Below are 67,534 nucleotides of genomic sequence, written 5' to 3'. Positions count from 1 at the left end.
GCTCACTTCCAGAGTGCCGACTCGGTGCACTGGTGGCACCTAAGAATCTCTATTCATGAAGCTTCCAGTGATTCTGGTGCAGAGTTTGTGGTGGAAAACTACGCACACTCAGTGTGATAGAACCTGTGCCCTGCAGAGACATAGGTTAGACAGGCTCTAGGGCCCTTGCCTTGCCCATCTCTTGTGGTTGTGGGAGACACAGGAGATTCTGAGCAGGCTCTTCATGTGTGCCTCTAGCCACCGAGTTCCAGAACCCTCAGTCACCTGAAGGGCCTGTCTACACGATGCCAGGTAGCTGGACAGTTAGAGAAGACAAGGCCATTCATTTCCAGAGCTACAGGATTAGTAAACCCAACTTCTAGTACATGAAAATTCTTCATCCTTAGATGAGGGAACACGCGAGAGAATTACCTTCAGGTTATCAAACCTCCAGAAAACGACCTGTGACTTCTGGCTGTCCCTTCCTCTCCTATTGAGCCAGCTGAAGGAATTTAAAGAATAGCAAGCTTGACTCCGCCCAAAGGGGTATTTTCCTCGTGTCTTCAGAGAATTTGGTTGCCCTACTCCCACTGTTTAGAGGTTATGGCAGGAATTTCAAAGCTCTTTTAACAAGTCTGTTATCCACCTTCATACACAAACCTACAAAACCAAATTCATGGTGCATCTGTCCCCATGGTTAGAGAATTCGACATGTAGGTAAAGAGTCATTAAAGCACATTTCCCAAGAGCGGCCCCACTGTTTCTCACTATCCACACAACCAAGAGCCTGCAAGAATACTGAAAACCTCCACCCCGAGGGTGGGGACGGGGACAGTCCAGAACCCGTGCAGTGTTATTCATTATGCGCCAGAGAAACTGACCCACCCGCAGGAACAGCCGCACACGCTCTTTCGGGCCTGACTCCTGAGAACTCTCTCCACAAGCAGACCCAGTACCTCCCCGGGGCTCACCCACCTTAAGGGATCCATCTGGGGCAGATGGGGAGAAGTCAGCCCTCACAGAACTGCTACGAATCTGTGGGTCCACAAAACAGCCCTAGAGGAAGAAAATCCAAGGCTCAGGACTTCTTTTGTCTTCATGGTGAGCCTTCTCCTCCTTTCTGCTCTTGCAGTTCCACCTCCAGCCTATAAAAAATAAAAAGCTGGGAGAATGAGAGCAAGCAAGGAGCGTTCTTCCCATTGTGGCCCTTCCCACACAGGCACCAGGAGTACCTTTGGGCCACAGCCAGTAGAATATGTCTAGCATTGCCATTGACGCAAGGAGCAAACTTCTTGGGCGCTAGGCCCAGGCAGCTCTGAAGACTCCAAAGAGTAAGAGTCCAGTGAAAGGGTAATGATGTTCATAAATCATCCAGATGTCAGCACCAGGACAGGAGGTGCACCTACCCAAACTGCAAGGCCAAGGTCATGAGCACCCTACACTTCAGGGGGAGAACAAAGAAGACACGCTGCTGATGCAACCCATGGGCAGGGATGGGCGAGGGGCACTTTCTAGAGCCAGCGGGTTCTGGTCCCCAGAGGTACCACTGAGAGCAATAAATGCACCAGCTCTGTTGGATCTCAGAGAGGGACTACCAGATTTCTTTCATTTCAGCAGTAGAAGCATTGTTGGCAAGATAATCCTTGCATTTTCTTGTTGAATTCCAGAAGCTGTTACTACACACCAGTGAGCTGAAATAGCTAGAATTCTAGGGACCCTATAGATGTGGGACCCAAGGACATATGTCCACAGGGAGAAGGTAACACAAAGAGAGGACAGGGCGATGGTGAACTGGAGGTGCAGATGCCATGGAAAATTGCCAACCCTGCTCAGCCCCAGTTCTAACTCACTGTTACCACGCAAGAAATTGGTGCCAGGTTTGTCAGAGCTAATGATTTTTCAATATAAGCCGCAAATTCAGATTTTTATGTGAAATTTCCCAATTTTAAAATGTTGGCAACAAACTCAACGTTATTTAAAACACGGCACAGGCCAAATTAAACCCATCTGGGGAATGGCAGGTGTGGCCTCTGGACCTGCCGCTCATGACTTCTGATATGCATCAATTATTTCACAGTCATGATAATAGCTGATATGAATTGAGTGCTTCACACATATGATTACATTTAGTCTGTACAGTTGAGGAAATTCAGTTGATAAGAGAACAGGTAACTTCTTCAAGGTTGCATGGCCATATAAGTGGGGGAGCCAGGACAAATCCAGGTCTGACTCACGTCAAGTGCTCTTAGCCATTAGTGATATTGCAGTTTCAGGAACAAACTGTAGTTTCCCTTAAACCCATTCATTCCAAGGGATGGCATGCTGAAATTGACAATGGGTGTTTGAACTGCTTAGTGTTTCTAGGAGGGCAAGACCCAGAAAGACAGGCTTACGAAAAAGAAGCTATCATCTTTCCTGTGAACAATGGCAGGAAAGTTATATTGAGAGTATTACCCATTCTCCATAGTGCAAAAATCCCTCCCTGGCCCATTGGGTGAGTGTTCTAGCTCCTTGCTTTTCAGAGTGGCCAGTGGATCAGCTGTATTGGCTTTACTCGGAGCTTATGAGAAAAGCGGAACCCCGGCCACACCACATTTCCCGAACAGGTCCGGGAAGCTTGGGAAACCTGTGACTCACCACTTTCTCACTTGTTCTCCAGTCTGACGTTGCCTTTCAGCTCCTACTATCTTCCCCATAAGACAGCCAACTCCCTAAATACAGAGTCTTCATCATCCATTTCTTTTTTGCCTCTTCCTGGGCGTAGCCTACAGTCAATGGGACCCCATCAACCCAGTGGCAAATAAGGAGCTCAAACTAGAAGAAGTGATGTGTTCCTAAAACCACAGCCACACAGGTTAGCTCTGGCCAGCAGGCTCATGGCAGGCCCTTGGAAATATAAGAAAAATCAGAACAACATTTTAAGTTCTGCAAATCTTCTTGTGCTGTAGGGATAAAAGTGGCACTTGTTAGCCAGCAGCTCACACCTGTAATCCCAGCAACTGGAGAGGCTGAGGTGGGAGGCTCGCTTAAGGCCAGGAGTTCAAGACCAGCCTGGACAACATAGTGAGACCCTGTCTCTATGAAAAATAAAAAATAAATTAGTCAGGTGTGGTGGTGCATGCCTGTAGTCCTGCCTACTTGGGAGGCTGAGGCAGGAGGATCACTTGAGTCCAAGAATTCAAGGCTGCAGTGAGCTATGATCCCACCACTGCACTCCTGCACTCCAGCCTGGGTGACAGAGTGAGATCTCGTTACTAAAAAAAAAAAAAAGTGGCACCTGCACCCAAAAAGTGTGTCTACTCCATAAGCAGAAAATGATGGCTGCTGTAGGCACATTGATTCTAAAAATTGTTTCCCTGTTCTTAAGAGAAGACTTGGATTCTTGGCAGGGCAGAAGTTCTTGGCAGAAACCCTCGCAAAATGCTATGGACATAGTTGTGAATCTGGAACTGGGGTGCTGGGGTGAATTCCGCCTGCCTGGACTGCAGCTGGAGGATCAGACAGCCGCACACCCAGACTTCTCATCTCTTGCTCGTAGACCCTCCCGCAGAATCTCTTTGCTCCATGGCACATGGTTGGTTTTTGCTGTTGTTGTTCCAGAAAATGGGGCAAACTCCTGTCCTCGACTCTTCTGCCATCACCGCTAAACTTCCAACCATCGCTACGTGCCAGGATATCGTGGCAGAGAGACATCACGGCCGTGCAAAGGATGGACAGGTCAGCAGGCTCACATCCCTGCCAAGCCTCCCAGGTCTCCTCAGTCATCGTGGCTGGCAGGAAAATTCGCCCTGCCCCTCAGGCAGCCTGAATTCCTTAAGCACATATGTCACCTCCAGCTCCTGCCACAGCCCTCACCTGCCTGGGAAACCATAATCACTCAAGGAAAAATCAAGTCAAAGTTCCCAGCGCCCCTCTCCCCACAGACCCTCGTTGTGCATACATGCAGCTGGAAAGCCTCTCCCGGCTCCAAATCACTGCGGCTTTCCATTCCGGTGAAACTGTGGTGTTGCTGTGGAAACAACCGGTGAGGTGTTGCTCTGGCCACATCCCAGGTGGAGGGCCTGCAGCCCACACCACAGTCACACTGGTCACTGGTAGCCGGGAACCCCTAGCCGCCCTCACCACCCAGGGCAGCCCCGAGCCCCGGCGGGGCTGTTAGTAGCCCAGTGTGTGCATGTGCATCATAGCTCGGTGTGTGTGTGTGTGTGTGTGTGTGTGTGTGTGTGTGTGTGCACCATAGCCTGGCATGTACGTGTGCATCATAGCTTGGTGCGTGTGTGTATAGCATAGCCCTGTGTGTGTGTATGTGCCTTGTAGCCCCATGTGTCTGTGTGCTTTGTAGCCTGGTGTGTGTGTGTGCACATGTGTGCATGCAAGCATCATAGCTCAGCATGCGTGTGTACATCATAAATCGATGTGTGTGTGTGCATCGTAGCCCAGTGTGCTCACGGGCATCATAGCTTGGGCTGTGTGTGTGTGTGTGTGTGCACCATAGCCTGGCATGTGCATGTGTATTGTAGCCCAGTGTGTGTGTGCATCATAGTCCGGTGTGTGTATGTGCATCATAGTCTGGTGTGTGTGTGTGCATTGTAGTCTGGTGGTGTGTGTGTGTGCATCATAGTCTGGTGTGTATGCACATCATGGTCTGGTGTGTGTGCACATCATAGTCTGGTGTGTGTGTGCATCATAGTCGTGTGTGTGTGTGTGCATCATAGTCCGGTGTATGTGTGTATCATTATCTGGTGTGTGCGTGTGTGTGTGCATCATAGTCTGGTGTGTGTGTGTGTGTGCATCATAGCCCTGTGTGTGTGTGTGCATCATAGCCCTGTGTGTGTGTGTGCATCATAGTCTGGTGTGTGTGTGTGTGTGCATCATAGCCCTGTGTGTGTGTGTGCATCATAGTCTGGTGTGTGTGTGCATCATTATCTGGTGTGTGTGTGTGTGTATCATAGTCTGGTGTGTGTGTGCATCATAGTCCAGTGTGTGTGTGTGCTTCATTGTCTGGTGTGTGTGTGTGTGTGCATCGTTGCACATGACTGTTTTCTTTTCTCCTTAGCCCAGCCCCTCCAAGCACACAAAGGCACATTCTTGGGGAAAAAATGTATTTTTTTCTGCATTCCAGCTGCCTGAGCTAAGCGGAGGAATGAATGGTTTGGGAAAAATCTCACACAGGAATAAATTTACAAGGGACAGCTGAGCGGATAAATTCAGTCCCCAAAGAGGGGCATTACGAGGCCTTTTGGCAGGAGACTTGCCCCTTGTGCAAAGCTGCCTAAAAAGAAAAACAGAGCAAGAGGGGGGAGCTTTCAAACCCACCCCAAAACAAACCTTTCAGAAATCCCTTTCACTCGCTCTAGCTGCTAGCATTTAAAGACGGAGAAGGCCCATTACCAAAAGCAAATAAATCCTTTCTCGGTGGACCTCATTGCCCTGAGTTTGCCTGGAATGCTGGCTCTTGTCCCTCTCTGGCTAAGGTGGATTGTTCAAAGTTGCCTGAGTTTTCTGATTTGACCTGTTGTCTGCATACTTCATGAAAAAACCGATGTCTGACCTAGAGGGTATTTGGTAAAAAGTGTTGATTCATTAGGAGTTACCCTTTGTTAAAGAGTGAACCCAGGCCAGGCATGGTGGCTCACACCTGTAATCTCAGCACTTTGGGAGACCGTGGCGGGAAGATCACCTGAGGTCAGGAGTTTGAGACCAGCCTGCCCAACATGGAGAAACCCTGTCTCTACTAAAAATACAAAACTTAGCTGCGCGTGGTGGTGGGCGCCTGTAATCCCAGCTACTCAGAAGGCCGAAGCAGGAGGATCACTTGAACCCGGGAGACAGAGGTTGCAGTGAGCCAAGATCATGCCATTGCACTCCAGCCTGGGTGACAGAGCGAGATCCATCTCAGAAACAAAAAAAGAGTGAACCCAAGTGAACCCAATAGAAGAGGGGCCAAGAGCAAGCTGCGAGCTGGAGTTGGTCTGAAATTAGGGAAGCCCTGTAAAGACAGGAGATAGTCGTGCCCCCAGGAGGAAGCTGCCACCAATGCTGGAGGACATCAGGTCCAAACATGCAGTGTTTTTTCCTTTCAGTCCTCATAGTTGTTTTCCACAATGACTTGGGGGAGATTAGGCCGGAATCATTTTTGGACACTCCCTCCCTAAAGGGGCATCAAATGCTTTCTGTGTCTCTCCTGCGTCCCTGCTGCCTCCTTGACTCACTGCAATCCATGGCTGGTTGCTAGAATTAAGAAAACCCTGTGGTTACTTCTCCAAACTCAGTGAACCCATATCCTCTCTCTTTTCTCTGGAAACCAAATCTTAGAATTTTTACAGCTGGAAATGACCCTTCTGCTCCTCGTCACAGATTTTCCCAGGCTCTTCCACTCCCTGGAGAGCCTTAGACTCTCAGCCTGGCCAGCTGGGTTCCCATGGGACAGCTGAGCTGTCAATCATCACCAAACGTGTCCACATCACATGCCGTGAGCTGTGCTGTGCTCGTACCGTCAACCCTTCTCCACGGATGCTATTACTTCTGAAGTCATCAGGGCCAGTGAGTATTAAGCATCAACAGCTCTGTCCTGCACTGTCCACTTAGAGACATAGAAAGATGTATACAAAATGGTCAGTCCCTGCCTGCAATGAGCTGAAATTCTGTTGATAAGATAATAATTACAAGTTATTGAGTGCTTGCTATATTCCCGTCCCCTAGCTTTTCACCTGGCGATTCACGGTGGTAAGAACTTTATTTGCATTTAGTGCAGTAATTAAATGCATGGGCAGAATCTGACTAATTTGCCAGGACACAAATCCTGGGTCTACCACGAATCAGCTAAGCATCCTTGAGCATTCACCTCTGAGAGCCTCAGTTTCCTCATTTGTAAAATAGTAATATCCGCCTTGCAAGAATGCTGTGAGAAATCAGTGAAACAGTGTTTGCAAAGCTCTAAACTCAAGTGACCAATCATGCTGAGCTAGGCACTGTCCTATTGAAGGGGGCCTCTCTCTCTCCAACCCCTTCTAGCCAGCAAACTCCAAACCCCAGCTCAGAAAGAAGCCTAGAGAAGGCAAGAGAATGAGTAGCTCCTGAGCTGCTCAGAGCCTGCAGAAGCTTCCTACAGCAACCATTCAGCTGTGGTTCTAAAGTGCTTCCTAACATTCATTTGGCCCAGATCTGTCCTCTTCTTGCTTCTACTTAGTTAGCTTCCTTCGGAGGCAAAAAGTTTATACCAGAGTCAGGAATATGCATAGTGTCCCAAGTTTGCCTCTTTCAAAAGTTGCCTCTATGAGTTTGTGTCCTTGGAGAGGCCACTGTCTGAACCTCAATTTACCCATCTGTAAAACTGGTATATAATAGTCTCAGTAATACTTGATGTAAAATTTTGAGATTACGTACACACAGTACTTAATATACATATTCAATACATGGTTAGTATTATCGTTGCTATTTTTACTGACATATGAAAATGTTTTGTGAACTGCAAAACTCTGAACAAATGTCAAATATCATTAGCTATTCTTCAATTTTATCAGATATCACACACAACACTACTGGTGCCACATGAAGAAAACACTCAGGGCATGGCCCTGCCTCCATCCAGCAGCACATGCAGCCCATGCGCAGGATCCACAGACTGCAGAAGACGTCAGTCCAGCAGATATGTTCAAGCGGGTTCAAGCGATTAGACGCCTTGCATCTTAGGGTCAGGTTCATTACTGGGATGGAGTTGGAAGAAGCAGCCTAGACAGGCTCCTTTCCTACAATGATAACGGTTCCTACAGTCCTCTTGGAGAAGCACAGACTTTGGCTGTTAAGTAGCAGGTGGAGGAGAAGGTGAAGGGGAGGTTGGAGCTGTTCTTGGGGCTCTATGCAGGCCCCAGATGTGGTTTTCATAAGCAGTTATTAGTAAGTGGACAATACCCACTTATTAAGGCTAAATTTCATGCATGCTTGAGAGAATGAAGCAACGTGGAAAAGGGAATTTACTGATACTTTCTGGTTGTAAGTTATTTCTTTAGAAACATCAGGGCTCTGTTCTGCCCTGACAGAATGGAGGTTTTGGCTTTTAGGGGAATTCAAAATTCAAGAAAGAGATTAATCTAGGAGAAAATGATGGCTTTTCTGAAGGGTGTGGGTAATAGTCACAAGAATGATGATACTAGAAATCCTGAAGAAAAGAGCATCCTCAGGGAGGCTGTGCATCCAAAACAGAGTTATCCTCAATATTTACTGTTGGCCCATGACTACATACAAAAAGGGCACGAAGCACTCTACACACATCACTCATTTCGTTCTGTTTACAATTCTTGGAAGTCATTGTTATTACCATTATTTACAGAACAGAAAACTGAAGTTCAGGGAGATTAAGCAATGTGCCCAGCATTGCCCAGCTAGCATCTGGTCGGAATAAGATTCCAATCGGCTCTTGCTGCCTGGCTCTAGAGATTACACCCAAGGCTGACTGTGGCAATTTTTATGACATCATTCTGTAATATCCACTCTTGTTTCCAAGGGAGGCAGAGATTGCTAATTGTCTTCTGATACCTGTTCTTGCCTTTTTAAAAAATAGTGGAACCATATAAAAATTAACTGACCACACAGCCCTTGAAATAAAGACATATTTTCCAGTGTCTCTACAGCTAGATGTAGCCACGTGACTAAGTACTGGCCAGTGGGATATAAGTTGAAGCAATGTGTTCAATTTCTGGGACGTGTCCTTAAAGAGAAGGCATGTGCCCTTCCCCTCCCCTTTTCTTTCTTTTTCCAGCTGGCTAGAATGCAGATGTAATGACAAAAATTGTAGCCACTGTCTTGGACCACAAAATAGAAATATTGAAGATGGCAGAGGAGTGGTATAGAACAAGGGCAGTCACTAATGATTGCAGAGTCACAATTACAACTCTCATCTGCCTCCCTACAATTTAATGTGAGATACCAATAAATCTTAACTTTGATTAAACTACTGTAATTTAGGGTTTCTGTCACTCAGTTGGATAGAGGCCTATCTATTGCATAAGACGCCTCTTTTCTTTGCCCGTGCTACTTAGCGTTCCTTTCTGCATTCTCTTCTTTTCCTCCTCTACAATTTCATCCAAATGGATTCAAATTACACATGTATCAGATTAATGGCAGATCACCAAAGGGGCAGAAAGGCAGCCTGCAACCTCAGGGGAAGGGAAGTGTGGGTTGGGGCCAGGGTCCATGCTCTTGGAGGCAATGTTCTTGGACCTGACCAGCAGGGAGGGAGCGGCTCAAGAGCAGTTCTTCCTAGTCCATTAGCCTCCAGTCCATTTATGAGGCCAGGGATGAGTCTTGCCAACAAAATAGTCTTTCCAAGAAAATAAGTTCAAGTCATCCTGCTCTTCTGGTTCCTCTCCTGCCATGATTCCCAGAAAGTCTGAAGTACAAGATGTTGGCTGTCATGGAACATCTGTCTCTTGTCCCACCCAAAAGTGCCAGATTCCAGGAAGGTCTGAGCCAGACTGAACTCTCCTACATGTGTCATCTTTGCTTATCTTCCAGGACAATCCATTTGAGCATGGCTGCAAAGAGAAGTGATTCTTTCCTTTCCCATGGAAATGCTTCAAAGAGTTCCAGCATGGGGGAGATCTAAAAGTCCTCTGGTCATTGAATCCTAGAGCTGGAGAGACTGCAGAGGTCATCTTGTCCCCAAAAAGATGATAATCTTACAGCTAAAGGAAGCAGCCTACTCAAATCATTTGTTATTAGAGAGCTGGGACAACGAATAATATTAACAGCAACAACAACAGCAACAATTAGGCAGCTCTTTCTAGGTACCAAACACTGAGCAGAGCATTTAACATGGATTATTTATTTAATCCTCACAACAGCCCTATAAAATAGGCTCAGAGAGGTTAAATAATTAGCCTGATTTTACAAGCTATTAGCTTGTTGGGTCAGGATCCAAATGAGGTTTATCTGTTGCTTGAGCCCAAACTCATCTCTTTTCACAGCATTATACTACGACCTGATTACGTGTCAAAACAATAAAAGGTCACAATTTTCCCTCTGTTGATCCCAACAGGAAAGCCCAGAGGCTCATAGAGTTGTTGTCACTGGGCTTTTGTATACACAATGCTGTCCTCTGGACCACCTGGAGACCTTGATACAGACGGTCCCCTCTGTGGGAGTCTAAGATCTACATCTGGCAGAAAGTTGGGCATCACTTCTATTCCCAGGCACCAATCTGAACAAACACCTTCAAGGTTCAGGCAAAAGCTCAATGTCAGGATCTCCCCCTCCTGAAACTCCTTCTTCCCTCACTGGTTTATTCAGTCATTCAAGAAGTCTTTATTGAGTCAAATAAAACAGTGCCCAGCATTAAGGATAAGGATAAAGAGTTAAACAAAACATGATACCTAACTTTCAGGACCATTTCACTGGAGAGATGGACAATAAACAAATAATTGGCCAGGTGTGGTTGTGCACACCTGTAGTCCCAGCTACTCAGGAGGCTGAGGTGGGAGGATCGCTTGAGCCCAGGAGGTCAAGGCTGCAGTGAGCTATGATGGCACCATTGCTCTCCAGCCTGGACAACAGAGCAACACTCTGTCTCTGAAAAAAATTAAAATAAAGAACAAATAATTATCTAGTGGCAAGTGTGACAAGTGCCACAAAGGAAAAGTTCATGGCACTCATGACTATATTAAAGGGCACACCTGGTGAGGAAATGGAATGTGAGATGGATAGAAACTTGGTAAATTGAAGAAACTGAAAGAAAGCCAAAGCACCCGAGCAATGAGTAGGAGTCAGATCATTCAGGGCCTGCCAGGCCGTGTTAATAACATTAGACTTGACCCTAAGAACGATGCACAACTGTAGGGTTCTACACAGGTGAATGACAGACTCTGATTTGCATTGATAAACAATCACTGGAGCAGTTGAGTGCAGAAGACATCAGAGTAGAGGCAGGGAGGCGTCTTAGAGGCCATCATAGTTGTCCAGGTGAGGGACAAAGGAGTAGGGCTGAGGAGGGAGAGAGGTGGATGGAACTGAGGGGGCTGACACAGCCAACAGGAGCTGCATGTGAGAGTGTGGAGGTCAGAAGACAAGGCTTATCTAGAGATGAATGACCAGGAGTCATCATCTTCAGAGAGTATTTGAAGGCCCGAAAGTGGTTGAGATCTCCCAGATGGAAGTAGAGTAGGAAGAAAAGGTGGTCTAGGATCAAAACCTGAGGGACCTTAACATTAAAGATTGGGCAGAAGGAAAAGATCCCTCAAAGAATACTGAGGAAATGAATGGCCAGAGACATAGGAGGCAAATCACGAGAGTGTGGAGTCCCAGAATTCAACAGAGCATTCCAAGAAGGAAGGAATGGTCAGCGGAGCTCAAAACCCCATCGTGGACAAGGGAGGTGAAAGATGAGTGGCGTGGGCTTCCAGGTTGGTGAGCGCACCGTGGGGAGGCAGTGGGACAGGAGAGGGCGTGGAAGTCCTGCCTCCCACCCTGGCTGTCTCTGGGGATCTCTTCCATCTCATCCAGCTGCTCCTGAGTTGTAGTCTCCTGAGAATATGTTTAATTTATTTCACTAATAAGACATGTAATAGCACTTTAAAAATTTCAAAATTCAGGAAAAAATCAAAACATTGCAAGCTAAGATTTTAGAGTTGATTTTTAGAGTATTGCTTTTAACTGAAGAATCTGAAAGAGATGGACTTAACAGAGAAGCGATTGCAATTAAGAGTTTATATTTTAAATATTACTTCCTGAATATGACTCCACTACTTGAGAAACTTCCCAGCTTAAAGATGTATAAGACGGCATTGGTTCTCCTTATGTTTTTAATCTGTTAACATCACCTGAGAGTGTTCTATAAAATTTAGAATGTGATTTTCCTAACATGCGGTCATGTATATCTTACTGAGTGAGAGTTTTGTTTAAATATCATTCCTGAATAAGGATTAAAATGTGTCTACCATTATACATTTACGCTTCATGACCAAAGACAATGTCAAGTATTTTAATATGGTTACATTTAGCCAAAATAGGAATTGCTGTTCAGTGGGTATGAAGTTTCATTATGCAAGATGCATAAGTTCTACAGATCTGTTGTGCAATATTGTCCTTAGTTAACAATACTGTATTGTGCACATTAAACTTTTCAAGTGGAAAGATCTCACGTTAAGTGTTCTTACCAAAATAAAATGAGTTAATTTAACCTCTTTATAACTTTAATACATTCTAGAGATTCTAGATTTCCAGAAAGTAAATTAATCTGTGAAACTGCCCATACTCACTATTATTAACTATGCATTCTTTTTCTAATGCTTATATCAGCCACAAAGATTTTGAATAATTAGATATACCTTCTGCTTTGAATAGATATAAGTTGATATTAAAAATAGAATAGAAAAAAGACAAATAATGTTCATAGGGGAAGGCAACATAATTATTGCCTATAGCAAAAACTATTTCAGTAAACTGGTGACAGTGGAAGCCAAACTGGAGTGAAATACAGAGTGAATTAAAGGTAAGAATGTGGAGACAGCCATTTCTACAGACCCTGTTTCATTCCAGACTTATCCTGGGTTAGCTCTGGCTCACAACACATGCAGGGTCACCCTAATTCTCACCTCAGTTCCATAGGAGGAAAATGTCAGAAGATTGGAAGCAAAGCATCCTGGCTCTAATCCAGCCCCAAGACTAAGATAAATGATTGGGGAAGTAGAAGCACTAAGTCTAAGCTCATATGAATTGGGTCAATATTTTTTTAAAACCTTGCAATATTAAGTTATCTTATAAAGTTCTATGTAGGTAATTTTCTAATAATCTAGGAGTCAACTACAAGCTCAGGAAAACAGAGGTAACTTGATGCCAAGAGAATTGGGGCAAGGAGGTGTGAAGGAAGCCAAGGGGAATAAGGAGGGGGAATTAAAGAATCTGCCCAAAGACAGGATGTGATCAAGCAGCAGTAAAGCCATGAAGACCAAGCAACGGGAGAGCCAGTGACACCTGGCCAGGCAGAAGCACTTGAGGTGAGCTGGCTGTCGAGTCCAGGGACATGAGAAACTTACACCATGTTGGGTATAAGTTATAGTGACAGAAGTCATTGCTGGCTTGAGTCTGGTCTTTTAACCATATGCATACAGCCCCATAATGTCTCTTGCCTCCCCTGTGATCTATCATCAGTCTCATTTTACATACTAAGGCTTGCCTTGGCCACACAGCCAGTAAGCGGTAGAACCAAAATTCAGTCCCAGGCCACTTGACCCAGGGCCTGCAATGCCATTCTGCAAGACGTGAGCCCAGCCAACCTCACTCTTTCCTGCTGTGACGAATCATCAATCAGAGGTGGAGACTGGACCTCTATAGACCCGGAAGTCAGGGCAATGTGCCATTCTCCTGATCATATCATCTTCCACAGCTGGGGGCCTCAGGGGGCGGCAACCCTCATGAGGTCACCAAATCACTCACTCAGCCCTGTTTCTACTCTTGATATAGCAGAAAATTCCTCAGCATAGCTCTCCTGCTGAAACGTCTCTTTCCATCACCTTAAAGTCTTTCCTTTCACAGGGACTGAGCACCTAAGGCATCTCCAGAAGCAAACCAGAAGCACCAGCTGATGCAGAGAGAGAAATTAGTTCCTTAACACCCACCCTACCTCCCCATTTGGTGTGGCATTTGGCCTTTAAGGGTTTTGAACCTTACCACCTATTACAAAGTTTGCGCAGTGGAGAAGAACCAGGGAGGGAAGCGAGCATCCATCACATGTAATTGCATAACATCTCTGACAGAAGCCACTTTTGTCCTCATTCACTAATCCAAACACTCACGATGACCCATGGGCTCTGACATGCAAACAGCAACCTGACTCCATGAGACTGATGGAATAGGAAGTCAGCCCAAACAGGGTATGCATGTGCACCTGGATTTGCACATCATTGTGTGTCTGTGCGTGAAGCTGTGTGTGTATCCCTAAGAGACAACTTGCAGATTCTCCAGGCCTGACTGCGTACTTGGTGCTTGAGAGAGCAGGACACAAGTATCTCATCCCGCTGAGTGTCAGGCAATGTGAAGCGTGATGTCTGGGGACCAATTCAGTTTGTTTGCATCTTTATTTCAACTGAAGCTCTTCCGTTCCCACACACCCCAGAGATGAGGTTCTCGAGCGTCCCGTGGGGCCTGCTGAAGCTATTTTCACAGTTGCTAAGCAATGTCAGGCCTGCTTCAAGCCTGGTGAGCTCAAGGCTATGCAGTGGCAGTGTCTGCTGGTGATCTGGACTTAGCATTATAACAACTGAAAACAGAAAGGAAAGGTGTGTGAGCAAACAGCACACATGAGAAGTGATAATGTGATGAAGGATGAGTTGATGTGGGACCTAGAGCCAGGAGAAGCAGTGAGCACAGTAGGTACCATGTGTAGCAACTACTCTCTCCAGGCATGAGCCAGGAACCATGGCACACATGAGTTCATTTAACGGGGATGGCACAAAGGCAGGAGAGGTGGCCACATGAGAGCAGATGCTTGTCCTCTTGGTCATTGTTGTATGAGCTATGAGCTCACGCAGTGCCTGACACATGGAAAGAACTGAGCGATTATCAATCAAGTAAATGAATCACAGTGTTTAAAAGCAGGAAAGAGCTGTAGCTGTCATCTAACCCAACTTCCTCATTTACTATATGAGAGAATCACTTGAAGAAACTCCCCAGATTAACCCTAAAGTCTATTCCTCGTACACACCTAACTCAAAAGGAGCCCACAAGAAGAACAGAAAAGTTGCAAAAAGAAGAGGGTGGTGGTGTTTCAACCCTGCCCTTCCCAAGGCACAGGATCCGGGCATCCACTGGTGACCAGGAAGACAATATGGGAATCATGCCTGACTGCCAAGGCTTGCCAGGGCCTCCCGTCCCCACTGTTACCACTACCTGCCCTGATACCTCGGGCCTGGGCTGCTGCCACAGGTCCCAGCCATTCCCCCAGTCTTCCTCCCTTGCTGTCTCTCTCCCAGATTGTTCTGATAACACAGCAGCACGCAGCCGCTCCCACTGACCTGTCTGGGCTCTGTCCCAGCCCCACTAGCCAGCCCTCCTCCTCCTGCAGACTCCTTGCCACCGCCCCATGTTCACCCAGCGTCATTCGCCCAGAGCCCCAACACCTGCTGCCCTTGCCAGACCAGGCCTCCCTGCGCTGTCCACACACAAGCTGATGCAGAGCTGACTGTGAGCCTTTGACAAGCACCCCCAGGTCTTCCCTCTGCGGTCATGACTTCCCTGAAGACCCTGCTCCCCCAGGGAGCCGTCCATTCCCATTTTCCCCAGACTGATCACTTTTGTCATTTGGATTTCTCGGGAAATTTTTTTAAATTGTGGTAAAAGAAATGTAACATAAACTTTGACATTTTTAACCATTTTAAGTGTACAGATCGGTGGCATTAAATACATGTACACGGTTGTGCAAACATCACCACCATCCACCTGCAGAACCATTTCATCCTCCCACACTGAACTCCTTACCTATTTAACAGCAGTTTTCCACTCTTCCTTTCCTCCAGCCCCGCATATAATGGAATCATGTAATGCTTGTTCAATTGTGTCTGGCTTATTTCACTTAGCGTAGTATCTTTAGGTTCATCCAGGAGGCACCATGTATCAGAATCTCATTGTCATTTAAGGCTGAGTAATATCCCATGTATGTGCCTGCCACACTTTGTTTATCCATTCATCCATCAATGGACGTTTGGGTCGTTTCTGCCTTTTGCCTATTGTGAATAAAACACTGCAATGAACATTGATGTACAAATACCTGCTGGAGTTCCTGCTTTCAATTCTTTGGGTGTATGCTCAGAAGTACATTTGCTGGATCACATGATAATTCTGTTTAATTTTTTGAGGGCCTGCCATACTGTTTTCCATAGCACTGCACCATTTTACATTCTGAGCAGCAATGCACAAGGGTTCTAATTTCTCCATATCCTTGCTAATACTTGTTTGTTTTGTTTTTATTTTTGATAATAGCTATTCTAATGACTTTGTGTAATTGTGGTTTTGACTTGCAATTCTCTAATGATGAGTGATGCTGAACATCTGTTGATGTGCTTCTTAGCCATCTGTATAATCTTTGGAGAAACGTCTACTCAAATCCTTTGTCCATTTTTTAATTGGGTTGTTTTTGTCATTGAGTTGTAAGAGTTTTTTTTTTAATATTTTCCGGATATTAATCTCCTATCAGATATATGATTTGCCTATTTTCCTCTATTCCATGGGGGAAGAGTGTCTCTTCACTCTGTTGATCATGTTCTTTGATGTGCAAAATTTATTGATTTTAATAAATCCAACTTACCTATTTTTTTCTTTTGTTGACTATGCTTGTAGTTTCATACCTTTAAAAATCATCGCCATGTCCAATGTCATGAATCCTTTCCCCTATATTCTCTTCTAAGAGTTTTCTATTTTTAGCTCTTAAATTTAGGTCTTTGATCTATTTTGAATTAATTCGTGTATATGGTGCTAGGTAAGGGTCCAACTTCATTATTTTGCATGTATCCAGTGTTCCCGATATTATTTGTTGAGAAGACTTTTCTTTCCTCATTGAGTGGTTTTGGTACCCTTGTTTAATGTCACCTGATCATATATGCAAGAATTTATTTCTGAGCTCTCTATTCTATTCCATTGGTATATATGTCCATCTTTGTACCACTTTCAATTTGTTTTGATTCCTATATCTTTGTAGAAAGTTTTAAAATCAGAAGAATAAGTCCTCCAACTTTATTCTTATTTTTCAAGATTATTTTGGCTATTTGGGGTCCCTTGAGATTCCTTATGAATTTTAGGGTAGATTTTTCCATTTGTGCAGAAAACATCATTGGTATTTTGATAGGAATTGCACTAAATCTGTGAATCCTTTGGGGTAGTGCCTGGGAAGTTTTGAAAATCTTTTCCTGTAGCTATTGTGTTTTATGTAGGAATGCCTTCTTTATCCAACTAGATGGTAAACTTCTGATCATAGGAACTGTGTCTTCTGTCTTTCCTGTCTTTCACTGCACAACACCAGAGGCACCAAGTCATAAACAAAATGAGGAATGATTATTCCTCTAACTAAATTTTTTCAAATGGGAAAAACTAGGAACTATCAACTACTACCCATAAAATCTTCTAGCTTTGGATTTCTTCAAGCTTTCTAGTGAATGACTTAGAACTGATAAAGAAAACAAGAGGGATCACCAATCCCTGTCATATCTGGAAGGCACCGACTCCCTTCCTGGAGCACTACTGACAGCTGATTCCATGACTGCTGGCCACACCAGGGAAGCCAACACCTCTTCCTTCCCTGATAATTCCAATCAGTGCTGCAGTTTGGACCTGACTATTCATAAGAAACCCAAACAGAAGGTAATTCCTAGACTGGTGAAGCCTTCACTGATACAATTATCACACTGTGGGGATGGTTGTAATTGTTGTATTTATCTACCATTTATTTGGAGCTTGCTATATATCAAGGGCTGAGTAGTAAGTGGGCTTTCCATGCATCATCTCAATGCTGGGGGACAGTCAGAGCCAAAGGTCATTGTAAAAAGGAGACAGATGTGGCATCCAACTCTCAAGTGAGTGGAAGACCTTAGAAAGCCCAGGTGGGGAGCACCCATGTATTTCAACATGCAGTGAAGCATGCTAGTTACTTACAAAATCAAAGTACTTACACATAAGACCAGTGTTGTCAGCTTTCACTGGCTTTGAGTATGGGTTCTCCCTGTAATAGGTCTATAGTAGCAGCCTTTAAACAACCAACAATAGATTCCTTCTAAGGAGAACTCTGCAGAGTTGAAAGTATACAGAAAAGCAGTGGACGCAGACTTGGTCCCAGCACACTCACCCACCACAACCGCCAGGCTTGGTTCCAGGAGTCAGGACCAGAAACTCTTCCTGCGCTATGGCTCACACCCTGAGCTAGGCCCTCCAGGACCAGTGGAAATTCCTGGTGGGGAGTGTTGACAAGTTAATTATGAGTCTACACTGTCTGTGGTGACTGCAAAATTGCCCACAAGAATTGCGTGGAGCCAGATGTTGCTGCTATGCTGAGTGATGTGTCAGATGTGCCAGGCATCAGGACAGTGCCGACTTACTGCCACTGCAACCAGAGACTGAGGTTAAACAGTAGTTTCCCTTGGATTACTTGGCATCACATAGACCAAACAGTTGATTGGTTGGATACATTTTTACTTTTCCATGAGACATTTGTTCTTGCATAACCTAGGTGTTGAGATCCTGATGGAGCAAGGATGAACGCAGTGAGCTGTAGTAATCTATAAACCTGAGTTTCTGGAGACTGCTACTTGTGTCTTCTACCATCTCTCCATTCAGCAGACCACCTATTCCTCTCTTAGAGCTCCCTATTCCTTGCCAGCACTTCCTGAAGAACACAGACAGCCAGACCTCTGTTGTTATCCTCCCTCCAGCTCTGAGAACACTCTGTGTGCTCTTAATTTGGACTGATCTCCATATAAATCAGGTCATTTGGCTCACAGATAAGCTCTCATCTGATCAGACTGTACCTCTACGTTCAACCAGCCAAGAGGGCAAATACATGCCAAGAGAACCAGGGTGGATAGAGAATGAGTCCACTCAATCTAATCTCACTACTGTAAAGTAACTCATAGTGAATGCACTAGTAAAATGGCTCTCTAGTGTCATTTTCAATAGCTAAAGCAAATATTTACATCTTTGGGTCTTAACTGCTTATTTGTCTCAGTGGTATGCATCATAATCCTTCACTGTCTGCCTTGTGCCAAGATCCTGAAGTGCAAACTCCTTCCTTCATGAGTCAAAGGCTTCCAAAGTGTTCCTTGGCCCATACTCTCCAGTCCAGCCTGGCTGGCTTCCTCACTGCCCTTCAAACATGCCTGCACATTTCTGCTTTTGTGTCCTTGCTTGTTACATTCTTCTCGCTGTGCCCCCATGCCCACCACCACCAAGTTCCTGCCAACTGCCCAGTCCTGGATTCAGCCCCAGGTGATCGAAGACGCTCCACTGACCGCCCTGGGTACTAGGGATCTGTTGCCATCTCTCCTACCTTTACTAGATTTTTATTCTTTTCTACTGTTATGGGTTGACTTGTGTCTTCCAAAATTTATATGTCAAAATCATAACCCCAGTACCTCTAAGTGTGACCTTATTTGAAAATAGGGTCATTGCAGATGTAATTCATAAAGTCAAAGTGAGGTCACACTGGAGTAGAGTGGGTCTCTAATCCACTACTAGTGTTCTTATAAAAGTAGGAAATTTGGACACAGAGACACACACACAGGAGAACACCAAGCAAAGATGCAGGCGGAAATCAGGGTGATGCAGTAGAAGCCAAGGCAGAGAGCCTATGATTGCCAGCAAACCACCAGAAGCTAGGAGAGAGGCCTGGAGCAGGCTCCGAACACAGCCCTTGGTAGAAGCCAACCCTGCTGACACTGAGACTTGGACTTCCAGCCTCTGGAGCTGTGAAGCAACAAGTTCTATAGCTTGAGCCACCTGGTTCATGGTGCTTGTCATGGCAGCCCTGGGAAACAAATATAACCACTTGTTAGTTATGTATTAAAAGTAGATTTAATGGCCATTAAGGTCTCAATACGTGCCTCATACAGACGTAGGTGCTTTGCATGGTTTTTTCCTCATTTAATTTTTTTTCTTTTGTTTTTGAGACACAGTCTCACTCCATTGCCCAGGCTGGAGTGCAGTGGTGCAATCATGACTCACTGCAACCTTGACCTCCTGGGGTCAGGTGATCCTCCCACCTCAGCCTCCTAAGTAACTGGGACTACAGGCATGCACCACCACACCCAGCTAATTTTTGTATTTTTTTTTTTTTTTTTGTAGAGACTTGGTCTGGCCATGTTGCCCAGGCTGGTCTTGAACTGTTGGGCTCAAGCAATCCTACTGTCTCAGCCTCCCAAAGTGCTGGGATGACAGGTGTGAGCCACTGCACCTGACCCCTCATTTAATATTTAATAGACTATAAGGTAATGGTAGCATTCCTCCTTTAAAGACAAAGCTAAGATCATAGGGCAAGTAAAAATGTTGAAACCAAGCATGCCATGCTAGGTTTACTGCTTCGTGCTGCCTCTCCCCTATGCTGACCTGCAGGACTAGCTTTCCACGTGTGTCTTCTCTCACAAGGTAGACTCAAGTTTCTTCAGGAAAGAGATAGTATCTAACACATGTCTGAGCCTACAAAATGGCTAGAATCAGACATTTTCTGTAGTACTCGACAAATATTTCTGTGACAAAATACATTCTATACATCATATTATTTTCATCAACATAAGCATCCATTTTTATGTTTACATTATCTTTACGCATTTCATAGATTGGAGTAGGGGACTAGAGAGCTGAGCTGAATTGATGGGGCCTGTCTCCAACCTAGCGGCTCCTCTGTGGTCCCCTACCAGCTTGGTATCTCATGATAGACACTGCCTATATCTTTGTGGCTTTTTCTAATCTTCATTCCCTGGGATTTGAAGAGCTTGGGAATCCAAGGACACTGCTCACCAGAGTTTCCAAGACCAGCAGCTTCCGTGGGCTCCAGGCCTCTGGCCTTGGGAATGAGTGAACACGGAGCCATGGAGGCACCCAGCTGTGCTCTCAGGCAGCTTCCTTTCCTCACCACAGCTGCCTTTGAAAGGTGCCACCTTGCAGAAGCATCTGACAAGCCCTTGCACACAGTGTGCCCTTGTGTACCCCCAGCCAGCCATGCTCCCTTCCATCTTTAAGGGTTGTCTTCTTATGTGTATGGAAACCAAGACTCTTCTGCCCAGAAGTCAGCTGACACCAAAGCTGCAAAGAAAGGGGAGCCACTGTGCAGGAGAAGAGAATATGGAGCTCCCGAGGGCATTCATGAGGGAAGAGAGGAAGGAGGAAAGACAGGGAGGTTGAGGAAGGGCAGGAGGGCCCATCCTCCAGGGTTTAACACACTGACACGTCCTCCAAATCTTGAGTAAATTCTACTAGCGTCCACGGTGTGGTTAATTTCTTATGGAAACTTGTAAAGAAGCCAAACTTTGTACCCAGCAGATAAGAGGCAAAATAGAGAGAGTGCCTACCATGAATTGAGGCAACAGCTATATCCAGGTAGCACTATTTATTTAAAAGGTGAAATGAGCTATTAAAAAAAGAGCGAGATAAGGAAGTAGGAGAACATATGCCAAAGGGGTCTGTAGAGTCAGGGAAGGCCTGTCCAAAGAAGTGGATATGAAGCTGAGGTAACTAAAGGGTAAGTAGGAGTTACTCAAAGCAAAGGGTAGGGAAGAGTGTTCCAGAGAGGGGGATCAGCACATGAGAAGACCCCAAGGCATGGGCTGGGGAAGAATTCTCTAAAGGGCTCAAATCCAAATGGGTGGCCAGAACTGCCTGTGTAAGCACCCACTACCCGGCAATATGGTAGTTTTAGCAAAGATCACAATAATTTCAAAACAAAGCCAGGAATTACTCAGAGACAATAGGAAAAGGTATTTTTCTTTAAATTAAAAGAATATTATTTGAGGCTATGTAGAGGAAAATTAATAAAGCTCACAGACTACATTGGAACAAGGACCCTTTTTATAGGTGTTTGCCTTCACACATGATTTCATCCCAGCAACTGATATTCCTCAGGTGAGTGCTAAATCTCAAGAACTTAAAAACACAGGCATGGAAGTCAAGAACTGAGAGGAATTTTCCTCTGGAGGAAATGGAGTCCCAGAGAGGAGAACTAACCTGCCCATGGTTGCAGAGCTAACTAGTAGGAAGACTGGAATTGGAACAGGAATGCAAGTCTCTTGACCACTGGCCTAGTGTCATGCTCCAAGAGACCACACTGCTGCCTTTGGGAGTTGAGAACCTGTATTGCCTCGGATTTATTTCAGACACCAAAGCCTTGGCCAGTTTCTCTCACTCTCAATTCTAGAATATATGAATTTTCTATTTTCTACCTATTCAATGCATGCAAGCTTTTCAGTACCAATGTATTCAAAAGGGAGTTACTGCTGTTGTAAGTAACTTTTAGGAGAAGGATTAAAAGTCAGAAGAAGAAAAGGAAATAAAATAACTTTCAGTTCAATATGGCAGCGTGAAAATCATCAATCTACATTCTCTTCTGAAATGGTATTAAAATGGAAGTAGGAATTTTGAACTCATGAGAAGACAAAGAGAATGAGAGAAGATGGCAACAGACTAGAGACACAACAAAACTTTGGAAGACAGAAAATGGATGAATGAATGGGAACTGACTTACCAGAGGAGTGAAACTGCAGCACAGGAGACAAGAAGCAAAGCAATCTGCATCGCAGAACCTCAAAAGGGCTCAGAAACGGGTGGCACCTGGTGAACTGATGGTGGAGAATAAAGTTCGAGAATGTGTTGAGAATCTGTATTAGGAGGAGTGAGAGGCCTCCCCCAGCCTTTTCCCTACCCTGCAGATCAGATGACTGTTTCTTCCCAATACCGGCAGGAAATAGGGGAACAGGGAGGTTGTGGGCTTGGGGATACCATGCATGACAGAGGGCAGTGGGGACCATGATCAGTGAAAGTGCAGAATGAAGAGAAAGTCTACAGGCTGAGAGTGAGCCACCCAGCTCACACACCACACCGAAACACTCAGGCCAGGAGAAGTTGGCTTGCACCTCTCTAGTCGGGAGCTCTTCCCTGGGTAAATGGACTGGTCTGAAAGAAAAGACCTACAATCAGTTGCAGATACCTCCTGTTCCCCCACCAAAAGAATTTTACAGTGAAACTCCCCAGTCACCAAACTGAGACCCCACACCAGAGCTTCCAGTGAGTTTTTCAGTGCCTCGCTCTAAAATAATCGTCGCCAGTTGAGGTCACTAAATATTTTATGAAAGCCTATAGCATGAGGACAGAAACTAAAATAAACAGAAAAATTAAACACACACACACAAAACAGGGTCAGAAGGAGCAGAAAAAACTTTACAAGTAAACTTTCTGAACATCCTCATACTGGTGAGAAGACCCAAGAACAGGATGTGATTAGAAGAAGGACAGATTCAGAGAACAAGGGCCAGATCCTGGGGACTGAAAGTGCTGGAGAAAGTTAAAAATACAAAACCAAAAAGCCATTAAGGGATTGGAAGGTAAAGTGAAGAAAATTGTCCAGGGCCAAAAGTTAAAGAATGAAAAACAGTAAAGGTCAGAAATTAGAAGGCAAATCTAGACAATGTTATATCTAATTTACAGTAAGAGGGAACATAGAAAATTGAAGGAAAGAAATAATTAAAGAAATAATACAAGAATTTTCCCTAAAAGTAAAGTGAATTTCTAGAGAGCAAGAGGCCACCAAGGATGAAAAAGATCCACATAAAGAAATGGAGCTATCAAATTTTACAGTGGACAGGATAATGAGATGGTCCTGAAAGGTTCTAAAGAAAGATAAAAAAAATTAACATAGAATGACTTAGGAATCAGAATTGCATCGAACTTCCCAAGAGCAACAATAGAAGCTAAAATACAATGGAAAAATGCCTTCAAAATTAAGTGCGGAATTTTTTTCCAACCTAAAATTCTAAAGGCAGCCTAATTTTCAGTCGAGTGTGAGAATACAATAAGGACCTCTTTGAAAATTTACCTCTCATCTACCCTTTCTCAAGAAGCTACTTCTTCACCAAAAAAAAGAGTCAGGGAGGGAAAGAATAAAATGAGAGAAAGAAAGGTACTATTGTCTTAGTCACGCAGGCTGCTATGACAAAATAACCTACTGAGTGGCTTATAAACAACAGTAATTTATTTCTCACACTTCTGGGAGCTGGAGGACCAAAATCAAGGGGCTGGCAGATTCAGTGTCTGGTGAGAGCCCACTTCTTGGTTCCTAGACAGTGCTTTCTCACATGCCAGAAAGAGTGAAGGAGCTCTCTGGGGTTCCTTTTATAAGGGCACTAATCCCATTCATGAGGGCCCCACCTTCATGACCTCGTCACCTCCCAAAGGCCTCAGCTCCTGATATTATCACTATGAGTATGCATTTCAACATATTAATTTGGAGGAGACACAAACATTCAGTCTATGTAGCAAGTATTCAGGAATATGGGGCTGAAATCAGAAGACAGCAAAGGTAATTCCTAGAATGATGGCATAGGAGATGCAGCAGGGAGCCAGCAGTGCAGCTCACAGCAAGAGAAGGAAGGGCAGGCACTAGGAATGCCTCAGGAAGGGACCAAGGAGGGAGTCAACCATCTGCATGGCGCTTCTGACCCTGTGGAGAGCCGATTTTCAGGTCTGTAAGAGTTTGAGGCAAAACTTTGATAGATTCATAGAATAGTTAATAAAGAAAAATAACTCCAGAAAAATTACAAAACAAGAAATGTAATTATATTTTGTGACTCAGGTATTAATAATATTTATATTACCATAGTCATATAAAAATTTAGTATTGGTTTAACCAACATTGTGACATAATTATGGAATGTAGGGAGGGAAAGCCTGTGTATATTGCAGGGGCAGATTGTAAGAGAACTAAAATTCTCATCTCCCATGGTAGGAGGCCAATGGACGATGCCTTAAAATAAAATGAAAAAACAAGAAATAATAAGCAAATTACTCAGAAATGTAGAGATAAACACCCAGCAAAAAAGCTGAGAGTTGAAATGACACCCTCTCAGGGGTAGGACTTAGGGAAGAGAAAAGGTGGAACATGGAATGCTTTTTTTGTCATAAGTCTTGTAACACTGTTTGACACTTTACATTTATGCATTACTTTGGTTAATTTTTTTAAGTGGGGCAAGAACAGAAGGGAATAGAAAAGGCATAATGAGAGCAAATCTTCATATAGCGATGCCCTGGGGATGAAGAAGTGAAGGGGATGTTAGCGTGGAGCAGAAATGGGAGCAGGGACAGGTGTGATTGTCAGACGGGCAGGATGGGCTTTTGCACCAAGCACAGAGTGAGCAAAATGAAGGTTATATAAAGCCCCAGTCTAAGAAATCATGTGCAGCTTAACGCAAGCAACTCATGCTTTCTCCATCTGAATCATCCAAGTCTCTGTATCACTTGGATCTGGCAAGAGGAAGGCAGGCGAGGTGAAATCCGAGAGGCACAAGACATCAGAATGGAGGAAAAAATGCAACCAAGGCCTGTGAATGGTGCATCGCCTTTATACAAGCCTCATGACCTCACCACATCCCATCAGATCCACAACAAAGGGAGACCCTCAAGTCTGACAGCATGGTGGCTACTATTCAGAATAGCCCAAGTCATAGCAAATGTCATTGGCCTTTAGCAGACAGTCCTTATTTCAGTAATCTTTTATTTTTGAAACAGAGTCTCCCTTTGTCGCCCAGGCTGGAGTGCAGTGGTGTGATCCTAGCTCACTGTAACCTCAACCTCCTAGGCCCAAGCAATCTTCCCACCTCAACCTCCTGAGCAGCTGGGACCACAGGTGCTTGCCACCATGCCTGGCTACTTTTTTTTAACTTTTTGTAGAGATGGGGTCTCACTAGTTTCCCAGGCTGGTCCTGAACTCCTGGGCTCAAGCACTCCTCCCGCCTCGGACACCAAAAGTGCTGGGATTACAGGTGTGAGCCACCGTGCCCTGCCTGAAATTTTGTACAAAGGGTTTTCATAAGTTGACTGTGATCTAAGTCTCCAACCAAGTTTTGCCTTAAGATGTAAAATATTTCCACTGCAAATTTACTTACCAAGGTTTTGGTTTTTGTTTTTCAAAACAGAGCCTTGAATACTCCATGTTGTTTACACCTTCCTGCTTTGCTCTTGTTCCTACTGCCTCAAATGCCTTCTTCTTGCCTACCTCCACTCTCATCTGACTAACTGGGCCTCATTATTAAGGTGGCCCAAGTATCATCTTCCTCCAGGAGGCCTTCCTGGACCTCTCACCCTTCTTCTACTCCCAGTCCAAGGTGGATAAGATGGCTTGCCTCTGCGCTCCCAGGCATTTTTCACAGTTCATGGTTATTCTTAACCTATGGAAACAGAGCTGTCCGTGACCATCTGCCCCCAGTGCAAAACTATAAGTTTCAGAGATTAGCAGCCATATTTGATGATCTCTGTATCCCTAGTAGCTCACGTCACACTAGCACCAAAAGGAATAGCCTGGAGAGCAGCATCAGCAGGTGGCGGAAAGTTAAGAGCTGAAGAATTCTTGTGTTCCTCCCTGAAAACAGGACAATTTAGATAAGGGGCTTCTCTCCGAGGCATGTGGCTTGGCCAGCAGTGGCCTGGCTGGAGTTAACTCCTTGGGCCTCCGGCTGCTGGGTGCCCTTGGGCAGGGTGTAAGCCGGGCAACCTTATGCAATGTCTTTGTTTCCCAGTTTTGTGACCTTGGTCAGGTTAGTTACATACTCGCAATCTCAGCTTCCTCATCCATAAAGTGTGGAGAACAATAAACCGTGCCTGGCAGGGTTGTTGGAAAGACTATCAGAGGGAGTGCATGGCAGATGCCTTTGCTGAGCACCTGGCATGGAGGGAGGGCTCCAAAACTGGTAGAAGATATCGTGATTATTGTTTCCAACAAGATACCAGGAAGCCACTGGAGGCTTTTAAGCCATATAATGAAACTTTTGCCTTTGACAAAGGTTGCTCTGGCAGCGGGGTGCAGTATGAATTGAATGGGAGCAAGAGTGGAGGCAGAGAAAGGAGTTGGGGGCTATTCCCAAGGGCTAGATGAGAGATAAGAGGTCCCGAAGCAGAGCAGAAGCAGGGCCAGAGGAAAAACCTGTTTTCTGCACACCCCTTGGCCTTCTGTCTCCTGTTTGGCAAACCCGCCTCTCCACAGAGCCTCCCTGCAGGAATCATCAGGAACCTGTGCTGAGAGCTGCTCTAAGGACCAGCGCCAAAGCAATTAAGCATGTAGCAATGCATTAAAAGAGAAGGCAGGCTGGAGGAGAGGATAAACACCATAGCCTTCCCCAGCAGACCCAGAAGGCCCTAACAGGCATCCATAATCTCCCAGAAATGGCTGCAACCCAAATGTCCAAAGGAGAAGGCTTAAGTGAACCCCCATACAATGCACATGTACTCACAGACACACACATACATGTTTCTGAGATGGGGCCAGACTGAGGGAGCCCAGGCCAGCTGTGGGATGTTTTCCAAACTCGCAGTACCAGAGCTCCCATGTGCTTGAGTGCAGGTGGGAGTGGAATGCAGGGTAGGAGAGGAGGTTCTTTCACCCAATAAGCCTATCTCTAGATACTGAGCTCACATGTTCATTCCCAATTGGAAACACATGCACTGTCAGGCCAGGCAGGAACCAGAGATCAACAACATATAAAAATATTGCCTTGCACAGACACTTTCACTCCATGATCTCTCCCCTCCTCCCCAGTCTCCCTTCACTTCTTTACTGGCAATGGGGCTTGCTGGGGAGAGACAGGCTCCTGTGCCCTATAAATAATAATATGAATGGAGACTGTACATATGGTTTGGGTCTCTATTTCTGAGTCATTCTGAATGCACCTGAAGTTGTAACAGCCAAGGGAGAGATTTTCAGTGGCACACAAAGCCTACTTAGAGAAATGTGGAATGAAGGCTTCCCTTTCTTCCGGAAGGGAGATGTCTCAGTGTTTTGTTTTTCTCATAGTGCCACAAGAAGATAGCACCATCTCAACACCTGTAGTCATAACTTGGAGGGAAATTCAGCTCCAAAAGCATGTAGCTGCATATAGAATCTCAGAGCAAAAGTGTCTTTCAAGCAAGGGCTTTCAATCTAGAACCCCAAGATGGTATCAAAAGGTTCATGAGCATCTCCAAACTTTTACATTGTAATGGGTTGCACCTGTGTGCACACATGTATTTTTGAGAAAGCCCACAGATTGTTGTCAAATTCTCAACAAAATCCATTACTAAAAATGTGTAGAACTACTGACTTTGCTGTTAACTAGCCCTGTGACCTCCATCCTCATCTGAAGCTTGAATTCTCTCTTTATTGTTTCATTCATGCGATAATCCAGTTTATGCTTGAACCACTCCAGTGATGAAAACCTAACAGACTAGCTCAGTAATTGAGAACAGGGGTTCGGGAGGAGATGCTTCCATGCCTAAACCCTGGTGCCGACACTTTGTAACTTCATGACTTTGGGCCAATATTTCAGCCTCGCTCATCCTTGGTTTCATCGTCTATATAAATGGATTGTAATACCTCTTAGCTATTTTTGAGAAGATCAAATGAAATAATGCATGCAAACCTTTGAGCACACACATGGGAGGCAGTAAGTGTATAGTAAAATGGTCACTGCTATTGCAGCATTGTCATTATTATTAGAGAGACAGCTCACTACTATTCTGGAAAAAAAAAAAAAAAAAAACCTTTCTGTTTTTCCTTCATTACAAAATTCTTCACCTTAATGTTGAACCAAAAACAACTTCCCTGCAGCTTGCAGTCAGTCATCGGTCTTTACTCCCACCTGGCATGCAGAACAAGAGATAAGAGTTCCAACGCGGTCTGTGCCGTCATTCATTAGCAGCATGCCAGGAACACTTGCATTCCCAAATAATGTGTTCAAAAGGAAAGGAAAAATTAAAGATGGAGAACTTTAGGCTCAAGATAACAAAATGGGTTTTTTGTTTGTTTCATGAAGACATTTTGACAATAAAGATGTATAGTTTTAAGTGGACTGTTTTAAAATTTAAACATCACTGTGTAAGTCCAGCATCTGGTTGCATTTACCTTTTATCAAAAGATCTTTCCCCGTGGTTCCTACTGGCACCAGCACTGTCGTTAACACAGTGTTTTCACAAGTTCTTCTAGACCCTTCTCTTCCACTGTTACCATAAATGAAGCCACTCAGACAAAGTCAGTGTGTTACACATGACACTTTATGTCCTCCAAGAGCACAGTCGGTTTCCGTTCCTGATCCACTGTAAGCTCTGTGAGAGCAGGGGTAATGGCTGTCTTGTTCTCTTTGAAGTTTATAACACCTCCCACAGTATCTGGCTCCTGTTAGGAACTTACTAGATAGTTGTTGAATGAGTGAATGAACCAACTTATAAGCAATAGTAACGGGTGCAAAGTAAATCATGTCCTTTATTAATCCATAGTGTTATATCCAATTTAGGTAAGAAAAATTTGTGTTATAATTAAAATGAATTTAAGGACAAGTTTTGTATTTTCTCACTCCTGAAATCATTTGTTTTATCAGCTAAACACACACCGATCTTTAAGTCATTCCTTTCATCATCTGCTTTAATATCCTTTCAGCCATCCTTGTTCTCTTCTGGGCATTAAAGACTGATTATTCCTAGCCCCTAGAGATGTCAGGTCCACAGCTGAGAGCCATCAGCTATCCAATATCTTCCCATTGCCCTTCTCTGGGAAGAGCCAGGGTGTCCTGAACCACAGGCTTTGTTACCACCTTTAGGGAGCCAGAGGTTTAAAGGAGAAGACAATATTGAAGAGATATTGTAGACCACTAAGCTCAGTTCTTTCTTATACTTGAAAGCTCTTTAGGTACTTGGAGTTATATAGTGTTAGAAGCAAAAATAGTACATATGATTGAATCACGTGATCTAGAAAGAAGGTATTGATTCTCTAACCTTGGCAATTGTCTAGGATAACAAAACTGAAGCGATCACGATTCTGCACACTCGTTCTGGTCAGGTAACTGGTGATGCTACAGGAACCAAATCACCTTCAAAAATACTCTTATTAGTACTTACTATGCTGAAAGTAATATACTGGGCAAAAAAAGAGCCTCTGCCCTCAGTGATCTATTGAGAAACAAACACTTATGCAATTTTAAAATGATGATCTGAAATGACAACTTGAAAATAATATGGTGACAAAATAGGCAGCTAGCAAAAGAAATTTGCGCTGCCAAAAATTTATTTAAAAGTTCAGCCTCAATGGGAAGCAAAGACATGAAAACTAAAACTTCAGTAAGATATAATTTTGGGGGTAATTAAAATCTGTAAAGATTCCAAAGGAAGCAAGGACGCAGTGCTGGTGACCATGGCGAGAAGCAGGCATTCCTGGCTGTGGCTGATGGAAGGAAAAGCAGACCAGTGGAGCCTTTCCAGAGAGCAATTTGGCAGCCAATTGCAAAAACCTTAATATGCACACCCTTTGACATAGCACTCCCACTTGTAGAAATATATCCTTAGGAAATTATTGGAGACATTATATAAAGACATACATATGTGCAAAAATATTCATTGCAGCATAATTCATAATAAAAAGTAGGAAACTTTTAAATATCTGATGTTAGGGATTTATTAAACTTCAATATATCCATATGATTGAATATTATACCTAAAATACTTGTATGTCACAAAAGAATTTTTACCAGAAAAATGGTTGCAATTTATTGCTAAGTGCAAATCCTAAAGGAAGAAAAGAAACTTTCAATGCAGAAATTCAACAATACACAACCCTCCTGAGTTAGTTAACTCCTAGTTTCTTTTAAATCTGAACTCGTTCATCCTCATCTCCTATGAGGTCAGTTCTCTTCATCTTATGTCCTCAGAGCTCCATGGCCTCACCTTCTTAGCATTTCTCAACTATATAAATAAAGTTGTAACTTGTATTTATTTGTGTGACTCTTTGATTAATGTCTGACTCTCCAACTAGACTATAGTTGAATGAGGGTAGGGCCTGTTCCTGGCACATGTTAAATGCTCAATATATTTTGAATGACACCACATTACTTAAAAACCTGTATGTATGTGTACCCACACAAAAGTGATGGGAATAATATTTCCACTGTTGATATTTTAATAATGAAGTTTCTCAAAAGAAGACATTTATGCAGCCAACAGACACATGAAAAAATGCTCATCATCACTGGCCATCAGAGAAATGCACATCAAAACCACAATGAGATACCATCTCACACCAGTTAGAATGGCCATCATTAAAAAGTCAGGAAACAATAGGAACACTTTTACACTGTTGGTGGGACTGTAAGCTAGTTCAACTATTGTGGAAGTCAGTGTGGCGATTCCTCAGGGATCTAGAACTAGAAATACCATTTGACCCAGCCATCCCATTACTGGGTATATACCCAAAGGACTATAAATCATGCTGCTATAAAGACACATGCACACGTATGTTTATTGCGGCACTATTCACAATAGCAAAGAGTTGGAACCAACCCAAATGTCCAACAACGATAGACTGGATTAAGAAAATGTGGCACATATACACCATGGAATACTATGCAGCCATAAAAAATGATGAGTTCGTGTCCTTTGTAGGGACATGGATGAAACTGGAAAACATCATTCTCAGTAAACTATCGCAAGGACAAAAAACCGAACACCGCATGTTCTCACTCATAGGTGGGAATTGAACAATGAGAACTCATGGACACAGGAAGGGGAACATCACACTCCGGGGACTGTTGTGGGGTTGGGGGAGGGGGGAGGGACAGCATTAGGAGATATACCTAATGCTAAATGACGAGTTAATGGGTGCAGGAAATCAACATGGCACATGGATACATATGTAACAAACCTGCACATTGTGCACATGTACCCTAAAACCTAAAGTATAATTTAAAAAAAAATTGATGCATGAAAAATAAAAAAATAAAAAAATAAAAGTCAGGAAACCACAGGTGCTGGAAAGGATGTGGAGAAATAGGAACACTTTTACACTGTTGGTGGGACTGTAAACTAGTTCAACCATTGTGGAATTCAGTGTGGCAATTCCTCAGGGATCTAGAACTAGAAATACCATTTGACCCAGCCATCCCATTACTGGGTATATACCCAAAGGATTATAAATCATGCTGCTATAAAGACACATGCACATGTATGTTCATTGCTGCAGTATTCACAATTGCAAAGACTTGGAACCAACCCAAATGTCCAACAATGATAGACTGGATTAAGAAAATGTGGCACATATACACCATGGAATACTATGCAGCCATAAAAAATGATGAGTTCATGTCCTTTGTAGGGACGTGGCTGAAACTGGAAACCATCATTCTCAGCAAACTATCACAAGGGCAAAAAACCAAACACCGCATGTTCTCACTCATAGGTGGGAATTGAACAATGAGAACACATGGACACAGGAAGGGGAACATCACACTCCGGGGACTGTTGTGGGGTGGGGGGAGGGGGGAGGGATAGCATTAGGAGATATACCTAATGCTAAATGACGAGTTAATGGGTGCAGCACACCAACATGGCACATGTATATATATGTAACAAACCTGCACATTGTGTACATGTACCCTAAAACTTAAAGTATAATAATAAAATTTTTAAAAAAAGAAACTTTCATAAAAAAAAAAAATGAAGCTTCTAGGACTAGTAGGATGGTGAATGATGTTTATTCTTCCAAGTCTTCTGAATTGAGTATGTTATAGCACTTCAATCACTTTAAAAATAATAAATGTTATAGGAAAAATAAGTTTGCAAAATCAGTATAATGAGTGACGTATGTCTTCACATGATCTTCCTTGAGCACTTAGGAATACCTGGTCCCCTGAACACATGCAAGCAGGGTCGGGCAGAGGGTGTGAATTGTATCTGGTGGATCTAGTATGTATGGAATCCTGAAGGTGGAACATGCAAGCTTTTGTCAGAGTTGGGAGAGACATTGAAGACAGGGGCTGGGGCTCCAGGGTGTGGAGCAGAATGAGTAGGGGAACATCTGTACTGCCATTGCTCATTGCTGGAGTGAAAGGGGTCTGCCTAGAAGTGATGGGAGGTGACACTGGAGAGGAAGGTGATGGAGAGACATGCGGGCCAGTACGGAGCATGTAGTCAAAGGGGAAATCATTGGGAGTGGTGACGTCCTTTGTTTAAGTTTAAAGAGGTCACTCTGACTGCCCTGCAGAAAGTAAACTGCAGGGGAATGGATCTGGACACAGCGGGGTCAGTTCTGAGGCCGTTTCTATTATCTGGGCAGAAAAAAATGAGGATCTGATATTAAACTTTGGCTGTAGGGATAGACAAGAAAAGACTGTTCAAGAGCTTCTGAGAAAGGAGAAACAGTAGAAATAGTCAACAACTACATATGATTTCTATCTTGGTTGACTATACGGACGGTTGTGCCATCAAATGAGATAGAGAATTTCAGGTGTATTTTAGAGAATGAGGAGATCCACTTCAGGCAGGTTGGATTTGAATCTCAGAAGAAATGTGTGGGCTGGAAATTTAAACTTGATCATCATCCACATATAAGTGATGGTTAAAACCTTGTAGGTGGATTAAATCACCCCAGAGAGGGTTAGGATAAGAAGAGAAGCTGGTCATGAATGAGAACCTATGACACATCAATATTTAAGGGACAGGCAAAGGCAAGGAACTGCATGAGGGAAAGAGAAGGCATGTCAGAGGTATGGAACAAAAGACAAGGAAGAGAAATTTTGCAAAGGAAGAGTGATGAGGATGAGCAAATGCAGCAGGATTTCAGTAAAAATTAGCACTGAAAAGAGTCCTGGAAAGAGTTGGAAAGAGTTGGAAGTTAGAAGGTGAGCATTGACAGAAACTTCCGTAGATGTACCTCGAAGCCAATCTGCAGTGGTTTGAAGGATGAATGGGTTATGCAGAATGAGGGTCTGTGACCTTTCTTCAAATTAGTAAAAGGAAAAGAGATTCGCAGGTATCTGGGACTGAGGGAGGACAGGGTGAAGGTAAGAGTCTCAAGCCAAAGCGAGAGGTGTATGGGTTGAAAATAAAGGGAGAGAAAAGCAATATAAAATGAAGTCCCAAAGAAATCAGGAGGGAACTGGGCAAGGACACAACCTATGGGTTAGCCTGCACTGAAGGAGGGAGGCTTCGTCTCCTCCTTGCAAACCAGTGTGCCACCAGACTATGATCAGTGTATGAGATACAATTATGCATATTACAATTGCCAACGTCTGCCAGGCACAATGCTGAAAGAAAAGGTTTGGAAGGCTGTGGTTTATACATCAGCAACTCTGTCCAACATCCTGTAAATAAGAAGTGACAGACCAAGCATAGTGTCAACCTAGCACAAAAGAAGGATCATGTATTTCCTTAAACGTGCTAGAGCTTTGCAAGAGTATGTAAAAGAATGTAGTTAGGGCAGTGAATACTCAAACAGTAACATCATGCTAATGGAAGGCAATGGATAGGCGATCATTGGAGATCTTTTTTTATACACACTGAGGCATTGATTTTCTAATAAAGTCATTCCCCTATACTTATTTGCTGGTGTTATAGGCACATTCGAGTCTTTTAACTTAACGGTGTGTGGAAAGCATAAAAAGGTTAAGAAAGCACTTGTTGCTCTCTAAGACTGGGAGAAAGTTAATGAAGACAGGAATGGATACAGGTGAGTTTATAGGTAATGGAGGACCATGTCTAATCTCTAATGGTGAGGGCTAATTCAACCTCTTGACTAATCTAATTTTTCCATGTAAATCCCACAAAAATAAAGGTGAGTTTGGTGATGATAAAGGACATGGACCTCTTAACAGTTAATTCAGAAAAGTTCACCATAATGCCTTACCCAAGTGCAGTGAGACTCCCCCAGCTGCAGCACAGTTCCTTGCATTCTTTTAATTCCCAGTATGTATATCTTCTACACAAAATAGTTCAGCTCTACAGACATTCATGGCAGCGCTTAACAACAGCAAAGACATGGAATCAACCTAGGGGCCCATTAACAGTAGATTGGAAAAAGAAAATGTGGTACATATCATAGTGTACTACACAGCCATTAAAAAGAATGAAATGACGTCCTGTGCAACAGCATGGATGCAGCTGGAAGCCATTATTCTAAGCAATTAACGCAGGAACAGAAAACCAAATACCGCATCTTCTCACTTATAAGCTGGAGCTAAATATTGGGTACACATGGACATAAAGAGGGTAACAATAGACACTGGAGACCACTAGAGGTGGAGAGAGAGAAGGAGCAAGGGTTAAGAAACTGACTTTTGGGGCCGGGCGCAGTGGCTCACGCCTGTAATCCCAGCACTTTGGGAGCCTGAGGCAGGAGGATCATGAGGTCAGGAGATCAAGACCATCCTGGCTAACACAGTGAAAACCCATCTCTACTAAAAAATACAAAAAAATTAGCCAAGCATGGTGGCAGGCACCTGTAATCCCACCTACTGAGGAGGCTGAGGCAGGAGAATGGCGTGAACCCGGCAGGCGGAATTTGCAGTGAGCCAAGATTGCACCACTGCACTCCAGCCTGGGCAAGACTCCGTCTCAAATAAAAAAGAAACTGACTTTTTGGTACTGTGCTCACTACCTGGGTGATGGGATCACTTGTACCCCAGACCTCAGTGCCACGCAATATCCCCTTGCAACAAACCTGCACATGTACCCTCTGAATCTAAAACAAAAGTTGAAATTATTTTAAATAGTTCTGTTCTTAAATATATTCTGCCTGCAACAGACATTTATCAATTACTTCCTGTTTTCTAGCATTTGACTTCAACTGGGGTCCCACATAAAAAATTTCCGATCTTTGTAACAAATGTATTGATTCTAGAAAAATCTTGTCCTTTATTCATTATCAACTCTTTATTAAAAATGCTAAGATGTAAGCTCAGTTGTAACACTTCACTTTGGTCTAGTGTTCCTCAGTTCCAAGACCACTCTCTTTCCCCACCTCACATTACCTACCACCTGTATTATTTAGGAATAACATTTAAACCAATGCATTTTTTAGTTTCCTTAAATGATTGTTCTCTTAAGCTTCCCACCTACAGAACCAATTGCTTTTGAAGAGAGGCAGGTATCTATCTACTAGAACAAAGATGTAATGAGTATCAAAGATGACTTTCTTGGGTTCTCAGCTGGACAATAGACTTTGTTGAAAGAAGAAAGATACCTCTAAATTCTGAACACTCCCTGTAAGTATCAGAAACCACATGTGGTCAGCTTGGATCATAGAGAATTACAAAATACCTTAATGTGCAGACCACACAGGCATCTGGACAGTTTGTTCCATGGGTTCTTTCCATCAGGAGACCAATGCCTACCCAAGTCTTGGCCTCAGGGTGGGGCAGGCAAAAGAATACAGGCCCTGGATGGACCGAGTGGGAAGCTGAAAGCAAAAGGAGCTTCAGCCCCATTTCCAGCTGGGACTCCAGGATGTGAAGGCCTCACTGCCCCAAGACATACATAGTTAAATGGCAGCATGATGTGTGGGTTTAGAAAGGGACAGATGGACTGAGATAGCCCCCTTTCCTTTTCCTCTACTGTTTCATTTCTCTTTTCCTCATGATTCTCCACACCTATGCCTGCTGGCTAGGGAGATATTCAGAATTTCTGGTGAGCTCCAAGAGAAAATATGTAACTTATCTATCCTCAAGGCTTCTCTTATTCAGACCCTTCTATAACTACCTCAAGTTTCCCGAATTATTCCTAATTTTTCATGATTTTTTCAACAGTCATCATCCCTCTCCCTTTGACCAGAATCTGGCTGGCAATGCCTCTCTTTATATAGACGCGGATATAATTTTTAGATGGGGTACTAGCCCCATGTACAATGGGTCTGCCATTTTGCCTGCTCTTGTCACTACTGCTTGTAATGCAACCTAAGAATTCAAGCTCTATTTTCTTCATTATTTCACAATGTGGGCTTATCTTAAGTGTGCAGTCAACCAAATTTCAAACCAGGTCTTTACCACCCAATACTTACGTAAACTGATTTTTTCTTTAAACCAAGTCAGGACTTGACATTTTACCAGCTGAATTTCATCTTATTGATTTTGGCCCTTAATTCCAGTCTTTTGAGGTTATTTTGAAAGACCACTCAGTTCTGGCCATCTCTTATTCAACATTTTTATCAGCTAATTATATGAAGACATAAAAGATATACATATCAAGCTTGTGGGTAACACAGGAAGTCCTATATCCCTGGAGGCCTCCCTTTGGAATGACTCTAAAGCATTAATCAGCACATAAAAGAACAAGAGAATACCTCCCTTACTAAAGCACAACACAAAACTTGCCAAGCTTTTTGGAGAAAAGCTCCAGAAATATGTCTGGCTAAGCACTCAGACTGCCTTAACTTCAGTTCAGAGCACTGGGGTCAAGTCAGACAGACCTGTACTGGGGTGGCAGTTGCAGGAGAGTTACTTCATTTTTCTGAGCCTCAATTTTCTTATTTGAAAGTGAAAATCATGAAAGTAAGCACCTAATAATTCACCTATGACTACATAATAACTCCTGCATATCCAAGACGTTCTCATATCCCCACACCCAAAACACACTGAGATTCATTCCATTTGGAGAGATCCGCCACACATGCACACAGGGAGGCACCTTCACTTACTACTGGCCTGAAGTCCAACAGTGCTTCAACTGTTCATTGATCAAAATATACCCATAAGAATTAGCCTACTCATGGTAATAGGAAGTTTTTTTCTTCTTGGCTGTGGTGTTTGACCATTATAAATTCATTAACTACACTCCAAACTTTTCATCTTATTGCCAAAGATACAATAAGGCATACTCAGACTAACTCCTTGCTAAATTCTACATGTAACACCTCTAATGCATTCCCAGATTGACACTGACTTCCTGTATTAGTATTCACTTGTCTCAATATCCCCAAGCAGTACTGTCTTTGAAGCCAATGTGTTGGACTTGGTCAATGAATAGTCAGTGTCTTGTACATAATTTCAATGATCATTCGCTGGTAGTTTTAAGCATCCAATAACTACATATGTCCTTTCTTTTTCTTTTTCCATTTGTATTTTAATGACTCCTACCCAAAGCAGATAGAGCTAGTAGTAGTCAGAGGGTGAACTCTAGACAGACTACCTGGGTTCAAATCACAGCTCTGCCACTTACTAGCTGTGAAACGTTGCAGGGATTATTCGTTCTGTGTATGAATTTCTTCATCTGTAAAGTGGGGTTAATAATAATATCCACCTTATACTCTTGTTAGGAGGGTTATGGATGAACATCCATAAAGATCTTCGTGCTGATCGACATTATTTCTTGACACATGTATAGAAATACTCTCTACTTAATCTATTCTCTTTATTTAAAAGGCAAACACTCCTTTCTTCTAATTCGTACCACTTCCTAGCCAGCCCCAGAAGTTAGCACCAAGAAGTCTTCCTTACCTGTTTTCTTAATTAGTTCCTCTATATTAGTCCTTTATGACCTTCACGTATCATTCATATTTTGGAGTCACAACTATATCTTTTTAATTTATATATATCACTAATTATAAGATGAATCCTTAATTTAACTAGCTTTTCAGAGGGAGTAATTTTAAAAATTGCTGCTGCATTATATATATGTACTGTTTGTCCACATCCCAATTTGCAAAACCTAAATATATATATGTACGTTTTAAAGCAAATATCTGTATGCTAGACTCACATATATGGCAGGTGGGGAGTTGAGGGAGTGACAGAACTGCCCCACATACGGGACATGCTGTCCCACAACGCTCAGCTGGCCATCTTGCAAGAGCCACAGATGCTGCTGATCATAAAGGAGAGCAGGTGAAAGAATTTGGATGATTTAGTGTGATCCATTGTTTTTCAGAAAATACAAATTAAAATATTACTCATAACATTATAGCTGTCTTTTAAGTGATAGTTAATCTTTTTGAGATTTTTAACTATGGTAAAATAAACGTAACACTTACCATTTTAACTACTTTTAAGTGTACAATTTTACAATTTAGTGGCATTAAGCACATCTCAAAATGATGTGAAATCATCACCACTATCTATTTCCAGAAACTTTTTATCATTTCAAACAGAAACTCTATATTCATTAAACAGTAACTCCCAATATTTTTTTAACCCTTACCCCCAGCCCCTAGTAACCTCTGTTCTACTTTCTGTCTCTATGAATTTGCCTTTTCTAGAAACTCATATAAGTGGAATCATATAGTATTTGTCCTTTTGTGTCTAGCTTATTTCACTTAGCATACTATTTCTAAGGTTTATGCATATGAATCCACATGTGATTTCACATACGGACTGCAAAGCTCAGCTGGCCATCTTGCCAAGACTCTGGATGCTATTGACCACAGAGGAGAATGAGGAAAAAGAATTTCGATGAGGCCAGGAGTGGTGGCTCATGCCTGTAATCCCAACACTTTGTGAAGCTGAGACAGGCAGATCACTTGAGGTCAGGGGTTCGAGACCAGCCTGGGCAAAATGCCAAAACCCAGTCTCTACAAAAAAAAAAAAAACACAAAAATTAGCCAGGAGTGGTAGTGCACGCCTGTAATCCCACCTACTCAGGAGGCTGAGGCACAAGAATCGTTTAAACCTGGGAGGCAGAGGTTGCAGTGAGCCGAGATCATGCCACTACACTCCAGCCTGGGTAACAGAGTAAGACTGTCTCAAACAAAAAAAAAAAGAAAAGAAAAAAAGAATTTGGATGAATGAGTATGACCCATTGCTTCTTGGCTGAATTTCATTTTTTATTAAGGCTGAATAATATTCCATTGTATGTATATACCAGATATTGTTTATCCATCCATCTCACTAATAGACATTTGGATTGTGTCCACCTTTTGGCTATTATGGGTAAAGTTATAATGAAAACTGGTGTATAAGCATTTGTTTGAATTCCTGCTTTTAGTAATTTTGGGTATACATCTAGGAGTGCAATTGCTAGATCATGTGGTAATTTTATGTTTAATTATCTGAGGAACAAATGGTTTTCCACAGCAGACGTGACAGTTAACATTCATGCTAGCAATGTGCAATGGTTCCAATTTCTCTACATCCTCAACAATATTTGTTATTTTTCCTTTAAATAACATTTCTCCTATATGAAGTGGACTAACTGCAGTTTCTATTTATACTTCCCTAATGTCTAGTGATGTTGAATATCTTTTCATGTGCTTATTGGCCATTTATATATATTCTTTGCAGAAACATTTAAGTATTTAGATATTTTGCCCATTTTTGAATTGAATTGTTGTGGGGGCTCTTTATATACTCTAGATATTAATCCTTCATCAGCTATGTAATTCATGAATATTTTCTCCCATTCTGTGGGTTGCTTTTTCACTCTCTTGATAGTGCCTTTTGGTGCACAAGAGGTTTTAGTTTTGATGAAGTCCAATGTATCTATTTTTTTTCTTTTGTTACCTACGCTTTGGTGTCATATCTAATAAATCATTGCCTAATGCAGTGTCATGAAGATTTTTCCTATGTTTTCTTCTAAGAGCTCTGTAGTTTTAGTTCTTACATTTAGATGTTTATTACTTTAGGTATTTTTAGTTACTTTTTGTATATGGTGTTAGGTAGGGGTCCAACTGTATTCTTTTATATGTGCATATACAGTTTTCCCATCACCATTTGTTGAAAAGACTGTCCTTTCCCCTATTAAATGTTCTCAGCACCCTTACTGAAAATCAATTGACCACATATGAGAAGATTAATTTCTGAACTCTCTAGTCTGTTCCATCCAACCGTATGTCTGTTCTGTTGCCAGTTCCATACTGTTTTGATTTCTGAAACTTTGAAATAAGTATTGAAATCAGAAAGTGTGACTCATTCAACTTTGTTCTTATTTTTTCAAAAATATTTTAGCTACTCAGAGTCTCTTGAGATTACATATGAATTTTAGGATGGCTTTTTCTATTTCTTAGAAACCTGCCATTGGTATTTGATAAGAATTACGTTACATCTGCAGATTTCTTTGGGAAGTATTGTCATCTTAACAATAGCAAGTCTTCCAATTCATGGACATGAAATGTCTTTCCACTTGTTTATGTCTTCTTTAATTTCTTTCAGCGATGTTTTAAAGTTTTCATCATACAAGTCTTTTACCTCCTTGGTTAAATGTATCCCTAAATATTTTATTCTTTTTGATACTATTAGAAATGAATTGTTTTCTTAGTTTCTTTTTGGATTATTCATTGCTAGTAAATAAAAATGCAATTGATTTTTATGCATTGGTTTTTTATCCTGCAAGTTTAATGAATTCATTTATTAGCTCTGTTTTGTGTTTGGAATTTTTAGGGTTTTCTACATATAAGATCATATCAGCTGCAAACAGAGATAATATTACTTCTTTTTTTCCAATCTGAATGCATTTTATTTCTTCTTCTTGCCTAATTGCTTATCTAGAACTTCTAATACTATGTTCCATAGAAACAACAAAAGCAGGCATCCATGTCTTCTTCCTGCAATCTTAGAGGAAAAGCTTACAGACTTTCACAATTGAGTGTGACATTACTTATGGGTTTTTCATATATGGCCTTTACTAATAGTTTCCTTCTATTCCTAGTATTTTAGTCTTTTTTATCATGAGAGTGTGCTGAATTTTGTCAAATTATTATTCTACATTAAGATGATTATGTGTATTTTTTTCATTCTATTAATGTGGTATATTACATTTATTGATGTTCAGATATTGGAACATCCTTCCATTGTAGGAATAAAACCCACTTGATCAAGGTGTATAATCCTTTTACTGTGCTCCTGAGAGGCAATAAACCATACAAAAGATCAACAAATTCAGGGGTTTGTCCTTTGAAAGAATAAATAAGATTGACAGACCACTAGCTAGACTAATAAAGAGAAAAAGAGAGAAGATCCAAATAAGTGCAATCAGAAATGACAAATGAGCATTACCACTGAACCCACAGAAATACAAAAAAATCCCTCAGAGACTATTATGAACACCTCTATGCACGCAAACTGGAAAATCTACAAGCAATGGATAAATTCCTGGAAACATACAACCTCCCAAGATTAATCCAAGAAGAAATTGAAACCCTGAACAGACCAATCATGAGTTCCAAAACTGAATAGTAATAAAATGCCTATCAACTGGAAAGAGCCCAGGACCAGACAGATTCACAGCTGAATTATACCAGATGTACAAAGAATAGCTGATACCATTCCTGCTGAAACTATTTCCAAAAAATTGAGGACGAAGAGCTCCTCCCTAACTCATTCTATGAGGCTAGCATCATTTTGATACCAAAACTAGGCAGAGACAAAACAAAAAAGGAAAACTTCAGGCCAACATCCTTAATGAACATAGATGCAAAAAACCTGAACAAATTACTAGCAAACCGAATCCAGCAGCACATCAAAAAGCTAATCCATTATGATCAAGTGGGCTTTATCCCTAGGATGCAAGGTTGATTCAACATATGCAAATCAATAAATGTGAGTCATCACATAAACAGAACTAAAAACAAAAACCACATGATCATTTCAATAGATGCAGATGAAATTCAACATCCCTTCATGTTAAAACCCTCAAAAAACTAGGCATTGAAGGAACATATCTCAAAATAATAAGAGCCATCTATGACAAATCCATAGTCAACATTATACCGAATGGGCAAAAGCTGAAAGCATTACCCTTGAGAACTAGAACAACATAAGGATGCCCACTCTCATCACTCCTAATCAACATAGTACTGGAAATCATAGGCAGAGCAGTCAGACAAGGTAATGAAATAAAAGGCATCCAAATAGGAAGACAGGAAGTCAAACTATCTCTGTTTGCAGATGATATGATTCTGTAACTAAAAAACCCAGTGGTCTCTGTCCAAACCTCCTAGATCTGATAAAAAAAACTCCAGCAATTTCAGGATACAAAATCAATGTACAAAAATCAGCAACATTTCTGTGCACAAACAACATACAAGCTGAGAGCCAAATCAAGAACACAATCCAACTCATAATAGCCATAAAAGATTAAAATACCTAGGAATATGGCTAACCAGGGAGGTGAAAAATCTGTGTAATGAGAATTACAAACCATTGCTCAAAGAAATCAGAGATGACACAAACAAACGGAAAAACATTCTATGCTCATAGATGGGAAGAATCAATATTGTTATAATTGCCATACTGCCCAAAGCAATTTACAGATTCAGTGTTATTCCTATCAAACTACCAATGACATTCTTCACAGAATTATAAAAAAACTATTATTTTAAAATTCATATGGAACCAAAAAAGAGACCGAATAGCCAAAGAAATTCTAAACAAAAATAACAAAGTTGGAGGCATCACATTACCTGGCTTCAAACTATACTACAAGGCCATAGTAACCAAAGCAACATGGTATTGGTACCAAAACAGACACATAAACCAATGGAACACAGTAGAGAACCAGAAATAAAGCCACATGCCTACAACCATCTGATCGTCAACAAAGTTGACAAAAACAAGCAATGGAGAAAGAACTCCCTATTCAATAAATGGTGCTGGGATAACTGGCTAGCCATATGCTGAAGATTGAAACTGGACACCTTCCTTACACCACATACAAAAATCAACTTAAGATGGATTAAAGACTTATATGTAAAACCTAAAACTATAAAAACCCTAGAAGAAAACCTAGGAAGTACCATTCTGGACATAGGCCCTGGCAAAGATTTTATGATTAAGATGACAAAAGCAACTGCAACAAAAACAAAAATTGACAAATGGGACTTAATTAAACTAAAGAGCCTCTGCACAGCAAAAGTAACTATCAATAGAGTAAACAGACAACCTACAGAATGAGAGAAAATATTTACAAATTATACATCCAACAAAGGTCTAATATCCACAATCTATAAGGAACTTAAACAAAATTTATAACACAAGCAAAAGACAAACAACCTCATTAAAAAGTAAGCAAAAGACATGAACAGACACTTTTCAAAAAAAGACATACATGCAGCCAACCAGCATATGCAAAAACACTCATCACTGATCATTAGGGAAATGCAAATCAAAACCACAATAAGATACCATCTCACACCAGTCAGAATGGCTATTATTAAAAAGTCAAAAAATAACAGATGCTGGTGAGATTGTGAAGAAAAGGGAAGACTTAATCACTACTGGTGAGAGTGTAAATTACTTCAGCCACTGTGGAAAGCAATTTGGCAATTTCTCAAATAACTTAAAACAGAACTATCATTCAACCCAGCAATCCCATTATTGGATATATGCCCAAAGGAATATAAATCATTCTACCATAAAGACACGTGCTTGTGTATGTTTATTGTAGCACTATTGACAATAGCAAAGACATGGAATCGACCTAAATGCTCAACAGTAGACTGGATAAAGAAAATGTGGTACATATGTACCATAGAATACTACGTAGCCATAACAAAGAACAAGATTATGCCCTTTGCAGCAGCATGGATGAAGCTGGAGACCATTATGCTAAGTGAACTAACATAGGAAGAGAAAACCAAATACTGCATGTTCTCGCATACAAGTAGGAGCTAAACATTGAGTACACATGGGCACGAAGAAGGAAACAACAGACACCAGGTCCTACTTTAGAGTAGAGGGTGGTAGAAGGGTGAGGATTGGAAAACTTCTATTGGGTACCATATTTATTACCTGGGTGATAAAACAATCTGTACACCAAACCCCTGTGACATACAATTTACCTATATAATGAAACTGCATGGTACATTGGTACATGTGAGGGTTTGTTACATAGGTAAATTGCGTGTCACTGGGATTTGGTGTACATGTTTAAAATAAAAGTTTAAAAAATTCTCCTGAACTTAGTTTACTAGTATTTGGTATTTGCTTGTATTTAGTGTTTGCCACTATTGATGAATGGTTATTAATGGCTATTTAATAATTTGCATTCAATAACATCCTTCAATTATAATTGTACCTCTCATGAACAGCTAACAAGTGAGTCCGTCATTGATCTGGGAGGAGCCTTCATGCTCCATCTCATTTATATCCACCTTCACTGCCACTGGCCCCCACTGTTCTGGTTTCTCTCCACCATAGATTAGTTTGGCTCAATGGTCGTTGAGCATTGTGTAAATAGATTTACCCAGGAGGTAGCCTTGTGTGTCTGGCTTTTTTCACTCAGCATGCCATCTTTTTCATATTGATCAATGTTGTTTTCTGTCTGTATTTGATCCTTTTTATTGTCCAAAACAAGTCCATTGTATGGATGGACTGCAATTCACCTGTTGATGAAAATTTATTTGGATTTTTACCTGTTTTTGGCTACTGTAAATAAAGCTGTGATGAACTCGTGGGTTAGAAAAAAAAAAGTTGTGTTGTTTAATTTCCACATATATTTCCTTCTGTTTTCCAGTTTTCCTTCTGTTTCTAGTTTTCATTGTGATTGGAAAAGATGCTTTGTATGATTTGAATCTTTCTAAATGTATTAAGACTTATTTTGGGGCCTAACATATGATCTATCCTGGAGAATGTTCCAGGTATACTTGAGAAAAATGTATATTTTGCTATTGTTGGGTGATATTCTTTGTATGTATGTCTGTGAAGTCTACCTGGTTTATAGTGTTGTTCAAGTCTTCTATGTCCTTACTGATTATCTGATTGTTCTATCTATTATTAAAAGTGGAATATTGAAGTCTCCAACTATTGTTGTAACACTATTTATCTCTCCCTTCAATTTTGTCAATGTTTGCTTCATCTATTTTAGAACACTGATGCTCAATGTGTATATATTTACAATTGTTATGTTTTTCTGATAATTGACTCTTTTTTCAATATACAACATACTTTTTTGCCTCTTGGAACAATTTTTGATTTAACATCTGTTTTGCCTGGAATTAATACAGCCACCCAGCTGTCTTTTGGTGACTATTGGTATAGAATATCTTTTCCATTCTTTCACTTTCAACCTATTTGTCTCCTCAGATCTGAAGTGAATCTCTTGCACACAGCATATAGTTGAATCTTTTTTTTGTAGTCCATTCTGCCAATCTATGCCTTTTTACTGGAGAACTTAATCTATTTACATTTAAAGTAATTACTGATAAGAAAGAACTTACTCTTGCCATTTTGCAAATGTTTTCTGTCTTTTATTTTTTCTATTACTGCCTTGTATGGGTTTAGCTGATATTTTGTAGTGACACATTTTGAGTCCTTTCTCATTTCCTTCTTTGTATAGTCTACAGATACTTTTTTTGTGGTTACCATGGGGGTCATATATAATATCCTAAAGTTGAAGCAATTTAATTTGAATTGATACCAGCTTAACCTTAATCACATACCAAAACTAATCTTATGTAGCTCTGCCTTCTTCTTTTATGTTATTGATGTCACATATTACATCTTTATGTATTGTCTAATTAAGAAATTTACAATTATTTTATTCCTTTGTCTTTTAAATTCTATAGAAAATAAAAAGTAAAAATATCAGTTAAAATGATGATAATATCAGCTTTTATATTTGCCCATATATTCAACTTTACTGGAGATCTTTATTTCTTCATACAGCTTTGAGTTGCTATTTAGCATTCCTTCATTTCATTCTGAAGAACTCCTATTAGCATTTCTTGTTGGGCAGTGCTAGTTTAAGTGAGCTCCTTCAGCTTTTGTTTACTAGAATGTCTTAATTTCCCTTTTATTTTTAAACGACAGTTTTGCCGGATACGCAATTTTTGGTTTTCAAGTTTTTTTCCTTCAGCATTTTAAGGTCACTGCCTTCTGGCCTCCAAATTATCTAATAAAAAATTAGCTAATAATTCTACTGAGGACTTGATGTGCATGATTGATATGGTTTGGCTCTGTGTCCCCACCCAAATCTCATCTTGTAGTTCCAATAATTCCCGTGTGTTGTGGGAGGGACCCAGTGGGAGATGATTGAATCTTGAGGGCAGGTCTTTCCTGTGCTGTTTTCATGATAGTGAACGGGTCTTACGAGATCTGATGGTTTCAAAAACAGGAGCTTCTCTACACAAGCTCTCTTTTTTGCCTGCAGCCATCCATGTAAGATGTGACTTGCTTCTCCTTGCCTTCTGCCATGATTTTGAGGCCTCCCCAGCCATGTGGAGCTGTAAGTCCAATAAACCTCTTTCTTTTGTAAATTGCCCAGTTTCAGCTATGTCCTTAGCAGCAGCATGAAAATGGACTAATACAATGATGAATCACAATCTCTTGCTGATTTCAAGATTCTCTCTGTCTTGAACTTTCAAGAGTTTGATGATAACATGTCAGTGTGATTCTCTTTGAGTTTATGGTACTTGAAGTTGTTGAGATTCTTGGATTTGTGGATCCATATCTTTCATCAAAGTGGGGAAATTTTCAGCCATTGTGTCATCAAATAATCTTTCTATTAATTTCTCTGTTTTCTCCTTCTGGGACTCGCGTAGTGCATATGTTGGTCCACTTGATGGTGTGCACAGGACCCTTAGGCTCTTTTCACTTTTTAAAATTCTTTTTTATTCTGTTCCTTAGACTTGATCATTCCAGTTGTCCTATCTTCACATCCACTTATTCTTCCTTCTGCCTGCTCAAATCTGCTGTTAAATCCCTCTATTATAATTTTTACTTCAGTTACAATATTTTTAGCTCCAGAGTTTCTGTTTTGTTCCTTTATAGAATTTCCATCTTCTCATTTCAGTTTTGCATTGTTTTCCAGATTTTCTTTAGTTTTTTGTTTATGTTTTCCTTTAGCTCTTTGAGCATATTTGGTTGTTAATTTCTTATCATGGGTGTATTTTTATCCTTTCAGTTCAAGTGTTAAGTTTCCTAGTGACTATGTCCACACTTAATGCAATTTTGTGTCCATAGCATCATATAATGGAAAGATGATACACTCTGCTATGAATGAACATGAGTTCAGATCTCACCTCTTGCTATATGATTCTATACAAGTCCCTTAACCTCAATCTCTGCCTCTCAGCTTCCTCAAAATGTTGGTAATGATAATAATTGAGAATGTGAAAATACCTGTTATAAATAGAAACCCAGGAACATGGTATTTATTTTATATAAATTGTGGCAGTGAACACATTATTTTAAATGACACATACCTATTTATCTTCTAATTAATTATTTCCTGTGTGCTAGGGTATGGGGTCACCAAATCTAGGCTAACCAAATCTCATATTTGTTTTTGACCCAAGCCCAGCGTTGTTTTGGCACTACCACTGCTCTTTTCCTATTTCTGCAATCCATTCTGCCTACTTGAAAAGACAGCTTTAAAAGACAACTTAGCCCCACAGACAATAGATAATTTACTTTGGAACACTCAGCCTTCTCAGACTTTAGCTTGCAAACACAGTAGACTCAGCTGATAGAAGTAATGAAACCACCACACGCAACCTTTCTTGAAATGCTTGTGATTATTGGTTTTTAGCTCTCTACATATATTCGTGTAAATGTACCTATGTATTTTTGAACTATATCTCTTGACCAATTCAGCCAACTCCAGTGATAGGAAAGGAAATGGTTAGGAATAAAGGGTGAACAATAATTATCTGCTCTTTTCTTTGTCTGTGTTTAGAACCAACTGAGACTGGAAGATCCAAATATCAACTTAATTACTGACATAACTGTTTGAAAATATAACCTAAATTTGCAGCAATAACAGGCTTCTTAACACTGAACTCTGAAATTCAATAGACTTAACCACTCAGCCATAGCAGTTATAGCCCATCAGCTAAAGCAGAACCTACCCTCTAAAATCTCAGCTGCAGAAGCAGAGAATAATGTTAGTGCCTCAGGTAGATACAAGGAGCATGAGGAGAGGGGAGGGGCTGAGCTGCACTTGCCCAGTTCTTGATCCCCAATTTACCAATCAGAATGATTGTTTCCCCTTCAAGTACACCTTGATTTACAAATCTTCTGGGAACCAAGTTCTTCTGAAAAGAGACAATCTGAGCAAAGAGAGGGCCTTGACAGCTGGATGCACAGAGGCTGCCACTGAGGAGAGACAGCAGGCTGCAGCCTAACTTTCCAAAGGAAGAGAGAAAGGAGGTGTCCTGATGCAACAGGGAGAGAAACCACAGCCTGGCACATACCTTCATGCTTCACATTCCATTGCTGCCCCTAGTAACGGTTTCTGACAACAAAATGTGGCTGGAATGCATACTCGTGTTAAATTACTGCTCTTGCCTGAGATAAGATAAAAGACATTTCTCTTGTGTGGGCTACTAAACAGCAAGTAGATCATAGATGGTATTGCACAATGGCTCAGGAGCCAGGTTGCCTGCATTGTTATCCCCGCTCTGTGTCCTAGGACCAATTACTTAAGCTCTTGGTGCTTTGGTTTCTTCATCTGAAATAAAGTGAATTTTGATAGTGCCTACCTCATAGGGTTGTTTTGAGGCTTACATAAATTCATATATGTAAACTACTTAGAACAGGATCTCTGAGTGCTTCATAATTATTGGCCATCATTACCTGAGTCTTAGTTATCTTTACTAAAGAGAAGGCGAGGAGGGATGAACTATTCAGAAATTGGCTGCTTATACAGAAACATACTCCCTTAAACATATACTGCTCAGTTTCCAGTCCCAATATCCTCTGCTTTGGAGAGCCTGGGAGTTGAATGGGGATTGGAGACTCCAATATATTAGGGAAAATTTGTAAGAACACCATTGAGATTTGGCAGTGAGAGGAAAGGCATGTGATTGCAGCATTCCGCTATGTGTACATGGGTCATTCAAATTCCCATTTCCTCTCCTTTCTAAAAGCTGCCAAGACACCCATCAACCCAAGTCATGGCTCACCCTGCTTCATATGTGAGGGAAGGGTGGGAAAAGTACAGAGTGGGTGGTTCCTTGAAGTCAAGGGCTTCTCTCCCTACATGTGAGTCTTGTTACTTCAGAATGGACCATGGGCTTCGACATGGTTGAGACCAAGGCAGGGTATAACCGCTTCCAGCTCTAAGGGCTTTTGCTGGACTATTAAGAGGAATTGCATCATTGGCAGCTCAAGAGGGACCAGGCAGGGCTAGGGCTGGGCAGGAGAGAGAAAACCAACCCCACATGAGGCGTCAGGAGCCAAATGGCAGACCAGAGCCAGGATCTAATGGCCTCAGAGGCCAGGGGAGCACAAAGGAGCTAAGCAGGCCACTGGGGTGATCCGAGCTGCAGGATACAGTGGGCTGACAGGGGGTCTCCAATCCCAGCAAGACCACCTTTCAGGCTCTCCGAAGGAGTCCCAGCAGAGAAACAAAGGTAGCATACAGATCAGTCAATAGGTTGTCGGATGAATTCAGAAGCAAGAACTAAGGGTTTGACAGTAGGTTAGGGCAGGACTCTGAGCACCAAAGATTGTCAGGGCTTCCTGGGGGTCCTATATACTGGGGTGCTGGTAAGGAAACTGAGACAGAACCCTTATACCCCAGGAGTTGGCCTTCTTTGTGGAGACTGACATTTGGAACATAAAGTAATAATTATAATTGCTGTAACCATTTATTAGATATCTACTCTGCCAGGAACTGGGCTTACATTCACATTTTTTGTCTCTTTGAATCCTTACAATAACCTCAGAAGCACTGGTATTATCCTTCACACACTGGGATGTAAGTTCTATGCCTTGGGCCAAGGGACTTGGTTCGTTTCATTCCCAGCTATATACTCAGAACCAAAAATAGCATGTGCCAGTCCAGAAAAGGAACTTAATATTTGCCGCATACTTATCTCTGTTTTCCAGTGAGGACACTAAAGCTTAGAAAGGTAAAGTGCCTTTCACAGAGTTCCACAGATTGTGAACAAAAAGTCAGAATCCAAACCTAGGTTTGTCTGAGCCCTAAGTTTGTGCTTTTTTCCATTTTTCTACTCCGACTATCATAAAAAGAATGTTGGCCTCAAGTCAGGATAACCCAGCGTCTAGTTTCAGTTCTACCTCTAACTGTGTGACCTGGGGCAACTGGCCTTATTTCTCTGGGCTTCAGTTTTCTTCTCTGAAAATGAAAGGGCTCAGAGCAGCTCATGTCCAAGATTCCTTCCAGTTCTCTGGTTCTGCGCCTTCCACGGCTCAAGGGGGCCCCATGGGAGTTGTCTGAGTCACACTGGAGGGCTCTCAGGAAGCAGTGACTTGGAAGGGTCGGCTGATGGGCGGCCTGACCAGAAACGTGGAAAATGTGGGGCAAGCAGCTGCTAGAGGGAAAGAACAGCTGGTGGGAGTCTGGCTCTGTCTCCCATCAGGAAGATATTGAATTTCCTCACCCTCATGGGGAAGTGCCTGCTGCTGCTCTAGCCCGGGGAAACCAACATTTTGCAGCTCTGGGAGTTAAGCAGCTCATGTTTTCAGAGCCTTGTGACCAATCCAGTAGAGGGAGGGGGCCAATGATCTCTGGTGATTAGACCTAGTTGACATTTGGGGACTATAAGATCCTGAATGCAGAATACTCATTCTAGCCATATTCACAAAATCCCCTTAATTAAAATTTCATTTTCAACTTAGGTTTTAAACTCTCTTTCTCAGTAAGTTTCATCTCTTTAAAACACAGCGGCCCAGACGAATGAACTTAAAACAACCATGCAGTTGCTTTGAATTATGTGCTGTGTTAAAGATGCCTAGTATCAGATTTAACAAAGTTTTACTGCCTTGGCTTTAATGCTATTATTAAGAATAATTTGTGTATGTTTGTACAGGCTTACTCCCCAAAGTTCATATTGTTTTCTTCCCAGGAACTCTAAAGCAGCTCACACGCAGTCTTTGACATCCCTTTCTCCCCTCTGTAGCTCCCTTTGTTCAGTGAGGTGAAGAAAAAGGCCTTGTTACATTACAGTGGAGATGTTTAAGCTTCTGGGAGACAGGGCATCTTCCAGAATCTGGTGAAAGCTGTGAGTCATCTCCACTTCCACCACCCTTCCATCCCCAAATCACATGAGCACATACACACAAAAAGTTCCATGCCACTTTAAGTGTTCTGGAACTCCCTAAGCAAATCCACAGAGGTCTCTAATGCTAGGTTAAACTCTGGGTTGTTTTAATACATGGTGCTGGAATAACTGCAAAAACAAAAATACAATGGGAGGTTGAGGCTGAAGTGAGCTGTGATTGCACCACTGCACTCCAGCCTGGGCAACAAAGCGATACTCTGTCTCAAAAATAATAATAATAATACATTAAGAAAAAAATTGAACCTTGATGCTTACCACACACCATATCTAAACATTAACTTAAAATGGATCATAGGCCTACAACTAAGTGCTAAAACTATAAAAACCCTAGAAGAAAATACAGAAGAAAATCTTTGTGACTATGGGTTAGGCGGAGTCTTCTTAGATATGACACAGAAAACATGACCTAGAAAAGAGAAAAGCGATAAATTGGACTTCATCAAAATGAAAGACTTTTAGTCTTTGGAAAACATTGTTAAGAAAATAAGACAAGCCACACATTGGGAGAAAATATGTGTAACACATCCGTCTCTGTCCATGTTTGCTCACATTTCAATGTTAACTCTTAGCTTTATAATAAAATGGAAAGTATACCTTTTAACTGGGCATCACACTAACTGAAATAAAATTGGGTTCTGTGACCAAGGCAGAGAAGAGGAAAGCACTCTGGGTAAGCAACCAAGAGTGTGCTACATCTACAATACAAAATTATAAAAGAAAATGGAATCTCAGCAGGTGGTAACCAAGCAGGTCCCACAAGTCTGATCCTGTCTGCCGAAGGGAGTAAGGGCAGAACATCTCTCTGCCCTGGATTCCCATCTGTGCCTAACACAAAGGAAGCCAGGAGAGAGAACTCATGTGCTGATCTGGAATGCACAGACTACAGAGAAAAGGGCAGAAGAGGAGAGACCACCACGGGTGGAGCTGTCCACAGGTGTGTGGAGGACATGGTCCTGAACTTGGCCTTCAACGCGAGGGATGTCAGGAAGCCAGAGGAAGGAGAGCGGGCCTTGGACTAGAGCATGGAAACAGGTGTTGGGTGCTACCTTCAAGGACTAAGAAGGCAACATGCCCGACCACAGCAGGAGGGGCGTGCTGAGAACAGGAGTTGAAATTGCTCTGAGCCAGGTCAAAGTAGAGGCTGAAAGTCAGCCAGCCAGGGAATTTGGGGCTTGATGACAAAGTGGGCTGGCTCTCCTAGAACCATGGGGTGACTTGATGAAAGTTGATTCATTCAGATCTGCTGCTTCTCCTCCAAACAGGACCCTGGTGATGGACTTTATCCACACCCACCCTCAGGGAAGATGCACTCATTCATTTCAGCAAAGGAACGTCCCTCTTGCTGCACCAGTCACAGGCATTGGTCATGGAGCACCAGGGCTCTCTACTGCGGAACCTCATGCAGCCTCGCAGGCTTTCTCAGCACAGCACCCAAAAAACATTACCAAGTAATCAGAACGGGCATTTGGGACACATCCAGCATGGTGGGGGCTGACAAATAAACCCTGCCCTTGTTGCCCCAACCCCACCCCCGCCTCCAGGGCCTCCCACTGAACATCTACCCCACCTCCATCGCCACCATCATTTCTCTTCTGCTGTGTGTGTTCTTCAGGCAGCAGCTGTTTTTCCTGTCACTGCATAATATTCATTTAAGCCTGATTTCACCTGGGAAAAATGCTGGAAATGAACCAGAATCCAGAGTGATGTGGTCATTTGACCAGATCCCTCCAGGATGACCTGGAATGCTGAGTCCACCTGAGCTCACAGGACGGCTGGAGCTGGGCCAGAATGGAGAGGCCACTGGTGGGCCATGCCCCAGTGACCCCAGCCCGAGGGGTGGCAGCCAAGCTGGCGAGGAAGAGACAGAGAAGGACCATGTCAGAAACTCACAAGGACAAGTGAGGGGTCCTGGTGAGAGCATAATGAGTTTAATAACCAGGGACAGCCCTGATCATCCACCATCCAATGGTGTCCCCACCTGATGACTGGCAACCCATTCTATGGGTGGGTTTAAGGGTGGGAGGCCCTTTCATCCTGGAGCCTCTTCAGGTCTCCCAGAGCTGCGGTCACCTCAGCAAGCAAAGCAGAAGAAAAGAGGCCACTGTGTTTATGGCTGGGGTAGCTGCTTTCGTGTGAAAATCAGGGGGTGAAACAAGGTGCTTTTGAAACCTGTTCAAGCCTCCTTCCCTCCCAGCAAATCATCAGAGGAGAGATTTTGCCTCACACTTTTCTCCCATGCATGTGTCTGTCCCAGAGTCGCCATGGCAACGCTGTGTATGTTTGCATGGCTGGAAGGATCCAGAGATGGAAAACGAGGCCAGGGTGGACCACAGCAGGGAGTCCAGGAGGAATTCCTCTCTGATCCTCTGCAGGCGATCAGTTAACAGAAAGCTCCCTTGCCCTTCTGAGGTTAGTCATAGAGCCTGCTTCTGCCAACGACTCATAGGAAAAAAATCACAACCCTCGACAGTGACTCCTGGGAATGTGCATCAAAACCTGTTTTCCCCCAGCAGTTTTATCAGGTAGGGATTTGCCATGAGAATTCCCCAGGCCCTGAAGTCCAAGGTGCCAGCACACAGGCATGGCAAGGCAGCCAGTGCCCAGTGGCAGGGTGGGTCCGAGAACCACCCGTCACTTGGTGGGAGACAGCAGGTATTTCAGGAGGTGCTCTGCCACGTCTCACCTGTTTCCCTCATGCCTGACACTTCTTCTCTATGCCACGTGGACTTGGAGAACAAAGCTCTGAAAATCTGTATGAGACCCCTTTTTCTAGATGAGACCTGCACCTCATGCTGTTTCTCCCTCAGAAGACAGCCCCAGTGGGTGTTCTTTGTAATTCCTCAACAGACACAGCCAGCCTTTTAACCACTTCTTTGTCTCTGAATCACCTCCCAACCTTTTCTCAAATTGTGGGAGCCATGAACTGGATGACAGGGAGGATTCAGCCCAGCATGGAGCTCAAGGTGGGGCCAAGAACCCTATAAATGAAACTGATTTTTTGGCAAATCACGTGAACATATGCATATTGACCAGTGTTTAAGCCAGTGTCTGACACATATTAGGTGCCCAAAAATATTTATTAAACAAATAAGTAAAGTTCCCATAGATAGCAGAGACATGGAAAGTCGTTCCCACCTAGAAGTTTGGTGAGTTTACTTTCATAGGGTACAGAAAGACTGTTAAATAGGATGGGATGCTAGTCTAATTGTACTTCGAACCCATCCCTCCTCACTCCACAGCCCCGCCCCCTTATATAAACTGATTCTCACAAAAACTTCAGGAGCAGGGAGTTCAACATTTACTTGGCCATGATCCGCTTGGTAGATCTCAGTTGGCTGGTAGAGTGTATTTTTCCCACTCTGAGGGCCAAAGATTTTGGCAGATGGCAAATTGGGGTGAAGGGGAGACAGAGTAAGTTACATAAAACACCACTAACTCTCTTCTCCTGTAGGCAGTAAATACAGCTTCCTAGATTATTAGCACTGAGCCAAATTAAAAATGCACTGAAATGTATTTTACAGGATGGAGATACTGTTTTAAAAAGGACGTGAGCACTTTCCTGAATTTATATGCTGCTTTGTTGCTGATCAGTTCTGCAGCAATCCAAGAACTAAGGTCATTCAGTCATTCAATGAACATCTGTAATCTATAGCAGTCATTCTCAACCAGGGCTATCTTGTTCCTTAAGGGGACATTGATAATATCTGAAGACATTTTTGAGTGTTGCAACTGGGGGAAGGGTGCTAGTGGCATCTTGGGGAGACCAGCTGCTAAACAACTTATAAGGCGCAGAACAGACCCAAGCAAAAAGCATCATCTGCCCCAAAACGTTGGGAAAACCTAGAGAGTGACAGAAACACACAGCAGCACAAAGTGAGGCATCGAAGTCCCGGAGCCTCAGAGAAGGCTTATCAGATGGAGTGATGAGTGCACTGAGACATGAAGAAGAATGAGCAGGAAACATAATTAGGAAAGAGGTTCTCAAGCAGAAGGACCTACATAAGCCAAACATGAAGATGAACATTTAAAGAACTGCAAATAGAGCAGACATTCTCTCAACTACCCTTCCCTTTTATTAACTCATTTTCAAAAAAGGCTGGGTGCAGTGGCTCACACATGTAATCCCAGCACCTGGGAGGCCAAGGCTGGTGGATCACTTGAGGTCAGCAGTTTGAGACCAGCCTGGTCAACATGGTGAAACCCCATCTCTACTAAAAATACAAAAACTTAGCTGGGTGTGGTGGTGGGCGCCTGTAATCCCAGCTACTCCAGAGGCTGAGGCAGGAGAACCGCTTGTACCTGAGAGGCGGAGGTTGCAGTGAGCCGAGATCGCTCCATTGCACTCCAGCCTGGGCAACAGAGCAAGACTCTGTCTTAAAAAAAAAAAAAAAATACTGAGGAACGCACACACACAGCACAGGAGCGTGCGAGGCCGGTAAGCCTGTGTACTTCCACTCCACCGGATGAGTTATGTGCTTAGCAAGGGTCAGCTGTATTTGTTCCCAAAACTGTTTATGTCAGACTTCATGTTATTTTAATTATAGGACTTAAATAGGTATTATATAAACTCATGAAACATGATTACAAAAGAAAGTTGCTATTTTTATCCTAGGTAGAATGCTTTGAAGAGACTTCATGAGTCTAAGTCCTAAAAAGAAAATGCTATCGAACTAGATCTGGATAAAACGACTCGAATAGTTTTGGAGGGAAAAGTTCTTAAAATGTAGAAGAATTATATACTCACATTGGTTCATAACTGTTCTTAAGTCTTGATTCATTTGTAATTAGAAATCATAAATAATCAATTATTGGTGTGGTTTATGCAAAAAGGATGATTCCAAACACAAATCAAGTTACATTCAAAGAAAAAGTCTTGGCCCTATTTCAAGACACTGCTGAATAAATATACATTTCTGTGTTTTCAGTTGAAATAAAATACGTATCACATGTATATGTCATTTTTGTATGATTCCCTGTTTTACCCGTTTTTTGATCCATTTTTATTTTATTGTAGCAAAATATACATAACACGGCTTTTACCATGTTAACAATCTTTATTTTATTGTATTTTATTGTATTTTATTTTTTGAGACGGAGTCTGGCTCTGTCACCCAGGCTGGAGTGCAGTGGTGCGATCTTGGCTCACTGCAACCTCAGCCTCCCGGGCTCCAGTGATTCTCCTGCCTCAGCCTCCTGAGTAGCTGGGATTACAGATATGCACCACCACGCCTGGCTAACTTTTGTATTTTTAGTAGAGACGGGGTTTCCCCATGTTGATCAGGCTGGTCTTGAGCTCCTGACCTCAGGTGAACCACCCACCTTGGCCTCCGAAAGTGCTGAGATTATAAGTGTGAGCCACCACACCCAACCAAATTTTATTTTTTTAGTTTTAGATTCAGGTGTGTTATGTGGATAGATTGTGTGAGGCTGAGGTTTGGGAGCACAGTGCACAGCAGGTAGTTTTTCAACCCCTGCCCCTCTCCCTCCCTTCTTTTGGACTGCCCAGTGTCTATTGTTCCCATCTTGATTTCCACTTCACCTAATGTTTAGCGATCCCTTAAAAGTGAGAACAGGTGGTTTGTGGCTTTTTACTCGACATTTCTTTATTAATCTTTTCAGGTAGAACAGCTTCTGCCATATCTGCAGCTTCTGCCATATCTGGGTCCGACTGGTGCACAAAGCATGCAGAGGACATGACAGTGGATGAGGAATGAGAGATGACCTGGGGTCAGACTATGAAGGGTCTTTTAAGCCATGATGTGTCTGGACCTTGGTAAGTAATGGGAACCACAAAAACTTTTTTTTTTTTTTTTGAGACGGAGTCTTGTTCTGTCACCCAAGCTAGAGTGCAGTGGCGTGATCTCAACTCACTGCAACCTCCGCCTCCTGGGGAACCATTAAAACGTTTTAAACAAGGGAGTGACTTGACCACGCAGCATGTTTTAAAAAGCTATCCCCATGGCTCCAGTATGCTGACTGCAGACCAGAAGTCCAACTAGGAGGGCCCTGAAGCAATTTGGGGTGCCTGTGATGATTGAATAAAGGAATAGCATTGGGGATTCAGAGACAAGAATAGACTCAAGGGACATTTAGAAATTAGCATCCATAGAACCTGGTTATTGATTGGACAGCACATATAAAGGAGAAGCTAGAGTGAAAAACCACACTTAAGTTTGTAGCTTGGGTACCTGAGTTTTTGATGGTGATACCTCTAAGATAGAAGACAAAACAGTAATTCAGCCCGGGTGGAAAGATGCTGAACTCAATTTTGGACATACTGAGCCTCATAATCTTGTGAGACATCACGTAAAGGTGTTGAGTAAGCATCTGGTTGGATTCATGGGTGTGATGCTCAGAACATCTTGGGCTGAATACTTAGATTTGTGAGTAATCAATACACAGAAAGAAATTCAAGCCATAAGAATAAATAAAATGGCCTGCCTGAGATACGGAATGAAACGTTGGCCTAAGAGAAGACATATAAAAGATTGTCATGAATCAATAAGAAAATGACAATAAACCCAATAAAATGTGCAAAATACATTTTTAAAGTACTTCAAAGAAGAAGAAAACCATAAAAAAAAAACATGAAAAGATTCTTCACTGTCCTGCTAGTCAAGGATATGCAATTGCATTTCCACAATGAGATGGTTTTTATGCCACTGATTGACAAAAATTAATATCTGACAATGTCAAATAAGGATTTGAAAAGGTTTATACTTTACTGGTGAGGTTGTATAATTGCTGTGGAAAACATTTCAGCATTATCTCGTGAAGCATACCACATAATTCTATTCCTAGGTATCCACCCTAGAGAAACTCTTGAATATGTGCACCGGGGGACATATTCAAAAGTGACTTCAGGAACTTTGTTCATAATAGTGCAATACTAAAAGCAACCTGCACAGTCAACAGCAGAGAAAGGATAAGGGGCAGTGTATCCATGAAAAGTATCATAATAAAGCACTAGAAAAAAAATGAATTGCACACATGTGCGACAACATTAAGGAATCTTAGAAACATGATGTTGAATGGAAAAGGAAAGAACCCAGAAGACTGTGATTTATTCAGCTGGTGCAAACGTAATTGCAAAAACCTCATTACGTTGGCATCAACCTAATAGATATTATTTTAATAAACCTAAAAATAAGCAACACTGGGCAAAATATTATTTACATATGCATGCATTTGGGATAAAACAAAACAAAAAATAAAAATAATAATTTTAAAATTCAGGATAGTGGTTCTCTCTGTGGGGAAAAGAAAAGCAGGCCACAGAAGGAGGTTAGGAGCAGAAGTGAGGGTGGATACGAGTTACTGGGAATGGACTTGTCCTTTGCTTGACTGCTGGGTGCAGAAATGTTCATCATACTACTATATTTTGTAACTTATACATATCATAAATATTCTTTTGTATGAATCAAATAGCATACTAAAATTAATACAAAAAATGAAAAAAATCACACTTAGAGTTACAATTTTTTTCATCCTAATTAAGACAGACGTCTAGATTTAAGGACTACATGGGTTTACTCGCTTGTTAAAATTGCTTTTACCAAAATGTGTTTTAGGACTTAAACTTCCTCCCCCATAGGTGCAAATATATGGCCCAATCACAGGACACACTGAGGACCATGGAGTATGCATTTTGGGGTAATAAAATTACCCATGGCTTCCTTTTACGCACTGTATTTTCCCATCACTCTGACTCATTCAATTACTTATTTCCACTCATTTGTATCGTGTGCATTTGTATAAGCCACCTCAGATTCTTTGTGGAATGAGGCAGGGTGCAAATATTCAAAATTAAAATATTCTACCCCATGAGGGTAGAAAAAAAACCTCAAAATTCTGTCATACTTTTTCCCATTTATGGCAGGAAATGCAGAAAAGTGGGCAATTCCTTTCCTCCAGATGGCAGGCTGCAGCTAAAAGTCTACCAGCACTCCCTGACAGCCTGGAGGTGGCCAGAAAAGCCACACACAGGCTGCAAGAGAGGATGTGTGGCCCACCAAGCCCTGGGGCTCTGGATTCTCAGCCAGAGTCTTGAATAAAATCAGATACCATTTTGAGAAGGCTTCCAGAGGCCTTGCACCATGAGCTGGCCTGAGCTCCTGAGCTCATGCCTTCTACAGTCCCGCAGCCCTCCAGACCAGGGAGACCAGGGATCTCCTATGGCTGGCACCCTCCTTCATTACCCACGGATGCCCAGTTGTGCCTGTCCCACAGAGTAATAGGCCACTCTATCCAAACATGCCATATCCAATGAGATACAATCCAGTTGCCAGGGAAGCTGCTCCTGCCTGCATTGTACCCAATCTGTTGGCCACAGGAAGGGTTTTCTGCATCCCAGAGAGGGTCTGGATCATTGGTTTCTGACTCTATATCAGTGTAGTAAAACTTAAAGAAGTCATAGATCCAGTCCTGGATCCCCACCCACCCAGTCCAAGGGGGCTCCAGAAAATAAACTAGGCATTTATATCCACTGTTGAGGACGAATCTGCTTCAAGCCAGAAGGTGAGGGCTGGAGAAGCTTCCATTAGCCATTATTCACCAGCCATGGTATCCCTCATCACACAGATGTCTACGACCCATACATCTCCTTAATAACTCTGTCCACTGTTTCCATGAGATGTCTACCATCAGATTGCCTATAAAAATAGTTTCAGATGAAGAAGGAGGAGGAAGAGGAGAAAGAGAAAGAAGAAGAGGAAAAGGAAGAGGAGGAGGAGGGGGAGGAAGAGGAAGGAGAGGAAGAGGAGGAGGAACTACATATCCTCACATGAGGGGTGTGGCTGTGAGATCGACGCATTCCACAGGCTCTGCACCTACACCAATATATTACCATCACACTGGAGCGGAGCCTCTACAGACCCTCCTCCTCCCTGTATAAGCCCCAGTGAACTTCATAATTTTTTTTTAAGTTGGAGGGACAGAAGAAGTTGCCTCTTCCAGGCATATTCAGATCTCAAGATAGTCATCATTCTTTACCACCACCTCTTCCTACAATCTCTTGAACCAGCTCTGTGTAGGATGAGGCTTTACAAAATTCGTGCTCAGAGGCACCTACAACTTTGTCTCTAGAAAAATGATGAATGGAGGATGGGCTTCTAAATGTGCTCAACTCATTTTGAAAGCACAAGAAAGCCATTTGGCCTGTGTGACATCTCAGCTATCTTCCAGAACTTACTGAATGGCAGCTTTGAAGAGCCCCTGTTCTGAGGGCTTGAGATCTAATTAGATGATATCCCTACCTGATGCCATAGGTGGGAAAAAACCTGTTTTGAGAAGGACTTAACCAGTAAACACAGCATGTGCTGTGGACCAAATCAAAAATCTTCCTATGTAAGCAATGAGGTAGAGTTCCTACATCTTGTCTTATCGATTTGATAGCCTAAGCATTAGAGGATGGGTTATTAGAATCTGCAGGCAAAGGGCTGGGTGAGGTGGCCCACGCCTGTAATCCCAGCACTTCGGGTGGCCCAGACAGGGGATCACTTGAGGTCAGGAGTTAGAGACCAGCCTGGCCAAGATGGCAAAACCCCATCTCTACTCAAAATACAAAAATTAGCTGGGCATGTTGGCACGCGCCTATAATCCCAGCCACTCGGGAGGCTGACGCAGAAGAATGGGTTGAACCCAGGAGACAGAGGCTGCAGTGAGCCGAGATCATGCCACTGCACTCCAGCCTGGGTGACAGAGTGACACTCCGTCCCAAAAAAAAAAAAAAACCTACAGGGAAAGAAATGCTGGACCCCTCCAAAATCCCATCAAACCATAGCATATGGTTTATTGAGAGAACAGTGGCCAGAAACAGAACAGACTCTGCTTTCTACTTGAGAAGCAGAAACTCAGAGCCAAGCAAGGCCTTCTTTTGGGTAAGTCCAGGGGAGAGCACAGCCTCCTCCACTCAGGAAAAGGGGTACAAAGTGAAGGAAAGGGCACATTCATATAGGGCCACCTTTCACAGTTGCCCCTGCTCTCACCTCCATAAAGAGCTGCAAACCTCTGCCCTCGTTGACTAAGGGAGCTCCTCTAAGTTTTTCCTCTCACCTTTGCTCCTACTGATGTAGAACAATTGCAATTCTAAGTCCAATAGTAGAAAGGCAATAGCATCTTTGAAAAATGTTGTTGAGAAATGCAGTTTCCTCCCACAGGCACACACATTCAGCTCCTTCCTCTCTGCCTGAGGCTTTCTCATGGGCAGCCTGCCTGGCTTTCTCACACCTCTCAGATCACGTAGAGAGGTTTCCATGCCTGACCTTGACTGCTGACAGAACAGCCAAGACCCCTGCGCTTCTAGCTGATTAATAAAGTTAAGAAATAACATGAAAAGATAAGCATTTTTATCATTATTATTCCGAGTAGAGAACCCTGCTTAACCATTCCCTGATGTCTGATTGACTTCTGGTCTCCGTTTTAAATTGCATTTGCAGAATACAAATTGCATTGAGGTTGTCATCACTAAAGATTATTTCATGGAACACTAGTCTGAGAAAATGCCTCTAAAAACAGAGAGAGCCCATGGTTAGAATATGTATATTTTCTTGCATAATACATGCTTCCCCTAGGTTTTCTCATGATTATTTATATTCAAACTTCTCATCAAGCCAGTTTTACTAGATTTCACCTTTTTTTACTAACACCTACGAGCAGAAGAATTGTGGAGAATACACTTTGGACAATGCTGTCCTAACCATACCTTGGAACTGAGATTGCAAAGTAGGAAAATCCAAGTCTCTATTTATTTTAGAAAATGATTATGAGGCATAAAATTTCTAATTTATATACATATCAGTGATCTTTAAAAGCAGGGTTTGCTTTTTAGATTTCTGTATACATTGCAATTGCGTTGTTAAAACACAACCTAGCAGGCAAATATTCTTTAGGTTCCATCCCATAGAACATCCTTTCAACTTATCCTTGGAGGACTTTTACAAGATCCTTCCTCAACTTAGGGAAAGAGGATGGCCAAATGATTTTTTTAAATTTATTTTTATTATACTTTAAGTTCTAGGGTACATGGGCACAATGTGCAGGTTTGTTACATAGGTATACATGTGCCATATTGGTTTGCTGCACTCATCAACTAGTCATTTACATTAGGTATTTCTCCTAATGCTATCCCTCCCCCTGCCTTGCAGCCCCTGACCGGCCCCGATGTGTGAATGAATATCTGTCATTCCTTTCTTTTATTTTTTCCTCCAGTAGTTGAATTTTTTTTTTCACTTCACAAACGACTATAAATTTAAGCTATAATGAGATATCATTAGATAGCTATGACTGTGTCATATGATACCCGTATGTTTCACTTTTTACTTTTTCTTTATTATTATACTTTAAGTTTTAGGGTACATGTGCACAACGTGCAGGTTTGTTACATATGTATACATGTGCCATGTTGGTGTGCTGCACCCATTAACTCGTCATTTAACATTAGGTATATCTCCTAATGCTATCCCTCCCCCCTCCCCCCACCACACAACAGTCCCCAGAGTGTGATGTTCCCCTTCTTGTGTCCATGTGATCTCATTGTTCAATTCCCATCTATGAGTGAGAACATGCGGTGTTTAGTTTTTTGTCCTTGAGACGGAATTTCGCTTGTTGCATAGGCTGGAGTGCAATGGCGAGATCCTGGCTCACTGCAACCTCCACCTCCTGGGTTCAAGCGATTCTCCTACCTCAGCCTCCCGAGTAGCTGAGATTACAGGCGCATGCCACCATGCCCGGCTAATTTTTGTATTTTTAGTAGAGATGGGGTCTCACCATGTTGGCCAGGCTGCTCTCAAACTGCTGATCTCAGGTGATCCAACCGCCTCGGCCTCCCAAAGTGCTGGGATTACAGGCATGAGCCACCGCGCCCGGCCATGTTTCACTTTTTAAGAAACTATCAAACTGTTTCCAAAGGGGCTGCATATTTTACATTTTCACCAATACTGTGTGGGAGATAGTTCCTCCACATCCTTATATACACTGGGTAGGGGTCAGAGATTTTAATGTCAACATTCTAATAGGGGTATAGTTGTATCTCGTTATGGTTTTAATTTGTAATTTCATTTCTCTAATAAAAATGATGTCAAACATCTTTTCATATGTTTATTTGCCATCTGTGTATCTCTTTGGTGAAACATCTGTTCACATCTTTTGTCCATTTTTCAATTGGGTTGTCTGTTTCCTTATTATAGAGATTTTATATTTAGGATACAAATCTTTTGTGTGATTTGCAAGTATTTTTTCCCTGATGGTGGCGTTCTTAATTTTGATGAAGTCCAACTTAATGAATTTTATTTCCTGGATCATGCTTTTGATGTTGTATCTAAAACATCTGTGCCTAACCTAAGTTTGTAAAGATCTGTCTCCTAACTTTTTTCCTAGATGTTTTATGGTGTTGGGCTTTATGCTTGGTTCTAGGATCCATCTGATCCATTTTGAGTTAATTTTGCAAGTGGTACAAGGTACGGATCAAAGTTCCTTCTTTATTTTTTTTAAATACGTGTGCCCCATTGTTCCAGCACCATTTGTTTAAAGACCATCCATTCTTCACTGGATGGACTGGCTTTGCATCATTGTTCAAAAGCAATTGACAACTTCCAACTTCCACTTGTAAAGAGCTTGCCATCACTTCCAGCCTCACAACAAGGAAAATACTGAACAAACTGAAAATCAACAACTCTTCTTTGATCAATCAGAGAAAGGTCACAGGCCATGCCACTACCCCAAAAACTGAGAGAAAGCTAGATGCAGAGAATCAGAGCTTACAGGAGCAGAAGCCCCAGCTGTGGTAGGCGCACCTAAACAATAATTGACTCATTGCTGGAGACCAAGCCATGGACTAAAAAGTCCTGGCAGCCCATTCTTAGGGGCGCTCCCACACTTTCCTAAGTTTTACCTCCAGGAGCCCCACCCAGATCTCAGAGTGAAAATTAGAGAAAATCTCCTCTTGTTTGCAGCAGGGGGAGAGGAGCAATCATTTTGATATATGTCCAGGGCGATCTCTTCCCCTTAACAAAGGCCTGCCCCCAAAGGAACCTGTTCTACTGGGGCATAACTGGGGGTTTTATCAGATCCTGACGGGCCTGTGGGAAGGGATATCCCCAACACCAGCTCCCTGTGGCTGTCCATGTAGGGTAAGGGAAACAGCTTCCTCTAGCCTTCTTGTTTCTCCAAACGGGAAAGGGAAAGTTGAGAAGCACCTGTGAATGTCACACCCCGGCAGCATAGACTCTAAATGACTGACACCTAGTCATAGGATAATAGAAAGTTCCCCTTCCCCCCAACATATTACCACCATATCAACAGGGCTCCTGCACACCAATGTTTATCACAGCTTCACTGCTAATTGCCAAAAACGGAAGATGCCCTTCAGTAGGTGGACGGATAAACAAACCATGGCACATCTATTCACACTAAAAGGAAATGAGCTGTCAAGCTAGGAAAAGACATGGACGAAACCTTAAATGTATATTTCTAAGGGAAAACATCCATTCTGAGAGAACTATCTGTTGTATGACTCCAATTATATAACATTCTGGGAAAAGCAAAACTGTAAAGGCAGTAAAAAATAATAATAATAATAAGTAAGTAATTGCCAGGGGAGGGGAGGTTTTCAGGGGGAGGGAGAATGAGATGAATAGGTGGGACACAAGACATGTTTAGGGTAGTGTAAGTATTCTGTATGATATTGTAATTGTGGATACATAATATTATATATTCGTCAAAACCCATAGAACATACAACACTAAGAGTGAAACCTAGTATAAACTATGGGCTTCAGTAAATAATAATGTATCAATGTAGGTTCACCAAAGGTAGCAAATGAACCACACTGATGCAAGATGTTAATAACAGGGGAAACTGGTAGGGCGGTGAGCGGAAAGTAGTGCAGAGGTTTATGGGAACCCTGCACTATCTGCTCAATGTTTCCGTAAGCCTAAAAATTCTCTTTAAAAAAGATATATTAATGAATAAAATCTAGGCCGGGTGCGGTGGCTCATGCCTGTAATCCCAGCATTTTGAGAGGCCAAAGCCGGCAGATCACCTGCGGTCAGCAATTTGAGACCAGCCTGGCCAACATGGTGAAATCCTTTCTCTACTAAAAATATGAAAATTAGATGGGCATGGTGGTACACACCTGTAATCTCAGCTACTAGGGAGGCTGAGGCAGGAGAATCTCTTGAACCTGAGCAGCGAAATTTGCAGTGAGCCAAGGTTGCGCCATTGCACTCCAGCCTGGGTGACAGAGTGAGACTCAATCTCAAAAAATAATAATCATAAAATAAAATTTAGAAATCAACTGACTGCATATGCTATGTATGTGTGGATCTATTTCTAGACTCTATTACATTCCTTTAGCCTATTTGTCCCCCTTGAGTTCAATGCTACGTTTTAACTTTATAATAATCTTTAATGTGTCTTCAAGGCTTATTTCAAAGTTGTTCTTCTTCAAAGTTGTTTTGACTATTCTAGGTCCTTTTAAATCAGCTTGAAATTTTCTATACAAAAGCCTGCTGGAATTTTGATTGGGTTGCATTGAATTTATAGACCAATATGGGAAGAATTAACATCTTAACAATGCTGTCTCTCCCGACCTATAAACAAGATACATGGCACATTTGAGTATTCTTTCATTTTCTCTCAGCATTGCCTTGTGTTTTCAGAATACGTGTCTTGCACATCATTTGCCGTATTTATCCCAAAATATTTTGTATTTTGATTTTATTGTAAATGGTGTTTTTATTTTAATTTTGATTGTCTATTGCTACAACATAAAAATATAGTTTATTTTCAAACCTATTTTATGCTTTGCAGGATAAAAGGCTAATGAATAATAAGAATAGCTTTATTCGTGCTACTAGCGTTTTTGTAAGTTGCGTGGATTTCCTACATAGACAATCATGTCTTCTGCAAATAAGGGCAGTTTACTCGTTTATTTCCAGTCTTGGTGACTCATTTTTTTTCCTTGCCTAATTGTACTGCCTAGAACCTATGGAACAATGTTAAGTGAAAGTGGTGAGAATGGACATCCTTGCCTTGATGTTGATCTTCAAGGAAAGCACTCACTGTTTCATCATTAAGTATAATATTAACCATTGTTGGTTTTTGAGTGGTTTTTTTCATTGTTGTTTTGGGTTTTTGTTTGTTTGTTTGTTCATTTGTAGATTCCCTTTATCAGATAGAGGAAGGTTTCCTTCTATTCCCAATTTGCTGAGAATTTTTATCATCGGTAAATGGTAAATTTTGTAATTTTTTTCTGCACCTTTGGAAAAACTCGCATCATTTCCTTTTTTAATGTTAATAGAATGGATTTTTAAATATTAAACCACCCTTATTCCTAGGATTAACCACTTGGTCACAAGGTATTCTTCTTTTACATATTGTTAGAATAAATTTGCTAAAAATTGTGATAAGCAGTTTTGCCTCCATTTTTATGAGGATATTGGTCCATAATATTTTCTTATGTCTTTGATTAGTTTTGATATCAGACTAATGCTGACCTTGTGAAGATGACTGTAAAGATTCCCTCTCTTCAATTCGCTAAAGGAGTTTATGTAGACTGGTATTAGTTCTTCTTTAAATGTTTAGTGGAATTCACCTAAGAAGTCATCGGGACCTGTAATGTTTTGTTTGTTTGTTTGCTTTTTAAGGGAGACAGGGTCTTGCTCTGTCACCCGGTCTGCAGTCTAGTGGTGAGATCATAGCTCACCGTAGCCTTGAACCCCTGTGCTTAAGCAATCCTCCTGCCTCAGACTCATGAGTAGTTGGGCCTACAGCCACACATCACCACCAACCCCAGCTAATTTATTTTTTATTTTTATAGAGACAGGGTCTCACTATGTTGAGCAGGCTGATCTCAAACTCCTGGCCTCAAGAGATCCTCCCACCTTAGCGTCCCAAAGTGCTAGGATTACAGGTGTGAGCCACCACACCTGGCCTCTGTAGTGTTCTTCATGAGACTTTTAGCTACAAATTCCATTTTTAAAATAGATACAGGGCTACTCAAGTTATTTTTCTTGAGTGAGCTTTGGTTATTCATGTTTCTCAAGGAATTTATCCATGTCATCTGAGTTGTTAATTCATTGACATAAAGTAGTTCATAATATTGTCTACTATCTTTGTAATATATATAGGATCTGGTGTGGTGTC

General features: G+C 42.0%; 1 protein-coding gene across 1 annotated transcript; it reads right to left on the bottom strand.

Annotated features, from left to right (window-relative positions):
- Positions 1-10,493: 10,493 nt before the first annotated feature.
- Positions 10,494-53,268, bottom strand: LOC116477494 (uncharacterized protein C11orf44-like). The gene is given in 4 exon segments (XM_032168173.1): positions 10,494-10,545; positions 11,390-11,496; positions 53,057-53,104; positions 53,107-53,268. Coding segments are annotated over 4 exon segments (369 nt in total).
- Positions 53,269-67,534: the final 14,266 nt, after the last annotated feature.

This window comes from Hylobates moloch, unplaced genomic scaffold, assembly GCF_009828535.3.
Source record: "Hylobates moloch isolate HMO894 unplaced genomic scaffold, HMol_V3 SCAFFOLD_11, whole genome shotgun sequence".
In the NCBI taxonomy this organism is placed as follows: Eukaryota; Metazoa; Chordata; class Mammalia; order Primates; family Hylobatidae; genus Hylobates; species Hylobates moloch.
The sequence above is the reverse complement of the archived record's forward strand: the minus strand, read 5'-3'. Positions and strand labels throughout refer to the sequence as shown.